Source organism: Vigna umbellata, chromosome 7 (genome assembly GCF_029865625.1).
Source record: "Vigna umbellata cultivar VRB3 chromosome 7, Vumbellata_1.0, whole genome shotgun sequence".
In the NCBI taxonomy this organism is placed as follows: Eukaryota; Viridiplantae; Streptophyta; class Magnoliopsida; order Fabales; family Fabaceae; genus Vigna; species Vigna umbellata.
Window position 1 is genome coordinate 23044610 of NC_142171.1, and position 72089 is coordinate 23116698.

Here is a 72089-nt window from a genome sequence, read left to right on the forward strand (position 1 = left end):
GACGATGAACATTTTTTGTCTGTTCGTTTTTTCTCTCTCTCACGTTTCAAGTTTTCTCGCTCTCACGTTTCAGGATTTTTTTATCCATTGAAAATCCTTTTGTTTTTCTTCATTTGGTTAGTTATATGAAGAAGAAACCTTGTTTCTGCGTTTCAGTTTTTGGGTCAATTCGTGACCTGTAACTTTTCTTGACGCGTGTCTCCATGTTAATAGCTGGGCTTAGGAAAATTCTCAGCTTTTCCCTTCTACAGAATTGCAGGCGCAATTAATTATTGAACAGTGACTTGCGCCTATTAAGGCAAGGGGTCTTTAACACGTGTATTTATTTGAACTGTTAGATTTGACATGCACACATAATCATATTGATTAAAAAGGGGTTTTTGCAGTCTCTAAACCTATTCTTTTTCTTGGTTTTGTGCGTTGAAAAATTATAAAAAAAGTGAGGGTTAATTTTCTCTACCACGCACAACCATTCTCAAATTATTTTTTTATTATTTTATAGGTCATTTTAATGACCTGACACAACATTATTTCTTAATGCATTGCAGCTTTATTCCTTTTTAGGCAAACTTTAACGAGGGTAATGATATTTTAACAATTGACAACATTTTTTTACACGAGACATTTGTCAAAATATGAGTGGTCTACGTGGAAAATTTTTTTTAAAATGAGAATGACATGGAAAAAGAATTCGGGGAAGGGTTTGAAAGTGAAGAGATTCATTTTCTCTCTTAAGAATTTGAATATGAGGCAAGGTGAGAGAGAACTCAAGCTTAGAGAGAGAAAGCGAACCCTAGAGTGAGTCCCTACCTCCTACCCAGCCAACTTGCCTCTTCCCATAAACGTGTCGGTGCAAGCGTGGTCCACCGGAGTTCCGTGTGATGAAGTGGTGTCCGTTCCGGTGACCAGCAGCGTTGGAAGCTTTGATTGGAACCGCCACCGACAAATACACGTTTTGAGCTACCGCCGTTTACGTCTACTCACCTATACCCAGTCATTGTGGTTCGTCTTCCTTAAAGCGTCGCGATCCTTTGTTTGTCAGAGTGTCGCCGTCGACGTTTACCCACCCACCCATCTTGCTTCGTGCCACCCACCTAGAGGCGTTGGTGTTCATTAAAGTGTTTGTCGGACTATCTTTGTTCATTAAATGTTGGTTTAGTTTGTTTAAATTTGTTAGGGAATTTATGTGTTGTTTTGTTTTTTGGGAATTTTTCAAGGTATGGTTTAGTGTGGGTTGAAGTTGTGTAGAAAATTTAGTGGTTGATGGCGTTTTTGGGTGGAAAGTATGAAGTTTTTTTCTAATTTTTTTGACCATTTACTGGTTTAGTTCTTTCGACACAATTATTATGCCATTTATATACAACTCCATGTCCAAGGGACCATTTTTTGTAAAACTCATGGTTCAGAAACCACAGTGGTAGCAAAGGCAAAATAAGTGGGGACTTTAGGCAAATGTTTTGCACATGAAAGTACAAATACCTTGGTCATTTTTTATCTGAGTACCTTTGAAATAGATTCTTTCCTTGAATCTTCTAGTTAACACAAGAAGCTTTGTTTGTTTTGCTTTTTTATTTTGTGTTCTTATAAGTGCAAGTTTATCTAAATAGAGTCTATACCTTAATTGAAAGGTGACCTTATTTTGAAATAAGATTGATTTATGTTGTGTGGCAGGGACTATGGTAGAAACTTTTGAAGATAACAGGTACAAGTCTGGGTCTAAGAAATCGACACTTAGATTGGTGGATATTATTGGGCTTGGATCTAGGCCTAAATTGGAGAAGAAACTTAAGTTTGCTTTTTATTCACCATAAGCTTTCTAAGTATAGTATTTTATTCTTTGACCATACCTCTCGGTACACACCAAAGTTATTGCAGAGATACAATCACTTCTGTTTTGTTGGGAAGTAAAATGGGTATGTACGATGATAGTCAAGATAATCACGCAATGAGCCTTAGTGCAAATGAATACTCCCAGTTGTGCATACTTATTTTTTTAATTCCAAGTTATCATAAGTCATGTGCATCCTAATGCAATTTTAAATCTCTTCTTGTTTTAGTTATTCTGTTCTGCTGTGTTTCTTTCGTTTGATTGATCTTTGAGTGTTTGAAAAGCTTTGAATCAACCAAATAAGGCAATGAGAACATGTTCTAGCCTTGGTGATACAAGCTGAAGCACTAGAAATCAATTATAGTTTAAATTCTATTTTAAATTGTGAATCTGTTTTTCAGTTGAATTTCTTTGATTCTAGAGCTTTGTACAACTTTGTTTGATGTTGTTGAAGGTTGCAAAAGGTGTAGCAAACCATAACAAGCAATGAAAAGCAATATGCATAGCTTGGTTGCTTAAAACCGTTAGCATTGTGCTGTTTCAGTTTCATTCCAAGCTTTTGACCGTGCTTAAATGTTTGAATTGTGTAATCTGAGTTTGAATCATGCTAAGCTTCATTGTTCTAGCTTAGTTCAGTATAATTAAACTTCCTTGAGTCAATTTCAGTGCTGTTATAGTCTTTGAATCTGTTAAACTTGATTTTCGTGGTGTGTTTGATGAAAAATCTGCATAGTTGAGTCATTACAGGTCATTTTTCGTGCTCCAGTGATTTTGTGATGTTAGAGAGTTTAAACAAGTCCAATTTGATGTCTTAAAACTGTTAGAACAATTCAATTAAAGTCATATTGACCTGTGTGCAATTTAGTGTGTTGAAACCTTCATTTTGAGTGATTTAGGGAACTTGCACAGTGAATTTCAATTGCAGTTTTGTTTTGAGCCAAAATTGAGTTTAAACAAGTGTATTTTGATGATTTGAAACTGTTCAAATGGTTAGTAAACTTGTGCACAAAATCACTTCTAAAACCATTCATTTTGGGTCAATTTTGGGAAGTAAAACGGTGATTTTGAGCAGCAGTCTGGTTTTGTGTCAATTCAAAGTTGAAACATGTTTAAAATCATTAAATAAAGTTGCTTAAGTGGTCAGATTTAATGCAGAACCATTGTTGCATCATTTGAGTCACAAACTACCAAACTTAGAGTCATTTTCTTGGTGTAGAGTTCAAAATTAGGTGTTGTTTTGATGAATTTGCTTTTAAATTCGATTTGGATTGCAGCAAGACATGGTTCAGTGATTTAAAATGGAACTAAATGATTAAAAGAAGTAAAGCAAAGTGCTAAAAAGGATGAAGAACCATGCAACCTAGTCAAATTTTGGTCTTGAAATTGCTGCAAATTGCTAATCTGTTTGGTGACTGTTTTGAATGATTTTAATGGTACTGTGAAGTCCAATTGGACCATTCAAGTTGCAAAACCCTTCCCCTACCAAGGTAGCATCTTAGGAAGTGGAGAGGGAGCAAAATTATGAGTTTAAAGGGGTTGTCCAACAAGCTGAATTTGCACTTTCCACCAGCATAAAACATTGAAATTTGACAACTCCTATAGCCAAATTTGGAAACACAAGCCAAATAGCCAAGTGATGGTGAGATTGAGTATTTATCACCCAAAAGAAAGTTGCTACTGGAGATAAAACGCCTAAAACAAATTAGAAAGAGTGTTTGTGAGGTTACACCTAAAGCAAAATTGTCTTGACTGAGAGAATTTTGTTTGAGTTTCCAAGTTCTGAAAAATCCATTTTGTCAAATCTGAATTGTGCCTTTTTTAGTGAGACTTTTACAGTTTCTAATTTGAAAAGAATTTGAAGTGATAAAAAGGGTTTTGAATTAAATTGTTTGATCAGGTTTACAACTTAAGGTGCAGATTTTAACTTCCTGAAGTTGATCAAAACAGTTTCACCAAGTCTTGATTAGATAATTTTGCTTTTTTTGTACTAGCTAATTTAGTTCTGTTTAGTCTGGAATATTTGGTGGCTATAACAGTGCAGGTCTGTGAAGTCTTAAAGGAAGACTTTGAGTTGATCCTTGATATAGGGAATGTGGAGATCATCAAATATCTTTTTGATTGCATCTCAATTGTTATATCTAAGTTGTTCCAGAGTAGAAAACATGTCTTGCATTAACTAGTTTTGGTCTACAAAAATGTGAAACAACAATGTATAAGGGGTGAAGGATCCAAACAAGCATGGAAGCAACTCAACAAGTTTCAAAGCAGTGCATACATGGAGCAACAATGTAGTGTAGCTTTGGAATTCTAAATTTGTAATTTGTGTTAGATTTAATTTTCTTTTATTTTTCTTGTAAAAGGTCATTTCAAACCAAGTGTTTGGAAGAGTCCTTGATGTAGTTGTAAGCATAAAAAACCATATATTCTTGAACATATCATCCTTGATGTACCAAACTAATATCATCCTTCATATTCAACATAAGCATTTTTTTTAGTTGTACAAAACCAGCTTCAGAAATAACCACATCAGAATGAGTACATAACAAATTACTGCACCAATAAATGTGATAAAATTTATCTTCAAGAACCACTAGATTTGTTCTACATAACGATTTTAGTTGTACAAAACCAGCTTCATAAATAACCACATATGAATGAGTACATAACCAGTTACTGCACCAATAAATGCGATGAAATTTATCATCAAGAACCACTATATTTGCTCTACATAACGAGTTTCATATTAGACCATAAACCCTTAATTTGGATAACCACTTACTTGACTAACTAATATGATCCTTCATATTCAACTTAAGCATTTTTGTAGATGTACAACGTAAGAAATAATCACATAGGAATGAGTAAATAACTAGTTACTGCACCAATAAATATGGTGAAATATATCGTCAAGAACAACTACATTTGTTGTATATAACGACTTCCATACTACACATACTCTTGATTGGATAACCACTTACTGCACCAAAAATAATATGATCCTTTATTCTGCACCAAAACTTGTGAAATCAGCTTTTGACCTACACTTGTGTAATTTGTGTTTCCTTTGTGCAAGATGCACATAATTAATTGCTTTAGTTATTCTACTTTGCTATGATATGATTTAAGTCTTATTCAAGTGCAAGATTGGATGACCACTTATTTTTTATTAATGATTTCGTCAGTTGTACAGAACTAGTTTAATTCATAACCACATATTGCTCAAGGTATAACTAGTTACTGCACCATATTGTCAAGTTTTTTTTTATATGAAAACAACATGATATAAAACTTAGAACATAACATATATTACATAACCACTTAATATAGTAACTGATCCATGAAGCTGACTTTAGTATTTTATAAATTTTACTACAAAACACATGCATGTAAAGACGGACAATATTCCACTGACAATAAAGATAAATCTAAAATACAAAACAGGAAATTATGAAAGTCCTAAAATTTTTCAACATTTAATGTTCTTGTTTGATCCACTGTCTTCAAGTTTTTCGTTGTTGTCAACCGTGGAATGAATTTGTTAAGGATGTCATCAATGGAACGTGTCGAAGGCTTGTTGGTAACAACTTGTAGTGATACAAGTACTAGCTCATCAATTGGAAGCACCTGCAAATACTGACAGTATCAGTGAAAGTTGTCAAAACAAGTTAACAACAGGAATCAAAACATGGCAATATTATTAAATTTAGATGGCCATACAAGTTATCAACAGGAATCAAAACACATTAACCAGAATCAATTGAAACAACACAACATATATACTTCCAATTTCCAATCCACAAATATAGCTCAATTATTATCTCTGCAGAACTTAAAAGCATCAAACATAAATTTAAGCAGCCCATCCTCTTGCTTCCTTTTACTCATTTCATAACTCAAAACACCTAGTAGTTATACAATGGTTATTAGTCAATTCTTACCACATCTACAAGTCTAATAAAAGTTATAATTAACCATGTTTTAACTTTTATAATTTATGCACTATCAACACCACCTAAACACCACCACTCTTATCTTAGTACATCCTGAACTTGTTTCTATAAAAAGATTCACATACTAGATATTGAAGTAATAATTAAGAAAAAGAAGTTTAAAAATAGCACTAATGAAGTCAGGAATGTTCAAGCCATTAGAGAAACGACCGGTGGCTCTTCCTGTTAGGTAGTCAATGCCATAAGGAGGAGCATCAGCTCCAGCTATAGTTGACAAATAATTGTTGTTGACATTATCTACACTAGACTATGATCAATATCTAAACATTGACATTAGACTATGATCAATTCCACCTTCAAACCAAAATATTTAGTACAAATTTCAATAACATTGTGTGTGACAGTGTGGATGCTTTTTCATCCTTTTGAAAGCTTTAACTATTTTTAAGTATGAAATGCTTCTTATTCTGTTGAAAGCTTTAACTATTTTTCAGCCTTGGCACTGCCCATAAAACATCATCTTGAAGCTATATAAAGTAAATTCTTATTCATCATTACTCGTTATTGTTAAATTTATATTTCCCAGTTCATACATGTAATCTAATTTATAACACCACAAAACATGAAACCATTCTTCCAGGTCATAATAATCTCAAATACTAATACCCAACTACAATTCTTGTAATATTCATTATCTCCATTATCAAAAATCTTTTTTTTTTAAAACAAACTATCATTCCAATCCCAAGTACAACCAAGAACATAGAAGAAATGATCATAGTGCTATCATCCAAGCAATTAAACATTCAAATCAAAGTATCTCTTCGTACCTTTTTCGATGTCTCCCCTTACTCAAAAATCCTACTTTCCCTTTTCATCTTTGTCTCCCAATTCTAACATCTCCTCTCTGATACACCACCACTCCCTCTCTCGGTGTTTCTCACTACCTCAACTACCAATAGCAGGTATTGCCAACTAAACCTAGAGTGAACTTTAAAAAAACGTACAAAGAAAATAAAATCACCAAAATTGGCATGCTCCAAAACCAGGTAGCCAAGATTTTCACGTCCATGCTGATAGAAATCTCCAATTTTACCATCATTCAAAATGTTAGCCTACTAATAACACCAATTTATCTTAAAATGTTTTTTTTGGCCAAGGTCTCTTTAAAATTCAAGAAACCACAAGATGCACATGTCCTTTAAAAATCAAATGGTCTAGCAAAATTAGGCAGATATAGTGTTTGCAATTGGGAGACATATGGCACAATCATCAAGCATTATTAATTTGTGTCAAGTTCATGGAACAAAGCTGCATTCTTGGTATCTTTATGAAGGTCTTCCATCAACCGGTCCAGCATGTACCCTGCCCTTGGTAAAAACCTTCTATCAACAGGTCCGACATGTAAGCTGCCTTTTTATTTGTCCTCTAGTAAAGTGAATTTCGATTTTGAAAGCCTTCATCCAAATCTCCTCTTATGGATAATTTGAAACCATTCAATTTCCACCAAATTATTTGTCCATATGGACAATGAAAGAGGGGAGGGACAGGTCCGACATGTAAGCTGCCTTTTTATTTGTCCTCTAGTAAAGTGAATTTCGATTTTGAAAGCCTTCATCCAAATCTCCTCTTATGGATAATTTGAAACCATTCAATTTCCACCAAATTATTTGTCCATATGGACAATGAAAGAGGGGAGGGACAGCCACATTTCAAACCTTGAATCACTATTTCTTGAACCATCTATTAGATGAAGACCGAGGAATGGTGCTTATCTATCAAAAGAAAAATCATGTCAACCAGCTTAACCTCCAATCCCCCAAAAATCAGACAAACTTTTATTTTAGGAAATCATCTTTCAAATTAAAATAAACATAGTCATGGTCACCTTCATCTTCCTTACCTCTCTTAGTGCATAGCACAGTAAAACAAATCATTCGAATGTTAAGGGAACACAATTTATCAAACCTTCTAATCTTGAACTATCTTGTCTGGATCTTAAACTGATCATGGCCAATGCAGCATCATAGATAACATTCATATTACGTGCCAGTCAAATAAAGTAAATTCTAGCAAAAGTAGGCAGATATAGAATGTTTGCAATTGGGACACATATCCCACACTGTTCAAGGATTATTAATCTGTATCAAGATCACAGAACAAAGCTGCCTTCTTGTTATCTCTATGAGGGTTAGAAGGTTTGCTAATTGGTGTTACCAAAACTGTGATGGTAAAAACCTTCTATCAACAGGTCCAGCATGTAAGCTGCCTTTTTTTGTGCTCTAGTAAAGTGAATTTCGATTTTGAAAGCCTTCATTCAAATCTTCTCTCATGGATAACTTGAAACCATTCAATTTCCACCAAATTATTTGTCCATATAGACAATGAGAGGGGGGAGGGACAACCACGTTTCAAACAATGAATCACTATTTGTTCAACCATCTATTAGATGAACACCCAGTAATGATGCTTATCTATCAAAAAATATTATGTCAACCAGCTTAACATCCAATCCCCCAAAAATAAGACAAGCTTTAATTTTAGGAAATCATCTTTCAAATTAAAATAAACATAGTCATGGTCACCTTCAACTTCCTTACCTCTCTTAGTGCAAAGGTCAGTAAAATAAATAAATCGAATGTTAAGGGAACACCAATTATCAAACATTCTAATCCTCAACTCTCTTGTCTGGCTTTTAAACTGATCATGGCCAATGCAGAATCACAGATAACATCTATATTACATGCCAGTCAGATAAATTAAATTCTAGCAAAAGTAGGCAGATATAGAATGTTTGCAATAGGAACACATATGTCACACTGTTCAAGGATTATTAATCTGTGTCAAGTTCATGGAACAAAGCTGCCTTCTTGTTATCTCTAATACGGTTAGAAGGTTTGCTAATTGGTGTTACCCAAACTATGAAGGTAAAAACCTTTTATCAACAGGTCCAGCATGTAAGCTGCCTTTTTTTTGTGCACTAGTAAAGGGAATTTCGATTTTGAAAGCCTTCATCCAAATCTTCCCACATGGATAATTTGAAACCATTCAATTTCCACCAAATTATTTGTCCATACGGACAATGAGAGAGGGGAGGGACAGCCACATTTCAAACCTTGAAGCACTATTTGTTCAACCATCTATTAGATGAACACCCAAGAATGATGCTTATCTATCAAAATATTATGTCAACCAGCTTAACATCCAATCCCAAAAAATAAGACAAGCTTTTATATTAGGAAATCATCTTTCAAATTAAAATAAACATAGTCATTGTCACCTTCAGCTTCCTTAGCTCTCTTAGTGCAGACGACAGTAAAACAAATCAATCGAATGTTAAGGGAACACTAATTATCAAACCTTCTAATCCTCAACTCTCTTGTCTAGATCTTAAACTGATCATGACCAATGCAGCATCACAAATAACATCCATATTACGAGCCAGACAGATAAATTAAATTCTAGCAAAACTAGGCAGATATATAGAATGGGTGCAATTGGGACACATATGCCACACTGCTCAAGGATTATTAATCTGTGTCAAGTTCATGGAACAAGGCTGTCTTCTTGTTATCTCTATGAGGGCTAAAAGGTTTGCTAATTGGTGTTACCCAAACTTTGAAGGTAAAAACCTTCTATCAACAGGTCCAGCATGTAAGCTGCTTTTTTTGTGCTCTAGAAAAGTGAATTTCGATTTTGAAAGCCTTTATCCAAATCTTACCTCATTGATAAGTTGAAACCATTTAATTTCCACCAAATTAATTATCCATATGGACAATGAGAGGGGGGAGGGACAGCCACATTTCAAACCTTGAATCACTATTTGTTCAACCATCTATTAGATGAACACCCAGGAATGATGCTTATGTATCAAAAAATATTATGTCAACCAGCTTAAAATCCAATCCACAAAAATAAGACAAGCTTATATTTTAGGAAATCACCTTTCAAATTAAAATAAACATTGTCATGGTCACCTTCAGCTTCCTTACCACTCCTAGTGCAGAGCACAGTAAAACAAATCAATAGAATGTTAAGGGAAAAACAATTATCAAACCTTCTAATCCTCAACTTTCTTGTCTGGATCAAAAACTGATCATGGCCAATGCAGCATCACAGATAACGTCCATATTACGTGCCAGTCGGATAAATTAAATTCTAGCAACAGTATGCAGATATAGAATGTTTGCAATTGGGACACATATGCCACACTGTTCAAGGATTATTAATATGTGTCAAGATCACGGAACAAATCTGCCTTCTTGTTATCTCTATGAGGGTTAGAAGGTTTGCTAATTGGTGTTACCCAAACTGTGATGGTAAAAACCTTCTATCAACAGGTCCAGCATGTAAGCTGCCTTTTTTTGTGCTCTAGTAAAGTGAATTTCGATTTTGAAAGCCTTCATTCAAATCTTCTCTCATTGATAATTTGAAACCATTCAATTTCCACCCAATTATTTGTTCATATGGACAATACGAGGGGGGAGGGACAGCCACATTTCAAACCTTGAATCACTATTTGATCACCATTTATAAGATGAACACCCAAGAATGATGCTTATCTATCAAAAAATATTATGTCAACCAGCCTAACATCCAATCCCCCAAAAATAAGACAAGCTTTTATTTTTGGAAATCATGTTTCAAATTAAAATAAACATTGTCATCGTCACCTTCAGCTTCCTTACCTCTCTTAGTGCAGAGGACAATAAAACCAATCAATAGAGTGTTAAGGGAAAACCAATTATCAAACCTTCTAATCCTCAATTTTCTTGTCTGGATCTTAAACTGATCATGGCCAATGCAGCATCACAGATAACATGCACATTACGTGCCAGTCAGATAAATTAAATTCTAGCAAAAGTAGGGCGATATAAAATGTTTCCAATTGGGACAAATGCCACACTGTTCAACGATTATTAATCTGTGTCGAGTTGATGGAACAAAGTTGCCTTCTTGTTATCTCTATGAGGGTTAGAAGGTTTGGTAATTGGTGTTACCCAAACTGTGAAGGTAAAAACCTTCTATCAACAGGTCTAGCCATGCTGCTTTTTTTTGTGCTCTAGTAAAGTGAATTTCGATTTTGAAAGCCTTCATCTAAATCTCCCATCATTGATAATTTGAAACCATTCAATTTCCACCAAATTATTTGTTCATATGGACAATGAGAGGGGGGAGGGACAACCACCTTTCAAACCTTGAATCACTATTTGTTTAACCATCTATTAGATGAACACCCAGGAATGATGCTTATCTATCAAAAAATATTATGTGCACCAGCTTACCATCCAATCCCCCAAAAATAAGACAAGCTTTTATTTTAGAAAATAATCTTTCAAATTAAAATAAACATAGTCATGGTCACCTTGAGATTCCTTACCTTTCTTAGTGCAGAGGATAGTAAAAAAAATCAATCGAATGTGAACGGAACACCAATTATCAAATCTTCTAATCCTCCGCTCTCTTGTCTGGATCTTAAACGGATCATGGCCAATGCAGCATCACATATAACACCCATATTACGTGTCAGTCAGATAAATTAAAATCTAGCAAAAGTATGCAGATATAGAATGTTTGCAATTGGGACACATATGTCACACTGTTCAAGGATTATTAATCTGTGTCAAGATCACGGAACTAAGCTGCCTTCTTGTTATCTCTGAGGGTTAGAAGGTTTGCTAAATGTTGTTACCCAAACTGTGATGGTAACACCATTTATAAGATGAACACCCAAGAATGATGCTTATCTATGAAAAAATATTATGTCAACCAGCTTAACATCCAATCCCCCAAAAATAAGACAAGCTTTTATTTTTGGAAATCATGTTTCAAATTAAAATAAACATTGTCATGGTCACCTTCAGCTTCCTTACCTCTCTTAGTGCAGAGGACAGCAAAACCAATCAATCGAATGTTAAGGTAAAACCACTTATCAAACCTTCTAAGCCTCAATTTTCTTGTCTGGATCTTAAACTGATCATGGATAATGCAGCATCACAGATAACATACAGATTACGTGCCAGTCAGATAAATTCAATTCTAGCAAAAGTAGGCAGATATAAAATATTTGCAATTGGGACACATGCCACACTTTTCAAGGATTATTAATCTGTGTCAAGTTGATGGAACAAAGTTGCCTTCTTGTTATCTCTATGAGGGTTAGAAGGTTTGGTAATTGGTGTTACCCAAACTGTGAAGGTAAAAACCTTTTATCAACAGGTCCAGCCATGCTGCCTTATTTTTGTGCACTAGTAAAGTGAATTTCAATTTTGAAAGCCTTCATCTAAATCTTCCCTCATTGATAATTTGAAACCATTCAATTTCCACGAAATTATTTGTTCATATGGACAATAAGAGGGGGCAGGGAAACCCACATTTCAAACCTTGAATCACTATTTGTTTAACCATCTATTAGATGAACACCAGGAATGATGCTTATCTATCAACAAATATTACGTCCACCAGCTTACCATCCAATCCCCCAAAAATAAGACAAGCTTTTATTTTAGAAAATAATCTTTCAAATTAAAATGAACATAGTCATGGTCACCTTCAGCTTCCTTACCTTTCTGAGTGCAGAGGACAGTAAAACAAATCAATCGAATGTGAACACAACACCAATGATCAAACCTTCTAATCCTCAACTCCTATGTCTGGATCTTAAACTGATCATGGCCAATGCAGCATCATATATTACATCCATATTACGAGTCAGTCACATAAATTTAATTATAGCATAAGTAGGCAGATATAAAATGTTTGCAATTGGGACACATATGCCACACTGTTTAAGGATTATTAACCTGTCATGTTCATGGAACAAACCTTCCTTCTTGTTATCTCTGAGGGTTAGAAGGTTTCCTAATTGGTTTTACCCAAACTGTGAAGGTAAAAACCATTTATCAATAGGTCCAACATGTAAACTGCCTTTTTTTTGTGCTCTAGGAAAGTGAATTTCGATTTTGAAAGCTTTCATCCAAATCTGCTCACATGGATAATTTGAAACCATTTTATTTCCACCAAATTATTTGTCCATACGGACATTGAGAGGGGGGAGGGACAACCACATTTTAAACCTTGAATCACTATTTGTTCAACAATCTATTAGATGAACACAAAGGAATGATGCTTATCTATCCAAAAATATTATGTCAACCAGCTTAACATCCAATCCCCAAAAATAAGACAAGCTTTTATGTTAGGAAATCATATTTCAAATTGAAATAAACATAGTCATGGTCACCTTGAGATTCCTTACCTTTCTTAGTGCAAAGGACAGTAAAACAAATCAATCGAATGTGAAGGGACCACCAATGATCAAACCTTATAATCCTCAACTCCTATGTCTGGATCTTAAAATGATCATGGCCAATGTAGCATCACAGATAACATCCATATTACGTGCCAGTCAGTTAAATTAAATTCTAGCAAAAGTAGGCAGATATAGAATGTTTGCAATTGGGACACATATGCCACGCTGTTCAAGGATTATTAATCTGTGTCATGTTCATGGAACAAAGCTGCCTTCTTGTTATCTCTATGAGGGTTAGAAGGTTTGCTAATTGGTGTTACCCAAACTGTGAAGGTAAAAACCTTTTATCAACAGGTCCAGCATGTAAGCTGCCGTTTTTTTGTGCTCTAGGAAAGTGAATTTCGATTTTGAAAGCCTTCATCCAAATCTTCTCACATGGATAATTTGAAACCATTCAATTTCCACCAAATTGTTTGTCCATACGGACAATGAGAGGGGGGAGGGACAACCACATTTCAAACCTCGAATCACTATTTGTTCAAGGATCTATTAGATGAACACCAAGGAATGATGCTTATCTATCAAAAAATATTATGTCAACCAGCTTAACATCCAATCCGCAAAAATAAGACAAGCTTTTATGTTAGGAAATCATATTTGAAATTAAAATAAACATAGTCATGGTCACCTTCACCTTCCTTACCTCTCTTAGTGCACAGGACAGTAAAACAAATCGATCGAATGTTAAGGGAACACCAATTATCAAACCTTCTAATCCTCCACTCTCTTGTCTGGATCTTAAACTGATCATGGCCAATGCAGCATCACAGATAAAATACATATTACGTGTCAGTCAGATAAATAAAAATCTAGCAACAGTATGCAGATATAGAATGTTTGTAATTGGGACACATATGCCACACTGTTCAAGGATTATTAATCTGTGTCAAGATCATGGAACAAAGTTGTCTTCTTGTTATCTCTATGAGGGTTAGAAGCTTTGCTAATTGGTGTTACCAAAACTGTGATGGTAAAAACCTTCTATCAACAGGTCCAGCATGTAAGCTGCCTTTTTTTTGTGCTCTAGTAAAGTGAATTTCGATTTTGAAAGCCTTCATCCAAATCTTCTCTCATTGAAACCATTCAATTTCCACCAAATTATTTGTCCATATGGACAATGAAAGGGGGGAGGGAAAGCCACATTTCAAACCTTGAATCACTATTTGTTCAACCGTCTGTTAGATGAACACCCAGGAATGATGCTTATATATCAAAAAATATTATGTCAACCAGCTTAACATCCAATCCCCCAAAAACCAAACAAGCTTTTATTTTAGGAAAACATCTTTCAAATTAAAATAAACATAGTCATGGTCACCTTAAGCTTCCTTACCTCTCTTACTATCACTACTGCAGCTAGCTACTCACTTGTGCAAGAAAACAGAAAACGAAGCACCTTAGGGGATATAAGCTCAGCGGTAGCAATCTTAGCAAGATTCGCCATGAAAGCAGAATCAAGTCTCTTGGGTCAAGAGACTGAACGCCGAATGCCATCACTTGGAAAACTCCAGCCATGTTCCCAAACTGCTGAAAGACCAGAAAAGAGAATTAAAATAAATTAAAGAAAGGAATAATCGAGTAAAACCTAAGCAACGAATGTAAAACAAGATAGAGAGAGAAAGATAGAGTAAAAATGCATCTCACGTCCACCACGCGACAGGACGGCACAGCATTCAAAAACACAAAGAGGATTCCTGAGAAAGACACAAAGAATTGTGAGGATGAAATAGGAAGCGAAATTGAAGAAACGCAACGAAAAAAAGAAGTGATTACAGTGGGGCAATGTTCTTGAGAGAGGACATGGAGGCCTCTCTGACGGAGGAAGAGCCATCGGCGAGCATGGAGAGAAGAACATGCACAGCCTCTGCAAGAAAGAGATTAATTGATAATAATTTGTAATTAAATAATAATGAATTTGAATATTCAACACTTATTTACTCAAAAATTCTCTTTATAACTAACTTTCTTTAAAGTAAACCAAGAAACTCAGGATACATGTTTTTTTTCCCCAACCATGTAAGTCAATAAATTTATTATTTGTGAAAATTTATAATTACATGTCAAAAAGCAATAATATATTATTTATTTTTAACTTTTTGTTTTTGAAAGTGCTTATTTATATGATATTTTTAAATAAAATAGAGAGAGGAGTGTTATTCATAAGATTTTTCAATCATTCAAAATACCCTAAATCTCAATGAAAAACATTCAAAAAAAATTAATAAAATTTCTTTCGGTTCAAAAGCTTTTACAGTGTTATATCATAAACTCGAGTAAAACCCTAAATTTTTCCCTTGTAAACAATGAAACCCTAAATTTATTTTCTTTCCCCATACTACTACAAAATAAAAAAGGAAAGGTAAAAATTAAATATGAAACAAATTATATACAAATTAATGATATGAAAAAAATTAAATACAAATTTCTAACATACCATGAAACGTTTTAAACAAGAACATTATAGTATTCATACCTCAAAATCAAGCATAGGAGGACCACTTTCGGACAACAAAGAGGCATTTAGCAGATTGTGGAGACTGCATGTACCCAAAAAAGCTATATCTTGATCTTTTTTATACCTGACATAAATAGATATGAATGTGAATCCATCTGATAATACTAGTTGATATTTTAAGTGTCTTCATATTTTAATCTAGTGAGAAATCACACATTAAATAGAAAAGAAAACGAATTAAATATGAACAATACATAACTAAAATATAAAATGCTTTAAAGACCATACTTACAAGTCCAATATTGTAGGGATAAGCCCTGGTAGGGCAGTCTTTAACTGTGCCCGTGTTATGACACCTACCATCTGCCCCAGTGCTTCTACAGATGCCACACGAACCTAAAACGAAACAAGTTTAAATAAGAAAAAGATCAAAAACAATCAAGTAAAAAAGTCATAAATTATACACTAAAATACTCATCTATGTTCATCAACCACAAACAGAACATGTTCAGAAACTTAACTTTTATAGATGTATCAGCAAAAAAGGATCCAGAAAATTATAAAGACTCCTATAAGGAGCAGAATGCAAGAACAAAAGTAAAGAAAAATAGTAGTGACCTTAAGGTCTCTTGAAGCTGCCCAAACTCTCAACAAAAGCTCAAAAGCTGAAATTAGAAATGACCTGCACTACATAAAGAATTAGAGATATTTCTCACCTGCAGATAAGAAATAAAGGGAACAAGATGTGTTGAATCAGAAAATAAACAAGAAGACTGTATATTGATCTCACATGACATCAGCATCTTGAGGAAAATGTGAAGGAAAGTCTATACTATACTGCCAAGACGCTTGACACCAACACTTGAATGCTGAAAAAAATTATAAATTATGAGTTAACTGGATCAGATTACCAGTAACAATAACATCTTTGAGCAATGTTAGCCAAAAATCATCCTCCCCCGTTCGCCTACCTTAAAAAAATGAAAGCTCAACACAAAAGGATCATAAATTTTAAAAATTTATATTTTAAAACAATTTAAAAATATTTCAATGATGTATCAGCCATAATATAACACACTACCCACTAAACCTAGAGTGAACTTTAGAAAAACGTACAAAGAAAATAAAATCACCAATATTGGCATGCTCCAAAACCAGGTAGCCAAGATTTTCACGTCCATGCTGATAGAAATCTCCAATTTTAACATCCATTCAAAATGTTAGCCTACTAAAAACACCAATTTATCTTAAAATGTTTTCCTTTGGCCAATGTCTCTTTAAAATTCCAGAAACCAAAAGATCCACATGTCCTTTAAAAATCAAATGATCTAAAACTACAAAAGTTCCAACAAACCTTGCCAAATTAATCAAAATCCCAAACTCAAACCATCATACAACTTACAACTTCTCTTTAGCTCCTTCCTCGTTAACTTCTGAATTCTAGCAGTAATCATGATTTCTCACATGAGTCAAATAACCAGTTCGGACACCATAGGCCTAGCCATAAACATTTTCTTTGATAGAAATGTTCTTTAATACCTTCTGTACCAACCAACAATATAAGAATGATATAAACATAGACAAAGAATAAATTAGCTCTCCTTATTCCTTAATTTTGTTAGTTCCAACTATGTAGTAACACTTTTGAAGTTCATAGTGATCATATTGACCAAACTCCAGCTTATGCACTGACTTACTTTAATCATCTGACGACAGCTGGCATCAGTGTGTCTAAAATCATCAACAGGTCCAGCATGTGATGCCTTTTTTTTCGGGTCCTCTAGTAAAGTGAATTTCAATTTTGACAACCTTCATCCAAATCTTCTGTCCTGGCAAATTTGAAACCATTCAATTTCCAGCAAATTATTTGTCCATGTGGAAAATAAATTGGGGGAGGGATAGCTTCATTTCGAACCTTGAATCACTTTTTGTTCAACCATCTATTAAATGAAGACCCAGGAATTATGCTTATCTCTCAAAAAAAATTATGTCAACAAGCTTAACATCCAATCCCACAAAAATCAGACAAGCTATTTTTTTTAGGAAATCATCTTTCAAATTAAAATCAAAATAGTCACGGTCACCTTAAGCTTCCTTATCATCTATTAAATCATCTAACAAATTAAAATCACACAATAAAACAAATCAATCAAATGTGAACATAACACCGATTATCAACCCTTCTAATCCTCAACATTCTTGTCTGGATCTTATATGGACCATGGTCAATGCAGCATCAAAGATAACATCCATATTACGTGCCAATCAGCTAAATTAATTTCTAGCAAAATTAGGCAGACATAGTGTTTGCAATTGGGAGACATATGCCACAATCATCAAGCATTATTAATTTGTGTCAAGTTCATGGAACAAAGCTGCGTTCTTGGTATCTTTATGAGGGTTAGAAGGATTGGTAACTGGTCTTACCCAAATTGTGAAGGTAAAAACCTTCCATCAACCGGTCCAGCATGTAACCTGCCCTTTTTTTCTTGTCCTCTAGTAATGTGAATTTCAATTTTGACAAGCTTCATCCATATCTTCCCTCATGACAAACATGAAACCATTCCATTACAAGCAAATTATTTGTCCAAGTGGAAAATGAAAGGGGGGAGGGACAACTACATTTCAAACCTTGAATCACTATTTTTTTCAACCATCTATTAGATGAAGACCCAGGAATGGTGCCTATAAATCAAAAAAATATTATGTCAACCAGCTTAACATCCAATCCTCCAAATATCAGAAAAGCTTTTATTTTAGGAAATCATCTTTCAAATTAAAATAAACATAGTCAAGGTCACCTTAGGCTTCCTTACCTCTCTTACTGCAAAGGACAGTAAAACATATCAATCAAATGTTAAGGCAACACCAATTATCAAACCTACTAATCCTCGACTGTCTTGTCTGGATAAAAAATTGACCATGGCCAATGCAGCAACACAGATAACATCCATATTAAGTGCCAGTCAGATAAATTAAATTCTAGCAAAAGTAGGCAGATATAGAATGTTTGCAATTGGGACACATGCCACACTGTTCGAGGATTATTAATTTGTGTCAAGTTCATGAAACAAAACTGCCTTCTTGTTATCTTTATGAGGGTTAGAAGGTTTGCTAATTGGTGTTACCCAAACATTGAAGGTAAAAACCATCTATCAACATGTCCAACATGTAAGCTGCCTTTTTTTTTTCCTCTAGTAAAGTGAATTTCGATTTTGAAAGCCTTCATCGAAATCTTCTCTCATGGATAATTTGAAACAATTCAATTTCCACCAAATTATTTGTCCATATGGACAATGAAAGGGGGAGGGACAGCCACATTTCAAACCTTGGATGACTATTTGTTGAACCATCTATTAGATGAAGATCGAGGAATGGTGCTTATCTATCAAAAGAAAAACTATATCAACCAGCTTAACATCCAATCCCCAAAAATAAGACAAGCTTTTAATTTAGGAAATCATCTTTCAAATTAAAATAAACATAGTCATGGTCACCTTAAGCTTCCTTACCTCTCTTAGTGCAGAGGACAGTAAAACAAATCAATCGAATGTTAAGGGAACACCAATTATCAAACCTACTAATCCTCTACACTCTTGTCTGGATAAAAAATTGACCATGGCAAATGCAGGAACACAGATAACATCCATATTAAGTCAGTCAGATAAATTAAATTCTAGCAAAACTAGGCAGATAGAGAAGGTTTGCAATTGGGAGACATATGCCACACTGATCGAGGATTATTTATGTGTCAAGTTCATGGAACAAAGTTGCCTTCTTGTTATCTCTATGAGGGTTAGAAGGTTTGCTAATTGGTGTTACCCAAACTGTGAAGGTAAAAACCTTCTATCAACCGGTCCAACATGTAAGCTGCCTTTTATTTTGTTCTCTAAGATTTTGAAAGCCTTCAGCCAAATCTTCTCTCAGGGATAATATGAAACCATTCAATTTCCATCAAATTATTTGTCCATATGGACAATAATGGGAGGGGGGAGGGACAGCCACATTTCAAACCTTGAATCACTATTTGTTCAACCATCTATTAGATGAACACCCAAGAATGATGCTTATCTATCAAAAAATATTATGACAACCAGCTGAACATCCAATCCCCCAAAAATAAGACAAGCTATTAATTCAGGAAATCATCTTTCAAATTAAAATAAACATAGTCATGGTCACCTACAGCTTCCTTGCTTCTCGTTGTGCAGAGGACAGTAAAACAATTTTAATCAAATGTTAAGGGAACACTAATTATCAAACCTTCTAATCCTCAACTCTCTTGTCTGGATCTTAAACTGATCATGACCAATGCAGCATCACAAATAACATCCATATTACGAGCCAGTCAGATAAATTAAATTCTAGCAAAACTAGGCAGATATATAGAATGGGTGCAATTGGCACACATATGCCACACTGCTCAAGGATTATTAATCTGTGTCAAGTTCATGGAACAAGGCTGTCTTCTTGTTATCTCTATGAGGGCTAAAAGGTTTGCTAATTGGTGTTACCCAAACTCTGAAGGTAAAAACCTTCTATCAACAGGTCCATCATGTAAGCTGCCTTTTTTTTTGCTCTAATAAAGTGAATTTCGATTTTGAAAGCCTTCATTCGAATCTTCTCTCATTGATAATTTGAAACCATTCAATTTCCACCAAATTATTTGTCCAGATGGAAAATAAGAGGGGGGAGGGACAACCACATTTCAAACCTTGAATCACTATTTGATCAACCATTTATAAGATGAACACCCAAGAATGATGCTTATCTATGAAAAAATATTATGTCAACCAGCTTAACATCCAATCCCCCAAAAATAAGACAAGCTTTTATTTTTGGAAATCATGTTTCAAATTAAAATAAACATTGTCATGGTCACCTTCAGCTTCCTTACCTCTCTTAGTGCAGAGGACAGCAAAACCAATCAATCGAATGTTAAGGTAAAACCACTTATCAAACCTTCTAATCCTCAATTTTCTTGCCTGGATCTTAAACTGATCATTGCCAATGCAGCATCATATATTACATCCATATTACGTGTCAGTCAGATAAATTAAATTATAGCAAAAGTAGGCAGATATAAAATGTTTGCAATTGGGACACATATGCCACACTGTTCAAGGATTATTAACCTGTCATATTCATGGAACAAACCTGTCTTCTTGTAATCTCTGAGGGTTAGAAGGTTTGCTAATTGGTTTTACCCAAACTGTGAAGCTTACCAGCTTACCATCCAATCCCCCAAAAATAAGACAAGCTTTTATTTTAGAAAATAATCTTTCAAATTAAAATAAACATAGTCATGGTCACCTTCAGCTTCCTTACCTTTCTGAGTGCAGAGGACAGTAAAACAAATCAATCGAATGTGAACACAACACCAATGATCAAACCTTCTAATCCTCAACTCCTATGTCTGGATCTTAAACTGATCATGGCCAATGCAGCATCATATATTACATCCATATTACGTGTCAGTCAGATAAATTAAATTATAGCAAAAGTAGGCAGATATAAAATGTTTGCAATTGGGACACATATGCCACACTGTTCAAGGATTATTAACCTGTCATATTCATGGAACAAACCTGTCTTCTAGTTATCTCTGAGGGTTAGAAGGTTTGCTAATTGGTTTTACCCAAACTGTGAAGCTAAAAACCATTTATCAATAGGTCCAACATGTAAACTGCCTTTTTTTTGTGCTCTAGGAAAGTGAATTTCGATTTTGAAAGCTTTCATCCAAATCTTCTCACATGGATAATTTGAAACCATTCAATTTCCACCAAATTATTTGTCCATACGGACAATGAGAGGGGGGAGGGACAGCCACATTTTAAACCTTGAATCACTATTTGTTCAACCATCTATTAGATGAACACCAAGGAATGATGCTTATCTATCCAAAAATATTATGTCAACCAGCTTAACATCCAATCCCCAAAAATAAGACAAGCTTTTATGTTAGGAAATCATATTTCAAATTGAAATAAACATAGTCATGGTCACCTTGAGATTCCTTACCTTTCTTAGTGCAAAGGACAGTAAAACAAATCAATCGAATGTGAAGGGAACACCGACGATCAAACCTTATAATCCTCAACTCCTATGTCTGGATCTTAAAATGATCATGGCCAATGTAGCATCACAGATAACATCCATATTACGTGCCAGTCAGTTAAATTAAATTCTAGCAAAAGTAGGCAGATATAGAATGTTTGCAATTGGGACACATATGCCACGCTGTTCAAGGATTATTAATCTGTGTCATGTTCATGGAACAAAGCTGCCTTCTTGTTATCTCTATGAGTGTTAGAAGGTTTGTTAATTGGTGTTACCCAAACTGTGAAGGTAAAAACCTTTTATCAACAGGTCCAGCATGTAAGCTGCCTTTTTTTTGTGCTCTAGGAAAGTGAATTTCGATTTTGAAAGCCTTCATCCAAATCTTCTCACATGGATAATTTGAAACCATTCAATTTCCACCAAATTGTTTGTCCATACGGACAATGAGAGGGGGGAGGGACAGCCACATTTCAAACCTCGAATCACTATTTGTTCAAGGATCTATTAGATGAACACCAAGGAATGATGCTTATCTATCAAAAAATATTATGTCAACCAGCTTAACATCGAATCCCCAAAAATAAGACAAGCTTTTATGTTAGGAAATCATATTTGAAATTAAAATAAACATAGTCATGGTCACCTTCACCTTCCTTACCTCTCTTAGTGCACAGGACAGTAAAACATATCGATCAAATGTTAAGGGAACACCAATTATCAAACCTTCTAATCCTCCACTCTCTTGTCTGGATCTTAAACTGATCATGGCCAATGCAGCATCACAGATAAAATACATATTACGTGTCAGTCAGATAAATAAAAATCTAGCAACAGTATGCAGATATAGAATGTTTGCAATTGGGACACATATGCCACACTGTTCAAGGATTATTAATCTGTGTCAAGATCATGGAACAAAGTTGTCTTCTTGTTATCTATATGAGGGTTAGAAGGTTTGCTAAATGGTGTTACCAAAACTGTGATGGTAAAAACCTTCTATCAACAGGTCCAGCATGTAAGCTGCCTTTTTTTTGTGCTCTAGGAAAGTGAATTTCGATTTTGAAAGCCTTCATCCAAATCTTCTCACATGGATAATTTGAAACCATTCAATTTCCACCAAATTATTTGTCCATACGGACAATGAGAGGGTGGAGGGACAATGAGAGGGGGAGGGACCGCCACATTTTAAACCTTGAATCACTATTTGTTCAACCATCTATTAGATGAACATCAAGGAATGATGCTTATCTATCAAAAAATATTATGTCAACCAGCTTAACATCCAATCCCCAAAAATAAGACAAGCTTTTATGTTAGGAAATCATATTTGAAATTAAAATAAACATAGTCATGGTCACCTTCAGCTTCCTTACCTCTCTTAGTGCACAACACAGTAAAACAAATCAATCGAATGTTAAGGGAACACCAATTATCAAACCTTCTAATCCTCCACTCTTTTGTCTGGATCATAGACTGATCATGGCCAACGCAGCATCACAGATAACATCCATATTACGTGTCAGTCAGATAAATTAAAATCTAGCAACAGTATGCAAATATAGAATGTTTGCAATTGGGACACATATGCCACACTGTTCAAGGATTATTAATCTGTGTCAAGATCATGGATTAAAGCTGCCTTCTTGTTATCTCTATGAGGGTTAGAAGGTTTGCTAATTGGTGTTACCAAAACTGTGATGGTAAAAACCTTCTATCAACAGGTCCAGCATGTAAGCTGCCTTTTTTTTGTGCTCTAGTAAAGTGAATTTCGATTTTGAAAGCCTTCATTCAAATCTTCTCTCATTGATAATTTGAAACCATTCAATTTCCACCAAATTATTTGTCCATATGGACAATGAGAGCGGGGAGGGACAACCACATTTCAAACCTTTAATCACTATTTGATCAACCATCTATTAGATGAACACCCAAGAATGATGCTTATCTATCAAAAAATATTATGTCAACCAGCTTAACATCCAATCCCCCAAAAATAAGACAAGCTTTTATTTTAGGAAATCATATTTGAAATTAAAATAAACATAGTCATGGTCACCTTCAGCTTCCTTACCTCTCTTAGTGCACAGGACAATAAAACAAATCAATCGAATGTTAAGGGAACACCAATTATCAAACCTTCTAATCCTCCACTCTCTTGTCTGGATCTTAAACTGATCATGGCCAATGTAGCATCACAGATAACATCCATATTACGGGTCAGTCAGATAAATTAAAATTTAGCAACAATATGCAGATATAGAATGTTTGCAATTGGGACACATATGCCACACTGTTCAAGGATTATTAATCTGTGTCAAGTTCATGGAACAAAGCTGCCTTCTTGTTATCTCTATGAGGGTTAGAAAGTTTGCTAATTGGTGTTACCCAAACTGTGAAGGTAAAAACCTTTTACCAACCGGTCCAGCATGTAAGCTGCCTTTTTTTTGTGCTCTAGTAAAGTGAATTTCGATTTTGAAAGCCTTCATCCAAATCTTCTCTCATTGAAACCATTCAATTTCCACCAAATTATTTGTCCATATGGACAATGAAAGGGGGGAGGGAAAGCCACATTTCAAACCTTGAATCACTATTTGTTCAACCGTCTGTTAGATGAACACCCAGGAATGATGCTTATCTATCAAAAAATATTATGTCAACCAGCTTAACATCCAATCCCCCAAAAACCAAACAAGCTTTTATTTTAGGAAAACATCTTTCAAATTAAAATAAACATAGTCATGGTCACCTTAAGCTTCCTTACCTCTCTTACTATCACTACTGCAGCTAGCTACTCACTTGTGCAAGAAAACAGAAAACGAAGCACCTTAGGGGATATAAGCTCAGCGGTAGCAATCTTAGCAAGATTCGCCATGAAAGCAGAATCAAGTCTCTTGTGTCAAGAGACCGAACGCCGAATGCCATCACTTGGAAAACTCCAGCCATGTTCCCAAACTGCTGAAAGACCAGAAAAGAGAATTAAAATAAATTAAAGAAAGGAATAATCGAGTAAAACCTAAGCAACGAATGTAAAACAAGATAGAGAGAGAAAGATAGAGTAAAAATGCACCTCACGTCCACCACGCGACAGGACGGCACAGCATTCAAAAACACAAAGAGGATTCCTGAGAAAGACACAAAGAATTGTGAGGATGAAATAGGAAGCGAAATTGAAGAAACGCAACGAAAAAAAGAAGTGATTACAGTGGGGCAATGTTCTTGAGAGAGGACATGGAGGCCTCTCTGACGGAGGAAGAGCCATCGGCGAGCATGGAGAGAAGAACATGCACAGCCTCTGCAAGAAAGAGATTAATTGATGATTGATTGAGATTAAAAGAAGAGTGAACGAATGTTCGGAGAAGGAGAAGGAGAACGTACTGGATGCGGGAGTCGAAGTTGAGGAAGCCATGGAATTGGAAGGTGCGACAATCGCGAATGCGAGAACAACATATATAGAGAGAGGAGTGGTATGGTGTGGAGACGTACCTCTAGACGGCAGGACACAGACAATGTTGCGCTGGTTATTTCATGCCTTCCGGAAATTAAATATAGTACTCCTCTCTTCCTTTTCCCATTTAATATTATGGGTTCCGTCCCATCAACTATCAACACAAGAACATTTCTTTACTTCTTTTGTTAGAATTTAAGATGCACTCCTCCTCTTCCCGCGAAAAACAAAATTTTCTAACAGCTAAAATGATTGGAAACTGTCTTTTAACGGCACAACAACCTATGTTACAATTAATTACAATTAATAATAATGTTTATAACATCTTTATTTTAATCAATTTTAAATAATTATGACAAAAATATTTATACTCAAAACCAATCAAAAGTTATTGTTAATATCAATTTAAAACAACTTTCATAAATCTAAAACCTATTATAGATAATAATTTGTAATTAAATAATAATGAATTTGAATATTCAACACTTATTTACTCAAAAATTCTCTTTATAACTAACTTTCTTTAAAGTAAACCAAGAAACTCAGGATACATGTTTTTTTTCCCCAACCATGTAAGTCAATAAATTTATTATTTGTGAAAATTTATAATTACATGTCAAAAAGCAATAATATATTATTTATTTTTAACTTTTTGTTTTTGAAAGTGCTTATTTATATGATATTTTTAAATAAAATAGAGAGAGGAGTGTTATTCATAAGATTTTTCAATCATTCAAAATACCCTAAATCTCAATGAAAAACATTCAAAAAAAATTAATAAAATTTCTTTCGGTTCAAAAGCTTTTACAGTGTTATATCATAAACTCGAGTAAAACCCTAAATTTTTCCCTTGTAAACAATGAAACCCTAAATTTATTTTCTTTCCCCATACTACTACAAAATAAAAACGGAAAGGTAAAAATTAAATATGAAACAAATTATATACAAATTAATGATATGAAAAAAATTAAATACAAATTTCTAACATACCATGAAACGTTTTTAAACAAGAACATTATAGTATTCATACCTCAAAATCAAGCATAGGAGGACCACTTTCGGACAACAAAGAGGCATTTAGCAGATTGTGGAGACTGCATGTACCCAAAAAAGCTATATCTTGATCTTTTTTATACCTGACATAAATAGATATGAATGTGAATCCATCTGATAATACTAGTTGATATTTTAAGTGTCTTCATATTTTAATCTAGTGAGAAATCACACATTAAATAGAAAAGAAAACGAATTAAATATGAACAATACATAACTAAAATATAAAATGCTTTAAAGACCATACTTACAAGTCCAATATTGTAGGGATAAGCCCTGGTAGGGCAGTCTTTAACTGTGCCTGTGTTATGACACCTACCATCTGCCCCAGTGCTTCTACAGATGCCACACGAACCTAAAACGAAAGAAGTTTAAATAAGAAAAAGATCAAAAACAATCAAGTAAAAAAGTCATAAATTATACACTAAAATACTCATCTATGTTCATCAACCACAAACAGAACATGTTCAGAAACTTAACTTTTATAGATGTATCAGCAAAAAAGGATCCAGAAAATTATAAAGACTCCTATAAGGAGCAGAATGCAAGAACAAAAGTAAAGAAAAATAGTAGTGACCTTAAGGTCTCTTGAAGCTGCCCAAACTCTCAACAAAAGCTCAAAAGCTGAAATTAGAAATGACCTGCACTACATAAAGAATTAGAGATATTTCTCACCTGCAGATAAGAAATAAAGGGAACAAGATGTGTTGAATCAGAAAATAAACAAGAAGACTGTATATTGATCTCACATGACATCAGCATCTTGAGGAAAATGTGAAGGAAAGTCTATACTATATTGCCAAGACGCTTGACACCAACACTTGAATGCTGAAAAAAATTATAAATTATGAGTTAACTGGATCAGATTACCAGTAACAATAACATCTTTGAGCAATGTTAGCCAAAAATCATCCTCCCCCGTTCGCCTACCATAAAAAAATGAAAGCTCAACACAAAAGGATCATAAATTTTAAAAATTTATATTTTAAAACAATTTAAAAATATTTCAATGATGTACCAGCCATAATATAACACACTACCCACTAAACCTAGAGTGAACTTTAGAAAAACGTACAAAGAAAATAAAATCACCAAAATTGGCATGCTCCAAAACCAGGTAGCCAAGATTTTCACGTCCATGCTGATAGAAATCTCCAATTTTAACATCCATTCAAAATGTTAGCCTACTAATAACACCAATTTATCTTAAAATGTTTTCCTTTGGCCAATGTCTCTTTAAAATTCCAGAAACCACAAGTTGCAGATGTCCTTTAAAAATCTAAAATTGTTCATCACAACTATATTTAAAACATTATGGTTTTCCAATTTTACATTTATCGGTATTACTCTATGCCTTAACATGTCATGGAATTTATAAAAAGGTGAATTTGTAACGTCCCGGCAACTCACAGGGACCCCACAGACCACCACCACTCGCACACTTTCTGGGAAAACTTCCCAGAAGGTCACCCATCCCAGAATTACTCCAGGCTAAGCACGCTTAACCATGGAGTTCTTATGAGTCAGGCTACCGAAAAGTAAATGCATTTTGGTGATATGAGTAGCCAAATCAATTCCTTTAAGCTATCTTTCAACTGTATAGTCTCATACCTATACAGTCTCCAGATCCCTCTCATTCCGGTGTATGTTCGATTCATTCACGTACCCCTTCCACCGGAAGCCTTGCCAGGAGCCGCTCATTGTCTGTGCCCCCTGCACCATGCTCCCCGCACCGGCGTCACTCCCCGCCCTCGTCAGTGCCCGGGTGTCACATGCCCACCAACTTCCGCTTGGTTCGTCCTCGAACCACACCGTACTGGGAGAGGCTAGGCTCTGATACCATCTATGTAACATCCCGATTATATAATAACAATTATTACATAATAAAGACGTCAACATTCCAATAAAGAGAACAGTCGGATCATGACGTGTAATTAAATGTAAAATTACAGTCATCCAAAATAAAAGAAACGGAAATTTAAACTTAAACAGTTTACAGATTCGAGCACCACACGTGTTCAGATAGGAAAATTCCTAAGAAGACTATTCCACAATCTCGGTATTCCCCAGCTCTTGCTCCAAATGACTCTTCCCGACAGCATCTGCTCCCATCCAAGTGGATGATCATCGCCAAAGACATATATCCAAATTGGCACACAACACAAACAATGCAAGGGTGAGCTAGATATAAAAAGCATGTTATATCAATATCACAGTTAACTCATGGTATCATACATAGATTCATACAAAAGAACAGTTAAGGAATACTCATTAACCCACCGTTCACACCCTCATCTTTACACTCGCATAGTCTGCTGGCACTCCCCAACACTATGCAAGGTAAACACGCACGACTCATATTTACACTCGCATAGTCTGCTGGCACTCCCCAACACTATGCAAGATAAATACACACGATTCCTCTTTACACTCGCATAGTCTGCTGGCACTCCCCAACACTATGCAAAGTAACCACGCACGATTCCTCTTTACACTCGCATAGTCTGCTGGCACTCCCCAACACTATGCAAAGTAAACACACACGATTCCTCTTTACACTCGCATAGTCTGCTGGCACTCCCCAACACTATGCAAAGTAACCACGCACGATTCCTCTTTACACTCGCATAGTCTGCTGGCACTCCCCAACACTATGCAAAGTAAACACACACGATTCCTCTTTACACTCGCATAGTCTGCTGGCACTCCCCAACACTATGCAAAGTAACCACGCACGATTTATCTTTACATTTACAATCATATCATCTCAGTAATCATATTTCATACATTCTCATGCATTCACATACTTTCCCATAAATCACATTACAATATACATTGCTGACATTTATACACATAATTCAATTATGGAGAAAATCAACTTTGAACTCAATACTCTTCATCCGTACACTATTCATCTGAATACTATTCATCCAAAGACTATTCACCCGAACACTATTCATCCGAACACTATTCATCCGAACACTATTCATCCGAACACTTGTGGAACAAACGTTACTGAACGAGCGTCCTTTCAAAATGGACGAACGCCATCTAACAGTTTGGACGAACGCTCAACAGGCCGCTTCTTTGGACGAACGCTCAAGCCGAACACTTCTCTGGACGAACGCTACGGGACGAACGCTCAACAACAGGCCGAACACTTCTATGGACGAACGCTACGGACGAACGCTCAACAACAGGCCACTTCTTGGACGAACGCTCACTGCTGAGCAGTGTGGACGAACGCTCGTAGTCTGGACGAACGCTGACGAACGCGGACGAGCGCACACTTGGACGAACGCGGACGAACGCGCAGTTGGACGAACGCGGACAAACGCTCACAATCACTACAGCAGGCCGAACGCTCACTTGAAGAAAAGACCGAACGCTTGATCGAGCCATGTGGACGAACGTTCAATGTGGCTTAAAACGGACGAACGTCCAATTTGGATCAAATTGGACGAACGCTCACTCTCAGGCGCGACATGCTGGACGCGGCTTTTCCAGAGGCCGCTCGTGCCGGGCGTGAATTCTGCAGAATGCAGAATTCTGCAGATTGAGGCCAGAACCACGTTTTATCATTTTCAACCCTTTTTATTAACTTCTAACACCCTTAATTCTTGTTTTATACTTGATTGAACATACCTAATTGATTATAACAGTTCCTTATTCAATTCTTAAGGGATTCATACTCCAATTTAACCATAAAACACCAATTTTCATAACTTTGATACTCAAAATCCAATTCCACTACTTTGCACCTATTTTGATCAATTTGATGGCTCTAACAAGTCATAATACAGTGGATGAAACTGTTCCAAATGCTCAATAACACTCTAGACCCCAAATGCTCAAAATCACTACCTCACTTCCTCTCCAAATGATTAAAAAGCTACAAAATCCTAATTTCCTTCAATTCCAAAACATACGAGATTACATACATAAATCAACATATCACTTTCAGTCCAACCATACACACAATCACAAATTTCCAGCATCTACATCATGCAACAACTACCAACATACAGAAAATCCAACTCCCCTTACCTCTTGAAGACTTCCTAGCCAAACTTGAATGCAGAATTCTTCTGGACGTTCCCTGCCTCACCACTGGATGCAGCAGCTTCTTCTTCTCCTTCTCCCGTACGTGCAGCAAGCTTTCCCCTTCCTCCAGATGCAGAATCCAAAACTCCCTTCAATCCCTGGTTCTCTCTTTAAGAAGAAAGGAATTGGTGTACCCCACTGCTGGTGTCAGCTCAGCCGTCCCCTTCTCCATCCTCAGTGCTCAATCCCACTATGAAGGTAAGTGATGATGGTGCTTGGAGCACTTCCTGATGGTTGGAACACTCTAAGGTGGGAAGACCCACCACTCACCTTTGCTTCCCACTGAAAACCACTAGCCGCCCACTACCAAGTTGCAGCCGTTCCCATTTTGAGCTTCTTCTCCCACTAAAAAAATGCAGCTGTCCACTTGAAGTCCCTTTCCCACTTCCAGAAAATGCAGCCACCCCTTCTTTTTTCTCCACTCACCACGTGCTCCCCTTTCCCCACCACTCTTCTGTTAAAATAATGCACGGTCCTTACAGAATTCATATGCAATTCACTTAGGCTGGACCTGTGAGATATAAACTGCCCTTGTCAGCAATCTCAACCAATTCAAGAAAGTCACCTACGATGCATACTAAGCACGTACATGATATGTATTCAATATGGTGATACGATTGTTCTAATAATAAATAAGATACGTTTAAGTTTAGTATGTATATCTAGATATTAATAATGAATCCTAAAACATAATAAACATATAATTTCAATTCCATCAAAATTAAGAACATACTTAATGGACATTGCTAAAATAAATAAATAAATTATAAATATTGTCATCATAAATCACTTCCAATTATTTACAAAAAGGAATAGTACTACTAATCTCATTTGGTTCTTGAAATCAACCATAAAGAGGACAGTCACCATTTTTTGTACACAAACGGACAGTGCTTCCATGGTTCCATATTGTATGTTTATAACAACCAGCGTAGTTGTATTAGATTTTCGCACAAAATTTATAAGCCTTGATACTTGAAAAATAGGTATCAATGAAGTATCCAAGAGTATCAAAATTGGTTACATATACGTGAAGCCAATCAAAGTACTATCCAGTGCTTCATAAAAGTCATCAAAGAAAGAAGAAACATATCCATCAACAAAGTAACAGAAAAATCACCATACCATTTGAAAAAATCGGGCAATGCATTTCTCGTACATTTCCAAGAATTGGCAAAATTTGGGAAAGTACACCTTTCCAACGTGGAATGAACTGCATGGCTGTATCAGATTTATATGGAAGAAAAACTCGTCAGCGTTTACAATTGAATAACGATCATTGGAAGCAAATTCTGCAAGGATTTGAACCATAGCCTGTACTGCTGAATTGGTCCCAGATAAATGAAGAAAAATTTCTTCCATCATCTGCAACACCAATCCAGGGGAAAGGTAGATCAAAGACATGAGATCAAAAATCCAGGGAAAACTAGGGGATGTGCAAAAAAGAGTTTATATAAAATATATATGGAAGGCAGTGGTACATCCCATGAAAGTAAAATGGATGGGGAGATATTATTTTAGCTTGATAGAAAAATACTTCAATATTCCAAGTACAAGGATAAAGCAAAACTATGGAGTATGGACAACAGTTCTTAACTTATGATTCAACTGGTAAAAAAGAAACTGTACTAGAGTAGGGTTGCATGCAACTGATCTTTCTTTCTCTTGGTCATACTTGTTTCAATGGCTCTGTAAACCTATCTTTCCATTCTTTATCAAACTAAATTTTTTAATACAAACAAAAACCAATTTCAATAGTTAAAAAGAAAAAGAAGATATCTTACGAGATCAGGTAAATGTGAGCCTATTGCAACAAGTAGGCTTGTTGCTGCTCGTTGCCAGTCAGAATTTAGTTCCTGTAGAAAACAACCACTGTGAATTAAATAAAGCATTAGTTGAAACTTAGCAAATCTGGTAAAGCCATAAGCTCGAATATTCTAAGATGACCATGATATCAAGAAAATAACACACAAGGGAGGATCCAATAAGAGTATAATAGACTTAGGATATGTTTAGATAAACTTCTCCATAAACATTTTTCTGTCCTATAAGCGTCTACAGCGAAGCTTATACAAACAAGCCCGTACCATCATTTCAAATAAAGGAAAGACCAGAAATATGAGGAGTACTCATCTAATAAAGGTCTCAAATACTACGAGAAAAAGAAAATCTATGTCGCATAATCATGTGGTACTAATGGTGACTTTGGTTGTGAAGAAATGAAGAGGGTGAAATTAATGTAAGCTGTTTAGCAGGAGAGAAAGATGGAGAAATAATTTTAAAACAGCGAAATCCACTTTTTATTTCTCACTTATCTCTACACATCTCTCTCGCCACGTCTCTTTTATATTTTCTTCAACCAAACACATGTAACTTTATTTCTCAGGTATTTTCAATCATCTTTTTCATTTCCATCTTTTCCATTTCCATCTGACTCGTTTCTCTCTGCCCCTCAAAAACAAGGCATAAAAGCTGACACTAGTAGTTTATTTATAAACCCAACACAACAAAACACCGCAATAAGACAATATTGTTTTATATTGGAATAAGTCCAATATAAGATAAAAACTCTAACAAATAATACCAAATCTAAAACCCTGATTTCAAAAATACAACCTATTTACTGCAACCCATTTTACATTACACGGTCATAAAGTTTGTAGTTCTAAGAAAATGTTTGCCTATGATCAATCAAACTGTATTTCATTGCCTAGAGTATTTCTTGGAAAAAAAATTATTTCCATCACGGGCACTCTCTCCCTTTATGAAAAATGAAACAGAATTGCACCATGTCAAACCTCAAACGGTTAGGAACAGAAAATCAGGCTGCACAATCCAGCATATTACTTTGCATACCCATATAAACCAAATGGTCTAAAAGTACAAAAATTCCAACAAACCTTGCCAAATTAATCAAAATCCCACACTCAAACCATCATACAACTTACAACTTCTCTTTAGCTCCTTCCTCGTTAACTTCTGAATTCTAGCCGTAATCATCTGATTTCTCACATGAGTCAAATAACAAGTTCGGACACCATAGGCTTAGCCATAAACATTTTCTTTGATATGTGTCAAGTTCATGGAACAAAGCTGCGTTCTTGGTATCTTTATGAGGGTTAGAAGGAGTGAAAACGCACCCGACGTCCACCACGCGACACGACGGCACAGCAATCAAGAACAAGAAGAGGATTCCTGAGAAAGACACAAAGAATTGTGAGGATGAAATAGGAAGCGAAATTGAAGAAACGCAACGAAAAAAAGAAGTGACTACAGTGCGGCAATGTTCTTGAGAGGACATGGAGGCCTCTCTGACGGAGGAAGAGCCATCGGCGAGCATGGAGAGAAGAACCTGCACAGCCTCTGCAAGAAAGAGATTAATTGATGATTGATTGAGATTAAAAGAAGAGTGAATTTAACGAATGTATGAACCTATGTTTGTCTTAGGGTTGTGAATGTACTGTTCTTCGCCATTCTTTTGATAAAATGTACCGCCATGATGTTATTATAATATTAGTGTTGTAACTTTCTTAAAGAAAATTTGCATTTGGTTTGTATTGTAATCTGAAATGCCTGAAGGGTGCGGTTGTGCTATTTCATTAACCTGGAATGAAACATACATAAGCATATGCATGGTTATGATCAACATATTTGGGTAATGCTAGGACCATAGGTATTGTGTGTGTGCTGGACTGAATGGATTTAATCTCTCTGGGAGCATGTGTTTGGTATTGAAATGTGTAATATTATGTCTGCTTTAAAACCATTATTTGTTATACTGATCGTACCACTTTAGTCATTATCTTCTAGAGTTGAATTGCTTGGATTAGATACCTTAAGTGTTTGATATGGGAGGTGGTATGATAGTTTTATCAAACAGGTGCATGACCATGACTTTGGGTGTAGAATTTGTTAAAGAAATATATTGGAATTGTTTAATATTTTAATCAAGCTGTAGGAACCTTTCTCTGTGGGGTTAGTAAAGTAATGATGATTGGTTTGGACCGTTTAAATAATAGTTCTAGTATATGTTAATAGTTGAATTTAGAACTTTGGGTGTGGAATTTGTTAAAGAAATATATTGGAATTGTTTAATATTTTAATCAAGCTGCAGGAACCTTTCTCTTTGGGGTTAGTAAAGTAATGATGATTGGTTAGGACCGTTTAAATAATAATTCTGGTATATGTTAATAGTTGAATTTAAAACTAATTAGTGGCATGGTGTCGTGAAAGTAGTGGGTGTTAGTGTTACTAGTATATCTATCTATCCTAGTATTACTTCATACTTATACACTTGTGGCAAAGAATTTTCTTTATAATGGGTGGTACAACATCAACATTTCCAACATTTCACGATGGCTATCCAACACTTTTAGTTTCCAAAACAGATTGTATGGATATATGCCACCTCTCCCCAAGGCCTTTTCTATTATTTTACCTGATATTGTGCAACTTTTTATATATCTTCTGTGATTTCCATGTGAACATAAACCTTTATTCCTATTCATTATTCATATTATATATTTGCAACTATGGCCAACATTCAATTTCTTGATTGACAGCTACTATTGTCCTGTTTTGCTTGCTAAGAAAGTAAGTGGCAACTTTGTTTCATAATGATTTAGTTGCATATGAAAGTACAAATACCTTGGTCATTTTTTATCTGAGTACCTTTGAAACAGATTCTTTCCTTGAATCTTCTAGTTAACACAAGAAGCTTTGTTTGTTTTGCTTTTTTATGTTGTGTTCTTATAAGTGCAAGTTTATCTAAATAGAGTCTATACCTTAATTGAAAGGTTACCTTATTTTGAAATAAGATTGATTTATGTTGTGTGGTAGGGACTATGGTAGAAACTTTTGAAGATAACAGGTACAAGTTTGGGTCTAAGATATCGGCACTTAGATTAGTGGATATTATTGGGCTTGGATCTAGGCCTAAATTGGAGAAGAAACTTAAGTTTGCAGCAGATGTTTCTTCTGGAATCATTTTTGGAAGGAAGCTTGTGAATTCTCCTGCCAATGTGCTAACGCCAGGTTCAAATTAAACTAATGTTTATATGTTGCAGATAGGTCAATTTGACTAAATTACTTACCAAGCTCTATAAAGAATGTAAAATAAAGCAAAGTTTTGAAAAAATTTAAAATTAATTCATATATCTCAACTTTAATCTTGTATTTTTTTTCATGGGTTTGGTTTGACCCCAATGTTTTTTATTTTTTTTTTCTCATTTTCTTTTAATAATATTTGTCATTTATATATCTCATTTTTTGTTTTAATACAGTGATGCCATTTATAATAAAAAAACTCAAGACTTGACTGTGGAACTTTGGCAATTAAAAGGTTCTTGCATATTGAAAGGTAATACAAGGTGGACCATGCATACACATGCACACAGGGTTGTTAAATTCTACTGTTAACTACTTACAATTTTATGTTTCAACTCTATAACAGAGTAAATGAAATAACAATATAAGTCAATACTAGATGCAATGGCCGTGATAATATATGTGCATGTTTTTGTAGTTTAATAGACATGACAAAGATATTAATGAAAGCTCTAAGGAAGACGAACCACAATGACTGGGTAGGTGAGTAGACGTAAATGACGGTAGCTCAAAACGTGTCTTTGTCGGTGGCGGTTCCAATCAAAGCTTCCAACGCTGCCAGTCACCGAAACGGACACCACTTCGTCACGTGGAACTCTAGCAGACCACGCTTGTACCGACACGTTTCTGGGAAGAGGCGAGTTAGCTGGGTAGGAGGGAGGGACTCACTCTAGGGTTCGCTTTCTTTCTCTAAGCTTGGGTTCTCTCTCTCACCTTGCCTCAGATTCAAATTCTGAAGAGAGAAAATGAATCTCTTTACTTTCAAACCTTTCCCTCAATTCTCTTTCCACGTCATTCCCATTTAAAAAAAAAATCCACGTGGACCACTCACATTTTGACACGTGTTCCGTGTCAAAATGTTGTCAAAACTTATTAAAATATCATTATCCATACGAGAATGGTGTTATATGTTTAATTGATATTTAATTAATTTTTTTGTTTTGTTTTATATTTATTTAACATATAAATTGAATACGTAACATATATAATATATGTTTAAATGTTTTGGATTAATTAAATATTAATTAAACATATTAAGAATTTTATGTAAATATTTATATATTATTAATGTTTTAGTAGTAATATAATTTTAATAAATTAAAGAGTAGCCACAACATCTTTAATCAATTAAAATTGTATATAAAGTTTTGCTACATGAGAAACATTTTGTAACTAATTATATTTAATATGATAAAATCTACCCACATGAATTTTTTCATATTTATATAATTAATTAGGATAAAATATTAAATTATATTTCTTAATTTACCCACAGGAATTAAGAAAAAAAACTTAATTTGATAGTTTTATCATTAAGATAATGAGTCTAATTGAGTAAGACTTTAGCCCGCAGACAAGTTTTATGTTAATAAACTCATTGGTAAAGACATGTTTGCATTGGTAAAACATAACATTTATTTTAGTCTCAAATTATATAATAAGCATGTAATGTTGAATTTGCAGTTTCTCAATCTGTGAACTTTTCTAATATCAAGTGTGATATTCTTGAGTTGAAAGGAGATAATTATAAGGTTTGGAAGGAAAGAGTTCTTCTTCATTTAGGCTGGATGGACATTGATTATGCTATTAGAAAACCAGAACCACCGGGTATTATTGAGACTAGCACTTCAGATGCCATTGATCTTTATGAAAAATGGGAGAGGTCAAATCGTCTCTCCGTAACGTTCATAAAAACCAACATTTCCGCTGGGATTCGGGGTTCAGTTGACCAGTATGAGAATGTCAAAGATTTACTAAGGGCTATTAATGAGCAGTTTACGACATCTGATAAATCTCCATTTGCTTTTGTCTGTTATGAATCTAATTTGACTAGTTTTAATCATAACACATGGTGGTTGATTCTGGTTCTACAATCCATGTTTCTAATACCTTACAGGGTATGCAAAACCTAAGGAGACCAGTGGAAAGTGAGCAATACATCTACTCAGGGAGTAAGATGAGTTCACATGTGGAGGCCATTGGAACGTGCAGCTTAGTTTTAAGTAGTGGTTTTGTTTTGTATTTGTAAAAGACATTTTATGTTCCTTGTTTTTCGAAGAATTTGATTTATGTTTCAAGACTTATACCTTTGGGCTTTTCTTTTAATTTTTCAGATTCTGGTTTTAGCTTAATGAATAAATCTAAAGTTGTTGGTTTTGGTGAATTGTGTGATGGTCTTTATTCCATTGTTTTACAAAACAATATCGCTTATGATTATATGCACGTTACTATTGGGTTAAAAATGTGTTATGAATGAGGATTCTTCTATTTTATGACACTGTAGATTGGGACATATTTTCATTGAGAGAATTAAGCGATTAGTAAATGAAGGAGTACTTAGTACTTTGGATTTTACTGATTTTGAGACTTGCGTGGATTGCATAAAGGGTAAGCAAACTAACAAGTCTAAAAGAGGTGCTAAGAGGAGTTCAAGTTTACTAGAAATTATTCATACAGATGTTTGTTGTCCAGATATGGACGCAAGTAGTCTAAATACTTCATCACCTTTATAGATGACTACTCACGTTATATGTATCTCTACTTACTTCGTTCTAAGGATGAAGCTTTGGATGCCTTAAAATTTTTAAGGTGAAGTTGAGCTACAATGCGGAAAGCAAATCAAGATTGTGAGGTCAATAGAGGTGGAGAGTATTATGGTAGATACACGGAGAATGGACAAGCACCTGGTCCGTTTGCGAAGTTTCTTCAAGAACATGGAATTGTTGCCCAATACACTATGCCTGGTTCTCCATATCAGAATGGTGTGGCAGAAAGAAGGAACAGAACTTTAATGGACATGGTGAGAAGTATGAGGAGTAGTTCAAAACTTCCTCAATTCTTGTGGACTGAAGCCTGAAGACGGTTGTGTATATATTAAACCTAGTCCCAACCAAGGTCGTCTTAAAGACACCGTTTGAGTTATTCAAAGGTTGGAAACCAAGTTTGCGACATATACACGTTTGGGGATGTCGTCTGAAGTGAGAATTTATAATTCACAAGAGAAGAAACTAGACCCAGGACTATTAGTGGGTATTTCATTGGATATGCTGAAAAGTCTAAGGGATATAGATTCTATTGTCCATCGCATAACACTAGGATTGTGGAGTCAAGAAATGCAAAATTTCTTGAGAATGACTTAGTTAGTGGGAGTGATCGGTTTCCAAACATTGGGAATGAAAGGGATCACTATGAAGCTCAACCCTCTAGCTCAAGTGAGATTGGTTGTTATTCACACCCTCAAACACAAATGGGTGTTAGACAAACAATAATTGAAGCTTCACAACCTATTGAAAATGACCTTACAGATCAAGTTGCTAATGAGGAACAACAAGATATGTTGAACAACCTATGAACAGTTGCTTGAGCAACAATTTCCTCAAGAAAATGATGAGGCAACATTAAGAAGATCTACTAGAGTTAAAAGGCCAGCAATTCCTAGTGATTATGTAGTGTATTGGAGCTGCAAATGATCCTGAAACGTTTTCACAAGCCATGAGTTCTAAAGAATCAACCTATGGTATGACGCCATGAAAGATGAGATGGATTCTATGGCATCGAACAAAGTCTGGGATCTCGTTCAGTTGCCTAATGGTGTAAAATCCATTGGATGTAGATGGGTCTTTCAAACCAAGAAAGACTCAAAAGGAAACATTGAGAGACATAAGGCAAGACTTGTTGCAAAGGGTTCACTCAGAGAGAAGGAATTGACTACACAGAGACCTTTTCTCCTGTATCTAAGAAAGATTCCTTCCGAGTAATTATGGCATTAGTAGCTCATTTTGATTTTGAGTTACATCAAATGGATGTGAAAACAACATTCCTTAATGGTCATCTAGAAGAAGAGGTTTACATGAAACAACCTGAAGGATTCCTTCTAAAGACAATGAGCACTTAGTTTGCAAGCTTAATAAATCCATCTATGGATAAAACAAGCCTCCCGCCAATGGTATCTAAAATTTCATGATGTTATCACTTCATTTGGTTTTGAAGAAAACGTCATGGATCAATGTATATACCAAAAGGTCAGTGGGAGTAAGATTTGTTTCCTTCTATTATATGTGGATGATATTTTGCTTGCAACCAACGATAAGGGTTGCTATATGAAGTGAAACAATTTCTCTCAAAGAACTTTGACATGAAGGATATGGGAGAGGCATCTTATGTCATTGGCATTAAGATCCATAGAAAGATCTCGAGGCATTTTGGGTTTGTCTCAAGAGACTATATCAACAAAGTTTTAGAGAGGTTTAACATGAAGGATTGTTCACCAAGTGTAGCTCCCATCGTGAAGGGTGATAAACTCAATTTGAATCAATGTCCAAAAATGGTTTTGAGCGGGAACACATGAAGAATATTCCATATGCTTTAGCTATTGGAAGCTTATGTATGCTCAGGTTTGCACTAGACCTGACATTGCATATGTGTTGGAGTTTTGGAAGATATCAGAGTAATCCAAGTGTTGACCACTAGAAAGCTGCAAAGAAGGTAATGAGATATCTTCAAGGGACAAAAGATTACATGCTTATATATAGACGAACTAATGTTTGGAAGTGATTGGCTACTCCGATTCAGACTATGTGGCTGCGTTGATTCACAAAATCAACATCTGGTTATATTTTTATGTTAGCTGATGGAGCTGTATCTTGGAGAAGTGCCAAGCAGACATTAACTGCTACTTCTACTATGGAAGCTGAGTTCGTTTCTTTTTTGAGGCTACCTCGCATGGTGTATGGTTAAAGAGTTTCATTTCTGGGCTTAGAGTTGTGGACTCTATTTCTAGGCCATTAAAGTTGTACTGTGACAACTCTGTTGCAGTGTTTATGGCTAAGAACAATAAAAGTGGATGTCGAAGTAAGCACATTGACATCAAATACTTAGCCATCAGAGAACGTGTTAAGGAAAAAAAGTGGTCATTGAACACATAAGCACTAGTTGATGATTGCTGATCCTTTAACTAAAGGCATGCCAGCAAAGAATTTTAAGGATCATGTAGTGCAAATGGGACTTGGTTCTACGATGTAATTTCATTATCAGTACATTTATTATTTTCAATGAAACTCTTATTCAGTTTGATGTTTTTCTCATATGTTTTTGTGCACATTTATTTTGAGAAGATATCATTTAGTTTTGATCTAGCATAAACATATGGTTTATGCATTAAGTTGAGAGCTAATGTTGAGAAAATATATATTTGGTACATGGAAGATAACACTCACTATCAGAGGACCTATCGCCAGACTCGTATATATTCTGTCACTTGTTGTCGTTAATAATTGGATAAATTTAAATATAAAATAAATATTATAGCATTTTTAGTTCCTATTTTTAAGGAACATAAAGTAGTTCATTAAGCCATTATTTTTATCCTTTTAACTGCATAGAGGTTATGGAGCAGTTATTAGTTTTGTTTAAATGTAAAGCCCATTTATTTTAAACCTGTGATGGATAAGGGAATGAGTTACTCTCAGTTTTGATCACTAAGCCTATTCTTCTATTCAGAAAACACATCATCAAGTTTGAGTGAGTTAAGGTTTAAAAAACAAAGCTGTTTGTGTTTGGATTACAAAATTGCAATGGCAGAAGGTACACACATTATTCTTTCATTTTTGCTTCCTCTGTTTCTCATCTGAATGTGTTACTGTGATGTTAATATAACATGTTTAGATCAATTTTATACTCTGCTATTTTATCATAGAGATATTGTATTTTGTGTTTATTTTTTATATTTTTTTTAAAAGTCCCAATGGTAGGCATTGTTTCTGTTTTTGGAGATATGAATTTAAATAAAATGTCAAAATAATATTTACATCCCACAATGTCCTTTAATTGAAAACAATAAATCATATTTACTTTCTTTGGTTCGTTGAATTTGTTTTGATATTTTTTTGTGCGTAATATGATGTGTCTTGGTACTTTTGTTTATAGAACATTACATTGTCTCATAATTTAGTAAGCAAAAGAAGTTATTTGTTTCGTTCTATCTTTAATATTTGGTGAAGAAAGAGTTATTAAGTTCATGCATACTTTGATCATAAGATTCAAGGTGAATAATTGAATTAAAACTTTTGAAAGATATTAAGTAATTAGGAATTTTCATTTATCCACTTAAATTAAAGTAAGTGTACTTATAATGTACTAAAAAATATTGATTAAACAAATAATCTTTACTACTAATAAGGCTGAAAGTCAATAATTTGAAAACAAAAAGGTTATTTTTGTTATCATTATAGATAGAAATATCATGAAAAAATATTTACCTTCAATGTAAATTTGATTTCTTTTGATTTAGAGTTTTCTTAAAGTTTAAAAAAAGACAACTCCCTGTCTACTATTTATGTATGGTTTATATGACAATGAATAAATAATTCTCAAAGTCAATTATTGTTTAAGATTGAACTTCATTTTCAAGATTCAGTGCGGAATATTCCAATTAAATTTATAAAATTTATTTGTTTTCATGTACTAAAATAAAATATTTTATTAATTATTCTCAAAATATATAATATTATTAATCGTTATTTTATTTATATACGAATTATTTATTTTGATTAATTCAATTATTACATTTTGTTAAAAATTATATAAATAACGTAAACAGTGAAAAATAATAATTTTTTTAAAATTTTAAATTTATATATTTATTTTTTTCACGGTACAAACACTTTTAATATTATATTCAAGAGTTTCTGTAATTAATGTTGTGGTTCTTAAGTATTTTATTTCAATGGATTTTGGTTTTTGTCATACCTGATCATGCTATGCTAGGTCTCTAGAGATCGAAAATAAGGGAGAAAAATTGCACATTGAGTTTGAGAATGTCTAAAATATAAGATTAAAATCAATTTAAAATTCTTAAAAATGTTATATCTATTTGAAATTACATTAACTAATGGGAATAAAATGTATTAGTTCAAACTCTAACATAAAAAAAGCGATAAGGTATAGTCCAAAAGTAGTAATATGTGTTTGTATTATGTAATAAGCTCGCACATTGAGACATTTATGTATGTATTCTACTTTTACGTTTCACAAGTGAAGACAATATCTAACTGACTTAACTATATTAATGATCGACAAAGCAAAGCAGTTGAAAAGAGCAAATATTATGGAGGTCTCTCTAAATTGAAATGCAAAGAGAGAAAAAGTGGAAAAACCACAAAAAAGAAATAAAAATCAACATTATGAAAAACACATCCAGAAAATAATAAATAGAGAAAATAAGGGGCTTCCGACTATGTCGGCCTCTTCCTCTGATTCTTCTTAGGTTCTTCTGGTTCATCAATCACAATGTTTTTTATGTGTGATATTTTGGACCAAAACTCTCCAACATTGGGTTCATATTTTGTATATAAGTTAGCACAACCTTCAATCCTCAAACTTTCAAGTGCAGTGTGGTGATGAATGTTATCTGCCAGAGATAAAAGATTTGGACAATTTATTAAACCAAGTGCTTTGAGATCAGTCAGAGTCGTTAACCAATCTGGAAGTGTTTCGATATTGTCACAATTTAAAACATACAAGCACTGCAAGGATTTGGCAGCTTCCTGAAGCCATTTAGGCAGGGCCACCAGCTGTGATAAACTGTTAAATCCAATAAATTTTAACTTCAGCTTCGGGCTTTCTTTTTCATGATCGCCCTTCCACAGTTCCAAGTCCAAATTACCGCAGTCCGTAACAACCAATGTTTCTAATTCAGGAAAATTTTTACCATCCAGCGACATTGACTTTAAACTCTGACAGTTCAGAATGCGCAATGTTTTAAGAGAAGGAATTTCACACCTCCAAAGATGGACTTCACATTATGGCATGATTCAATGTACAAGTATCCAAGCGACCCCAATTGGGCGATCTCATTCACAGGCAAAATAGTTTGCTTTGTGCTAAACTCCAAATGACGGATATTGATTAATTGTCTTAATCCTTTGGGCAATACTTCCAGCTCCATGCATCCCTTAATTAACAACACTTGCAAACTTTGGAGCTTGCAAATAGAGTTCGGGAGTCTCTTAATGTTGATATTTTCGCTAATGTCCAAATATCTCAAATGTTTCATCTTAGCAATGGCACGGGGCAAAGTCTTGCATGTCGAACCACGTAAATCCAAAACTCGCAAGCATTTGAACTTTGACAGACACGTATTTAGTACAGCTTCATCGATGGCAGCTGCTGCACCATCTGAAAACAGTACGGATCTCACAACTGTTGATGTTTTGGTGACTAAATTTCCGAACAAACTGCTTTCGGCAAAAGACAGATGTCGAACATTATCTGGAATATTTTGAATTTTGAAATTCACATGTAGACACTCATCCGTCGCAACAAATAGGGCAAGATCATGCACCAAATCATGTATTCTAAACCTAAAAATAGTGCCAAAGGTTTCAAAATCTTGGAGAAAGGATCTTGACAAGAGTTCATGCAAATATTGATTTGCCACGTCTTCAAGTGTCCTACTCGTTTTTGGTAGTGCAATGAGTCCAAGTGACCCCCAAATCGCAGCTATTTCATAGCTAGGGAATAAATAATCCTTTGGGTAAAGGGAAAACAATGCAAAACATTGCTTCAAGTAGGATGGCAAGAGATCATAACTCAGTTTAAGGGCAGGTAAAATGTCATCCTTTTTCTGAGGCAAATTCCAGATTTCATTGTCACTCACATATTCCCATTCACTGTCCTCAAATTTGGAGAATAGTAAACTACCTAATGTTCTCACTGCCAATGGAACCCCTCTGCATTTTTTCACAATTTCTCTGCCAATATTTACTAAGTGAGGATGTTTTTCCTCCTCTCCTTCTTTAAATGCCCACTTCACAAACAGAGACAATGACTCCTCTTTGGAAAGACCTTCTAAAATGTGAGAGGGAACTGTACCCATCATGGAAGCAATCGAATGACTACGTGTGGTCACTACAACTTTACTTCCTGCTCCGCTTACTTGGATTAAATTCCTCAACTCAACCCATTTAACACGGTCTTCGTTCCATACGTCGTCCAATACGAGTAAGAACTTTTGTCCGGAAAGTTTTCTTTTCAATTGCTTTTGCAGTTGCTCCATATCCAACATGTTCAAATTCTGTTGGTGAGGAGGAACATTTTCATCATTGGCAGAATAGATGATTTTGATAATAAGTTGCTTAATGTCAAAGTCATCAGAAACACACACCCACATCTTCAATGGGAAGCACTCCTGGATCCTGTTGTCATTGAACACAAACTTTGCAAGTGTAGTCTTTCCCAAGCCTCCAATCCCCACAATGGGGATAACAGATAGACTTGTATCATCATCATTAGGATTCTGCTGCATCAAAAGTTCTATCATCTTTTCTTTATCGTTTTCCTTCCAATCACATCTGAATCACTGACACGAGAGTGTGTCATATCTCTCCGATAAACAACACGTGTGTCAACATCAATTATTTGAAGACTAAACTTATGCCTATGCGCTGCAACCTTGTCTAGTCTTTTGTTGATATATTTAATTTGTTGTGTCATCTTGTAGCGAAAAAGAAGTGGATTAGAAGTGGAGAAGAAGTGACTTACCTTGTCTTTGGTGTTACCATGAGCTTTGACCACTTTGTTTTGCAGTGTTTGACACTCAAGTTCATCCAAAACATCTTCGGCTTCGGAGAAGACAGTTTTAAGGTGAGTGAGCCATTCGCGGAGTTGATGGTTGTGATCTTGCTTTTGCTGAGCATCTAACAGAACAGCCTTGACTAAAGAGAGAGTCTTTCTAAGGTTTCGAAGATCGTGGTATAAACCCACCACTCGATAAGCTTCTTGAAAAGCATGAGAAGCAAGCTTTGCTATGAGTGACTCTGCTATGCTGAAGAGAAATAATTCGGCCATAGTTGTTTGAAATACAAACGGAAGAGATGAGATTCCAGAACTACTCGACAACTAATGCCATTTGTTACATTATTTTCAGCAGCGGTTAAAAAGAAATAAGAGGGCAAATGATAAATACCCGCCAATAGAAATGGTTAAACAAAAGACTTTTGATATTGGTTTATTTTTAATTAGAAAATTTTTTAAATAGAAATAAAATATGCGAATAAATGAATATTGAGTAAAAGGAGTTAGTTTCTTTGACTACTCTGAACGTATTTTCTAATCCAACTCAAAACGAAACAAAAAAATAAAATAGACAAATTGTAACTTCACTCCAACGACATTTAAAGGCTAGCTGAATACTCTTTGTTTTGACTGATTCTTAAGAGCTTCAAGTCTTACCGGTCCTTTTCTCAAGTGAGATAAAATCTAAGTTAGGTGAGAATAAATGTTAGAGTAACCCATTGAATTCACTATTAATACGTTGTGTTGGGCTTTTATCTTTTTTTATGAACTAATCATGCTCTATATATGTTATTGTATAGTATGATATCTAGGCCGAATGGTTAGCATCCAAGATCGATCGGTTTATCTACAGTAGTCGTGCTCGTCAACCAGGTCAAATCAGGTTAAATGATGTTGGGTCACAATGCTCATCAACCAGGTCAAACCATGTTAAAAGGTGTTCGGTCACAATCGGGACAACATTTAAGTTATTGGACTAATAATGCAGCAGAAGATAAAATAATGAAAGATATCTGATCAAATATATTCATAAAGCTGTTTATGAGCAACTAACCGAATTTTAAGGTAAATCTGTTTAAGGTAAGTATGGTTATATTTTATTAGGCTTGTGATAACCTATAAATACAGGGTCAAGGCTAAAAGTTAGATACGTTCTACTCACACTCAAAAATACTCTACAGTGATGACAAAATCACTTTCTTAAGGGTTAAGGCTCCATAACCTAAGCCTAACTTGAGTGCTTTCTGCAGGTACATCCCCTTGCATCAAAGGACAAGTGAGTAGGAAAGCGAGCGACATAAACGTCCAAAGGCGACAAAGACACGTCAACAAGGTTAGTCTCTCAGTCCTACAAATCCCTGTCCAACACCTTTTAACCTGGTTTGACTTAGTTGACGAGCGTTGTGACCCAACATCATTTAACCTGGTTTGACCTGGTTGACGAGTGCTGCTATATTAAATAAACCGATCGGTCTTGGATACTAACCGTTCGGCCTAGATATCATACTATACTGATATAATCCTCATTTCATGCTTAATTTGTGCGTTAAGTTGCTAATTATGCTTTACCTTCCGTTAATAATGTTAGATGTTGGTCTATCCATTCAACCAAATGGCTCATCATCAAGACCGATTGATCCACTTGTTAACCAAACAAGGAGTCCATACTATACACTTATATTCCAGATTCAAAAACACTTTCCAGCAAAGTCATTCTGAAATATAAAAAAAATTCTAAACAAGTTTTCCGAAAGATATTTTTCGGATCCAAAAATACTAAATACTATCCAGAAGACTCATTTTGGAAACTCTTTTATATTCCAGATCAAGAAATAACTATTGGAATAGTGATTTCAAAATATAAAAAAAAAATATTTTAGAATGGACGTTTCAGAAAATATTTTTGGATTTAAAAATACCTTTCGAAACATCCTAGAAGTATTTATTTTTTTAAATAACCCAAACAACCACTTTTCCATGGTTAATTTTCTGTTAAATTTCCTTTCTTCTACAATCATTCACCTCACATCACACGTCGAGTGGGGATTTCGCTTTCAATCTTGCACATTTATGTGTAAAAGAAGAAAATGAAGCGAAAGGGAGGAAGGTGCTAGACATTTCGCAACACAAAGAAGGAAAGGTAATTTGAAATTAGTAATTTAGAGTTTTTAATATTTTTAATAAAAGGTAAAATGAGGATATTATAATTTATAGGGATGCAGGAAGAAAAAAGTGAGAGTGTAGGATGTAGTAACCCAGAGGCCACATATGGATTGAATCTAATGGTCCAATTATGAGCACATAAACCAACTCAACTCAAACCTAAGGTCCTATTTTAACTTTTCCCCACAAACTGCAACACTAATTGATTCAGCCAAATAAACATGCTCTCTCTCTCTCAACCCTCTCCACTTCAATATTTTTTATATAAGTTAGCACAACCTTCAATCCTAAAACTTCCCAAGTGCAGTGAGGTGATGAATATTATCTGATATAGACAATCTATATAACGAAGCGCTTTCAGATTAGTCAGAGTTGGTAACCGATCTGGAAGTGTTTCAATATTGTGACAATTTGAAACAAGCAAGTATTGTAAGGATTTGGCAGTTTTCCAAAGCCATTTAGGCAGGGCCATCAGCTGTGATAAAATTGTAAATCCAATAAATTTTAACTTCAGCTTGGGGCTTTCTTCTTCATGATCGCCCCCAACAACCAATGTTTCGAATTTAGGAAAATTTTGACCAACAATGACTTTAGACTCTGACAGTCCTGAACGCACAATATTTTAAGAGAAGGGACTTTCACCCATCCAAAGATGTTCAAGTATTCAAGCGATCCCAATTTGACTATCTCATTCATATGCAAAACAGTTTGCTTTGTGATAAATTCAGAAAAACAGATACTGATTAGTGTTCTTAATTCTTTGGGCAATACTTTCAGCTTCATTCATAGGTTAATTGACCAACACTTGAAAACTTTGGAGCTTGCTAATAGAGTCAGGGAGATTTTTGCTAATGTCCAAATATCTCAAATGTTTCAACTTGACAATGCTACAGGGCAAAGTCCCCAATGTCAAACCACTTAAATCCAAAACTCGCAAGCATTTGAACTTTGACAGACACTTATTCAGTAAAGCTTTACAGTTGGGATATGCTGTACCAGTTGGAAACATTACGGTTCTCACAGCTGCTGATTTTTTTTATGACTAAATTGTCAAACAAATTGCTTTCAGCAAAAGACAGATATCAAATATTTTCTGGAATATTTTGAATGTTGGAACTTACATGTAGACACTCATCTTTTTCAACAAAAAGAGTTAGATCGATCATGCACCAAATCATGTATTCTAAAAGTATCAACAATGCCAACATTTTCAGAATCTTGGAGAAAAGATCTTGACTGGAGTTCATGCAAATATTGGTTGGCCATATCTGCAAGTGTCCTATTCGTTTTTGGTAGTGCAATGAGTCCAAGTGACCCCCAAATCGAAGCTATTTCATTACTAACGAATTCATAATCCTTTGGGTAAAGTGAAAACAATGCAAAACATTGCCTCAAATATGATGGAAAGAGATCATAACTCAGTTTAAGGGCAGGCAAATGTCATCTTTTTTCTGAGGCAAATTCAGGATTTTACTATCACTCACATATTCTCATTCACTGTCCTCAAATTTCGAGAATAGTAAACTACCTAATGTTCTCACTGCCAATGGAACCCCTCTACATTTTTTCACAATTTTCTCTGTTATTTTTTGATTTCGTGTTCGAAACAGTTGGTTCTCTTAAAAGGATGAAGTTTTAACTCGCGTAAGTACGTTAATATTATCAGAAGAAACAAAAACAATAAGTCAAAACATACCAAACTCACCAATAAAGTATAGGAAAACATTTTCGCAACAGTGACTAATAACTAACCTTTGATCTTGCTCGCACTCATCTTCAAAAACGCATATTCAAGCAAAAATGAAAATGAAAGTGCAAAGAAATAGTGGGAGTGAGTTAAGTTTTTGCAAATGTTTACAAGTCATATGAAGTCGGAAATAGCGTAATTTCGATGTCTTATAGATAATTGACTGTTGGAATCTAGGGCTTTAGAAGTAAATTGTTACAACTCTGCCAGCGAAAAATTTTAATGTTTTCAAGAGAATATGACGCTAGAATTCTCCACTTTCTGGCGTCTTCTTGCTCAGTAGGCAACCTAAAGGTCTTTGTTCAGATGTTGAAATTTTCACACAGGACATATGACGTTGAAATTACTACTTTCGACGTCTACTTGTTCAATGGGCTACCCAAAAGTCTTTGTTTTTAGGTTGAAATTTTCACACAGGACATATGATGACGTCAGAATTCTCCATTTTCCAATGTCAATTTTCTCATAGGACAAAGCAAAAGGCAATAAATTCTTATAATTGCATTTACATCGTTCGAAAGTCATATGATATGCAAATATATAACGTCTAGAAGACTATTTTCTGACGTCTAATGTGTTAGGCTCAAAAATATCACTTTCACATTCTTTACATTTCTTATCTCGTAAAGTTTTCCTATTTAACGTATTGAGAGTATTTTTTAAGTTTTCCTGTAAATATCTCTTCTAGTCAGTTTTTAGAAAACTTGTGTCATCCAAACCAAATTTGTTGTCTCTAGATGTCAAACTACACCTTCATCTTAACAAAACATATGCATTAATATACGAAATGAATAGTTTTTTATGAAGATGGGTGTTGTTTGAAATATGGAGACAAGAAAATCCTGTTTGGATGATAGAAATGTTATGAAAGTTTACTAGACATCTCTAGAAAAATTTTAAAAATTGCTTACAATATGGTCAATAAGGATACTTTAAAATACAAAAAGTTATCGAAATTTAACCTTTCGACATCGAAATGGTTCAAAGATTTCCTTCATGATTACAAAACTTTTATACATACGCGAAAAGTATACAAACAAGAAAAAATAGATTTTGTAAACATGAAAAAGATGTTTGAAATCTAGTGATAAATTGTTTGAAATCCATACCTAGTAATTTTCGGTCTTTGAATTTCAATCACTCCTTCAAGGTTCACAAGGTCTATGTGTAAATATCATGAATCTACGAGCAAGAAAAACATAGGTTTTATGAACATGAAAGAGTTGGTTGAAATCCAAAAACAAAACTCAATGATTTAGAAGTTACAAAGGTTTCAAAAGCTCTTTAGGAAATGATAACTTTAGTGAATCAGGTGGGTTGGTGGAAGATATTTATCTTGTTTTAGACATCATTTATTCCGACATTATATTGGTCTAGATACAATAAGAGTTGATTCAAGCAACAATACAACATCTGAAAAGGGGAAAGTCCAATGTTGATTGATGTTAGAATGACCCTTTTCCAACGTTAAACGTCATATGACCTCAAAATGTGGTATTTTATGACGTCTAAATTGGACAATTATTTACAACAATGTCACTTAACATTTTTAACGTTGACTTTTTCCTTATTGACGTTAAACTATATATGCTAAAATCCTTTTTTGTACTAATGTCGAGAAACTTAATAAGTCTTGTTGGACCTATGTCTATTGACGGTAGAAAAAAAATTGCATAATTTTTTTTAGTATTTTAATATTATATATTATCCTTCCATCTTATTACATCATGAAATTTTTTTCCGAAAATGTTTTCCATAATTTTGTGGACATCTTTTGTACTTATCTTGAAGAACAACTAAAGTAATCCAAAACATCTGGACCACTACAATAAAAGCGCGTATTACCCCACTACAATAAAAGCGCGTATTACCGAAGGTTAATTACCGACGGCCTTCGGTAATGTATTAGTGAAATTAAATACCGAAGGCTTTTGCTCTTCGGTAATGTCTCTGATGCTTTAACTTCAAAATTTGAGCATTTGTTCTTCAAATTTCCCAAAAGTAGAACAACCTCCCTACCTTTTGTCGAACTCACTCCTTGACTTAGGGTTGCGACTTTGGTGGCGGTCAGCCGGTTCGATGCTGTGGTTTGATGGCGCGAGTTTGGTGGTGTGGACGCTGACGGAGGTTCGTTGTTGGGGGTTGGCGTGTCGAGGGTGTTGCAGTGAAGTGGTGTTGGTTTGGCGAATTGGTTTGGCATTGGGCCGCAGATGTTGTTGTCGGAGATGTCAAGGCGGAGAAGGAGGCGGAGGTTTTTGTGGGGATCGAGGAAGCGGAGGTATGTAACGTCCCGGCAACTCACAGGGACCGTTGACTGCCCCCACAGACCACCACCAGGCTTTCCAGTGTGCTTTGTCCTCACTCGCACACTTTCCGGGAAAACTTCCCAGAAGGTCACCCATCCCAGAATTGCTCCAGGCTAAGCACGCTTAACCATGGAGTTCTTATGAGTCAGGCTACCGAAAAGCAAATGCATTTTGGTGATATGAGTAGTCAAATCAATTCCTTTAAGCTATCCTTCAACTGTATAGTCCCATACCTACACAGTCTCCAGATCCCTCTCATTCCGGTGTATGTTCGATTCATCCATGTGTCCCTTCCACCGGAAGCCTTGCCAGGAGCCGCTCCTTGTCTGTGCCCCCTGCACCATGCTCCCTGCACCGGCGTCACTCCCCGCCCTCTTATCAGTGCCCGGGTATCACAAGGTACACTAGTGGGAGAGAGAATCAATTGGATCACAAAGGTCGAGGGAAGGGAGGAGAGGCCCACCACTCTGCCGTTTGGGGAGCACTCGGCGCCGAGCCACGCGGAGGACAAGCGTCGACTTTGGTCCAGTTGGAGAGAAGGTTGCCGTGGGTGTCGGTTTGGAGGCGAAATTGGGTAAGAGCGAGTATATCATTTTGCCTTGCAGTCTCTACAACACAGAAGATGGTGAAGACCAATGCCAATGGCAACAATGTGTTTGTGACCAGAAGAAAGTGCTCATTATTTGGTTTGGTCACAGCTCCTACTTTTTCCATGTTGAGGAGAAAAGAAGGGTCCTCTACTTTAAGTCATAAACAAGCAAAGTTTTGCTGATTTAGTTACTCTGTTAGGTTTTGAAATTGTGCATTGTGTTTTATATGTTAAATAAAACATCATAGACTATTGGCCAGAGTTACACAGACTATGCAAGCAAAGTCAAGTTCAAGCTTATACCTTTTATTTATTAGTTGATCTCCCGAAGTTTAGTCAGTCATCAAAATCTGGTTGTAGTGGAAAGTTTAGGCAAAAGAGAGTGTCAATTCTCAAAATCTAAGTGTATATCTTTGTCTCCTCTTTTCTTTTTTATACAACATCTTTGAACTATAATGTGACCCTTACTATATACTTGTGATTTTATCCACTGTGTAGTGCATTATTGGCCTTTTCCATTTTCTGCAGTTCATAATTGATAACAGTCTACTATTTCAGTTGTAACTATGGGCATAAATAATTGTCATCACTTGCAACTTGTTTTACTTGATACGCACTTGATGCCTTTGTATAATATTGAAATTACAAGGGATGAAAAGGGAAAGCCATGTATGGTGTTGGGTAGCACTGGAGATGATAAAAAGAAAGGAAAACAGGTTTGCTTTACTTGGTGTCAATTTCTGTCCATTTGGAATTACACTATCACCTCTATGTTTCTGAAATATTTTGTTTATTGCTTTCATATTATGTGTATGTTAACCATTTCTTTCAATTAAAGTTTGTTTTAAGTATTTTATATGAACTTGTTGTTATTTTTATTTTCTAAATTGTTGTGGTAGAAATAAACCAAATACAAAAATGATGGCCACAGTGACTCAGTACTTGGTCTTGCATGGAACAAAGAGTACAACTTTATTACATTTCAAATTGTGTTTTACTGTTATTTCTTTTCTGTTGAGTGTTTTCTACATCATAAAGTTTTCATGTAGTAATTTCTTTTAACTCTCTTCATTGGCATTTATTCTTATTGCATAGGAATATAATTGCAAGTACCAGTGCTGACAAGAAAGTGAAGATTTGGAATGTCGTCAATGGGAAGTGTGAAATTACGATGGGCCATCACACAAATGAGGCAAGAATTAAACTTTTATTGATCTGTACTATTTTAAACTTTTGATTCAATCACTTTTATAAATCTCCCATCATGTTTAAATTATAGTGTTTTTAAATTATAGTGTCTTTAAAAAATTAAACATTTTTTTTTACAATTCTGTATTTATCGACTTAATAACTTTTTATATAATATCATATTATAGATATATTGCTAATATTTATGTTACCAATTTGTTTTATATGTTAAATAAAATATGTCTCTTTCTTCAGATTGAATCAATTAAGAATATATCAGAGTATGTGGTTCAACTGAGGAGGATTGGAAAGGGTCACAATATGTTTTGCTACCGTTACTTCTCATATTGGTTGAAAAAATATACCTTTGATGTACATTTCCAGCAGTATGGTAATTTTCTCCCAATACATATGACTTCTACTTACATTTATACTTTATGGTTTGCAGGTGTTTGGCACCTTGATCAAAGTCTGCTTCATCATGCCGCTTGAACTTGGATAGTCTTTATTATTAGTTCTCGTTTACATTTGCTCTTAGAATTTAAATGTTTTTCCTATGTACTGAGATGTAAAAACTTGTAGTGTTGTAGTGTTGTGGCAACAAGTATCTTATGTAAAAGACTACAAACATATTATGCAATATAATTTGATATCTCCTTTTCAATCATCCTTCTCCAATAGAAATATCAGTGGTTAGTTTGACTTGATGTCATGAAAAATTTCATAATCTAAACTAGTGGAATGAAATTAGGCCTATGCACTTCGGTAATTACCGAAGGCCTCTATCCTTCGGTAATTACCGAAGGACACAGGCCGTCGGTAATGGTTAGCGACAAACGATTTACCGACGATCAACTGACCGTCGTTAATCCGTCGGTAATAGACATTACCGATGACTTTAGGCATTACCGACGGCTTTAGGCTGCTTTTGACGGTTTCGGGCCGTTGGTAATGCCCTCTTTTTTGGTAGTAGACATTTTTAATGTTGCAAAATCCTAAACATATGTTTATCTTATTTTTCTATCACTTTGTATTTACCTTATTTGTTTTTATATTTTGATACTAATTTTTATGATACAGTTGTGTTTTGAGAATATTTTGCAAAAAGAGAACAATGTTGTCTGCGAAGATGATCACAAACAAGAGACTTGAAGATTAATTTTTTTACGAATGAGTAGAGATATTGTATTTTGTGTTTATTTTTTATTTTTTTTAGAAGTCCCAATGGTGTGCATTGTTTCTGTTTTTGAATATATGAATTTAAATAAAATGTCAAAATAATATTTATATCCCACAATGTCCTTTAATTGAAAACAATAAATCATATTTACTTTCTTTAATTTTTTTGTGTGCGTAATATGATGTGTCTTGGTACTTTAGTTTATAGAACAATACTTTGTCTCAATTTAATTAGCAAAAGAAGTGAATTGTTTGTTCTATCTTTAATATTTAGTGAAGAAAGAGTTATTTAAGTTCATGTACTTTGATCCTAGGATTTAAGGTGAATAATTGAATTAAAACTTTTGAAAGATATTAAGTTTTTAGGAATTTTCATTTATCCACTTAAATTAAAGTAAGTGTACTTATAATGTACTAAAACATATTGATTAAACAAATAACCTTTGCTACTAATAAGGTTGCAAGTCAATAATTTGAAAACAAAAAGGTTATTTTTGCTATCATTATAGGTAGAAATATCATGAAAAAATATTTATCTTCAATATAAATTTGATTTCTTTTGATTTAGAGTTTTCTTTAAAGTTAAAAAAAAAAAAAAAGATAACTCCCTGTCTACTATTTATGTATGGTTTATATGACAATGAATAAATAACTCTCAGACAATTATTGTTTAAGATTGAACTTCATTTTCAAGATTCAGTACGCGGAATATTCATTAAATTTATAAAATTTATTTTTTTTCATGTACTAAAATAAAATATTTTATTAATTATTCTCAGAATATATAATATTATTAATTTTTATTTTATTTATATACGAATTATTTATTTTGATTAATTCAATTATTACATTTTATTAAAAATTATATAAATAACTTAAACAGTTAAAAAATAATAATTTTTTAAAAATTTTAAATTTATATGTTAATTTTTTTACGGTACAAACACTTTTAATATTATATTCAAGAGTTTTTGTAGTTAATGTTGTTGTTCTTAAGTATTTTATTTGGTTTTTGTCATACCTGAAATGCTAGGTCACCAGAGATCGAAAATAAGGAAGAAAAATTGCATTGAGTTTGAGAATGTCTAAATATAAGATTAAAATCAATTTAAAATTCTTAAATATGTTATATCTATTTGAAATTACACTAACTAATGGAAATAAAATGTAAAATATAAAATATCTAGACAACAAAACTCTTAGAAAATTTATATTCAAAGTTGCCTTAAAGCAAAAGAAAAATATCTTTTTAACAACTTTTTTTTATAACTATTTTACAATAATCTATGTAGTGGCTTGTGATTGGTTCGTTTTAAATGTAAAGATTAATAAAATACTGACGCATAATTTATTGTCAAAAAGTTGTTAAAAAAGTTGTTAACATATCATGATCTGTAAACAAACTCTAACATAAAAAAAATAGCGATAAGGTATAGTGCAAAAGAAGTCTTATAACATTTGGACTTCTATATGTATTTTATTTTTACGTTTCACCCGTGAAAAGAATGTCTTATAAAAGGATCATCATATTTTAACAATTTTTTGATAATAGATTTTGTATCACTATTTTATTAGTTTGTATATTTGAAATTCACTAATCACAAACTAACATTTGTTGTAAAAAAGTTGTAAAAAAGAATTGTTAAAAAATATTTTCCTAAATAAAATACTGAAGTATGTCAATATTAATGATAGATAAAGCAAAGCAGTTAAAAAGAGCAAATATAACACTATTGCACAACTATATCATGGAGGTCTCTCTAAATTGAAATGCCTTAACTACTAGCTCCAACTAATAAAACTGGAAATCGACTACGTCTGGCTATTCTTCTAATTCTTCTTAAGTTCTTCTGGTTCATCAATCACAATGTTTTTGATGTGTGATATTTTGGGCCAAAACTCTCCAACATTGGGTTCATACTTTTTATATAAGTTAGCACAACCTTCTATCCTCAAACTTTCAAGTGCAGTGTGGTGATGAATGTTATCTGCCAGAGATACCAGATTTGGACAATTTATTAAACCAAGTGCTTTGAGATCAGTCAGAGTTGTTAACCAATCTGGAAGTGTTTCAATATTGTCACAATTTAAAACATACAAGCGCTGCAAGGATTTGCTAGCTTCCTGAAGCCATTTAGGCAGGGCCACCATCTGTGATAAACCGAAAAATAATACAAGTTTTAGCTTCAGCTTCGGGCTTTCTTCTTCATGGTGGCCCTTACACAGTTCCAAGTCCAAGTTACCGCAGTCCTTAACAAGCAATGTTTCTAATTCAGGAAAATTTTGACCATCCAGAGACAATGACTTTAGACTTTGACAATCCCCAACGCATAATGTTTTAAGAGAAGGGAATCTCACCCCTCCAAAGATGGACTCCACATTATGGCATGATTCAATGCTCAAGAATTCAAGCGACCCCAATTGGGCGATCTCATTCACAGGCAAAATAGTTTGCTTTGTACTAAACTCCAAAGAACGGATACTGATTAGTTTTCTTAATCCTTTGGGCAATATTTCCAGCTTCATACATCTCTTAATAGACAACACTTGCAAACTTTGGAGCTTGCAAATAGAGTCTGGGAGTCTCCTAATGTTGAGATTTTCGCTAATGTCCAAATATCTCAAATGTTTCATCTTAGCAATGGCACGGGGCAAAGTCTTGCATGTCGAACCACGTAAATCCAAAACTCGCAAGCATTTGAACTTTGTCAGACACGTATTTAGTAAAGCTTCATCGATGGCAGCTGCTGCACCATTTGAAAACAGTACGGATCTCACAAGTGTTGATTTTTTGGTGACAAAATTTCTGAACAAACTGCTTTCGGCAAAAGACAGATGTCGAACATTATCTGGAATATTTTGAATTTTGAAACTCACATGTAGACACTCATCCGACGCAACAAATAGGGCGAGATCATGCACCAAATCATGTATTCTAAACCTAAACTTATTGCCAAAGTTTTCAAAATCTTGGAGAAAGGATCTTGACAGGAGTTCATGCAAATATTGATTGGCCACATCTTCAAGTGTCCTATTTGTTTTTGGTAGTGCAATGAGTCCAAGTGATCCCCAAATCGCAGCTATTTCATAACTAGGGAATAAATAATCCTTTGGGTAAAGGGAAAACAATGCAAAACATTGCTTCAAGTAGGATGGCAAGAGATCATAACTCAGTTTAAGGGCAGGTAAAATGTCATCTTTTTTCTGAGGCAAATTCCAAATTTCACTGGCACTCACATATTCCCATTCACTGTCCTCAAATTTCGAAAATAGTAAACTACCTAATGTTCTCACTGCCAATGGAACCCCTCTGCATTTTTTCACAATTTCTCTGCCAATATTTACTAAGTGAGGATGTTTTTCCTCCTCTCCTTCTTTAAATGCCCACTTCACAAACAGAGACAATGACTCCTCTTTGGAAAGACCTTCTAAAATGTGAGAGGGAACTGTACCCATCATGGAAGCAATGGAATGACTACGTGTGGTCACTACAACTTTACTTCCTGCTCCGCTTACTTGGATTAAATTCCTCAACTCAACCCATTTAACACGGTCTTCGTTCCATACGTCGTCCAATACGAGTAAGAACTTTTGTCCGGAAAGTTTTCTTTTCAATTGGTTTTGCAGTTGCTCCATATCCAACATGTTCAAATTCTGTTGGTGAGGAGGAACATTTTCATCATTGGCAGAATTGATGATTTTGATAATAAGTTGCTTAATGTCAAAGTCATCAGAAACACACACCCACATCTTCAATGGGAAGCACTCCTGGATCCTGTTGTCATTGAACACAAACTTTGCAAGTGTAGTCTTTCCCAAGCCTCCAATCCCCACAATGGGGATAACAGACAGACTTGTATCATCATCATTAGGATTCTGCTGCATCAAAAGTTCTATCATCTTTTCTTTATCGTTTTTCCTTCCAATCACATCTGAATCACTCACACGAGAGTGTGTCATATCTCTCCGATAAACAACACGTGTGTCAACATCAATTATTTGAAGACTAAACTTATGCCTATGCGCTGCAACCTTGTCTAGTCTTTTGTTGATATATTTAATTTGTTGTGTCATCTTGTAGCGAAAAAGAAGTGGATTAGAAGTGGAGAAGAAGTTACTTACCTTGTCTTTGGTGTTACCATGAGCTTTGACCACTTTGTTTTGCAGTGTTTGACACTCAAATTCATCCAAAACATCTTCGGCTTCGGAGAAGACAGTTTTAAGGTGAGTGAGCCATTCGCGGAGTTGATGGTTGTGATCTTGCTTTTGCTGAGCATCTAACAGAACAGCCTTGACTAAAGAGAGAGTCTTTCTAAGGTTTCGAAGATCGTGGTATAAACCCACCACTCGATAAGCTTCTTGAAAAGCATGAGAAGCAAGCTTTGTTATGAGTGACTCTGCTATGCTGAAGAGAAATAATTCGGCCATAGTTGTTTCCAGAACTACACGACAACTATTCCATTTGTTGCATTATTTTCAGCAGCGGTTAAAAAGAAATAAGAGGGCAAATGAGAAATATCTTGATATTATCTGGGCTTTTTGCAGTTGTCCACAAACTTTTATAGTGGTGTAGAAAAGGTTCCTGTTTTTTTTTGACTTTTAAGGTCCTTTCCAATATCAAATAATGTTGGTGATATAATATTTTATTGGCACGTACATTTGTAACAGTAATACAAACTAAATATTACTGTTATAAAAAAGTTGTTAAGTCGTTAAAAATACATTTTTCTAGTTGGAAAACCATGTAAACTGACGTTTTACGTTCAACGCAATCCTCTTCACGCTCGATATCCAGAGGGTGATGTCTGTAAAATGGGAAGAGGATGGAGGAAGAGGATGTTTGACGTTCGAAAATAGGATCACCGACGTTAATTTTGTGAGCCCCACTTTCACGTTTAGCGAAATTCTTTTTCTAGAATGACGTTGCAAGGGATTTGACTTCGTAATGTTCCATTCAACGAAGTCATTTTGTATGTTCTTTCAGGCAATTTTATTTACCTACACATCATCATTTTTTGAATTTCTAATTTTACCCATGTTTATTTTCTTTAAAGTTTTCTCGTTATGTTTATGGACACAAAGGGGACGACGTGTATTTTTATATAGTTTAATATGCATGTTAAAAAATATGATTCAATAAGATTTTTTTTAATTTTTTTTATAATTTGATTATATCATTATTTATTATTTTATTATTATTTATTATATCATTATTATTCTCTAAATAACTATTATTTTAATAAAAATATTTATGTTGATCTTACTCTCACTTATATATTAAAGAATCTTTTGTTAATGGATATTTCTTGTCTCAACAAAAACAAGTTCTTTCTACATAAAAAAATAATTAAATCACAATTAGAATCTTACCACATATTGATAAGATCATGTTGAATATATTAAGGTACGAAGGGGTGAGAAATGATTTTTCTTATTGTTGTTTTCGGAGAAATAATGTATAAATTCATAAAATTAATTTTGTAATAAAATTGATGAGTGTTTTTTCAGAAATGATATTATGAAAATATGTTCCAAAATGTTTATTTGAGGAAAATATTTCGAAAAGTGTTTTCTAATAATATATTTTCTATTTCCAATTCCGGAATATGAATTTTATGCCTACACCTCCTCCATTAGAAAAGTCTTACCTACGTGTTGTCAACAGAATGCACTGCTGCAAGTCACGGTGAAGAAAACACAACTGTAAACTGTGCATAGAGGGTGGAATTGGTGCAGCTCCAAAGTGAAGAAAAATGGAGATAAAAAAAAATTAGGCTTAAATTAAATAACCATAAGATTAATTTTAATAACTCACATAATTGATGGGTGAAGGAAGACATTTGAGGGGGTGCAAGAAGCAACTGATCTTCTTCCATAATTCAAACAGGCCCAAAATCTCCATCAAGCCCAAATAAATACTCCATTAACTAAGACATTGTGCTGATGTAATGTACTTAAGCAACAAAACACCAATTAAATAATAGAGCATTAAATATAGGGACACAAATTCTTCCAACTTGCAAGAATGTGTACAAGAATTTTTAAAAAAAACCAAGAAAAAGGTACTAAGATTTTTATTTTTCCTTCTAAAAGCATCTTCATATGTACTGTACAAAGATTTTAAACATACAAGAATTCTTATTATTGAGAAAAGGTACACAAAATCTTCAAGTGGAAAATAATAGTTATAATAAGTTAAGAAAAATCATACAACAATGCTCTCAAATAATTAAAAAAAGTGACACACAAGAATATTACAACTAGAAAAACCTTTCTTTCTCTTCATATTTTCAACATTCAAAATTGAAAAAAACATCACCTTTATTATGAGTTATAATTTAAAAATCAATATGATCATTGACATTAACTTTATTTAAATTTATTATGTATCAAAATCTAAATTTATTATGTGTCAAAAACTTAATTACATTTTATTTAAAAAATATTTCATGTCAAAATAAAAATAATTTCAAAATAAAAAAAAATTGACATATTATATTACGATATTTTTAAATTGTAATAAAGTCAATTTAATAAAATAAATGATATTGAAGTTTTTACAAAATTAGAAAACAAATACGACAGCTGCATATGACCAAATTATTAATTATGCGTGTACATGATATGATATGGGCGAGAAAAACGTAACAAAGCAAGGTGGAGCATGTCTTGACTTTATTTGGTATCCACATGGTTTCACACCCTTAGTAGCCTCATGGACAGGCGCAGCCCATGCTGCTTTTATAGCTCTTATACTCATGCTATCCTGCCAATAAAACACAAATAATCAAATCGCAAATAAGAAAAATAAAATTTTAAAATAACTTTTCTGGCAAATAGATAGTTAAATAAATACTTTTGTTTCGGAGTTTTGTGATATATATATATATATATATATATATATATATATATATTAAAAGGCTGTGTTGTAAATTGGACGAGTTGAGCTACTTTCTATATTGTTTCCGTTTTGTTGTTTAGTTTTACGTCATTCAAAGTCTGTTTAGTTTTACGTCATTCAATGTTATTATGTATATTATATCCATGTTTTTGTTAAAGTTAAACTTAAAATTTTATATATACAACATGCATTTTTACTTTTTTTTTTGAACCCAAAGTCAAATCCAGTAATACCTTAATTTATATAAAGAGGTTGATTCATCATTATCATTATTAATTTGATCATGTTATAATGGATCGACCATGTAGTTTGGTCATGGTGGTCGGTAACTCATTATTACCATTATCAATGTGACCATAGTGTAATCGGTCAACCATATTGTTTGGTAAGGATGGTCAATCACTCATCATTATCATTATTAATCTAACCATGTTGTAATCAGTTGGTTAGGGTGGTTGACCACTCATCGTTACCATTGTTAACAACTATTTTATAATTGATCAATCAGAGTGGACAACTCGGACGAGTTGGCCAAAGGAGCTCTACGCGATAATGGTCAATCTTGAAGCTTGGTTTGGAGGAGCTTGGTCTAGAGAAACTTGATCTAAATGAGCTCAGCTTGGAGGAGCATACGGTACACAGGTTCCCAAGCGCGAGCATTAAATAATGTGCGAATGGGGGTTTGGATTAGACCGTTAGATACACGACATTCATGTATGATGAAGTTGTAACCTGATTGAGAGGGGTCCATAGTTAAAGTCGTGCCTAAGCATTGATTATGCATTTTCTTATACGTTGATTAGATGAACTTCAACCATTTTTAAGATGAGTGATTTGTCAAGGGTTGACCGAGACTGTGCGATAAAGATTAGACAACCAACCTAATGAAGTAGAAAGGTTGATGGATGTTGGATGAGACCGTGCGGTAGAGATTGAACGATCAATGTACTAAAGTCGTAAGGCTAATGGATGTTGGATGAGACCATGTAGCAGAGCTCAGATGGCCAATATACCGATGCCGAAAGGCTAATGGACGGTGGATGAGACAGTGTGCTAGAGACCAGGCAACCAACTTATTAAAGCCAGAAGGCTGGTGGACATTGACTAAGACCATGCGACAGATACTTGACAACCAACATATTGAAGTTGAAAGGTTGATGGATGTTGGTTGAAACCATGCAATAGAGCTCGGACGGAAAACATGTTGAAGCCAAAAGGTTGATGGACAATGGCTAAGACCTTGAAGTAGAGATTGGATGACTTTGAACGAACGCTTCCTTAGCTGAGTTGTTGAGGTTGAACACTTGAGACTACACGTGTTTCTTTTAGAACTCTTCCTTAACCAACTTGTTGCGATTGGATCGAGCGACATGGGTTATTTGCATAACTCTTCCTTGACCGTCTTGGTGCTCCATTGGTAGGGGTTTACTTGGGTGAATTTTCCTTGATCCACTTGTTTAATGGTGCGACAAGGGTTCACCTGGGCAAACTCTTCATTGACCAACCTGTTGTGATTGGATCGAGTGGCAGGGGTTCTTTGCAAAACTCTTCCTTGACCGTCCCAGTGCTTCATTGGTAGGGGTTCACTTGGGTGAACCCTTCCTTGGCCAATCTCCTGAAGGGTGTGATAGGGGTTCACTTGGTTGAACTTTTCCTTGACCGACCTGTTGATAAGCTTAATAGGTCGAGCTGTTGAAATCAAAAGAAGCTAAGATATTAACGCTGAATGAGGTTGTGTTGAGACTAGTCAACCAAGCGGATGAGACCGAACTACTGAGATGTAGATGAGGCTAAACGACCGAGCTCTCAAGATGAAAAGGTTGACAGGTTGAGGCTGAAACAGGCCAAGATGTAGATGAGGTCGGATAGACGTGTTGTCAAGACTTAAGAGTTGACAGGTTGAGACTTAAACAGGCCAATATGTAAATGAGGTCGGACGACCGGGTTGTCGAGACTTAAGAGTCAATAGGTTAAGGTTGAAGCAGGCCAAGATGTTGATGAGGTGAGATGGCAGGGCTGTCAAAACTGAAAAGTCAACAAGTTGAGGCAGAAATAGGCCATGACGTAGATGAGGTTGGATAACCAAGATGTCAGAACTTAAGAGTTGACATGTGGAGGTGAAAATAGGCCAAAATGTTGATGAGGCCAGACGGTTGAGCTGTCAAGACTAGAAAGTTGACATGTTGAGGCTAAGAGAGGCCAAGATGTTGATGAGGCCTAGTGACCGATCTATTAAGGCTGAAAACTCGACAAGTTAAGACTGAAACAAGCTAAGATGATGATGAGGTTGGACAGTAAGATTACAGAAGTCAAAATGAGGCTAAGATATTGACATTGAATAAGGTTAAGATAGATTGACAGAGACCGTACATGAGAGGTTGACGGTCAATCGTGTTGAAGCTGAAAGAGACTTAGAAGAAGCCAAAAGAGGTTATGATATTAAGGTTGACTAAGACCTTATAGGATATGCCGAATGGCCAACATGTTGAAGCCGAAAGAAGTTGAGTAGAAGAAGGTCCTTGATCGGGCTTATGGTTGTCGTAGACCAAACGATTTGTGTTGCAGACTGGACAGGTGGAGTCATTCCTTAGGTTGCTTTTGTTTTGCTGCTCAGTTTCCACATCATCTAAAGTCCACTTGGATGATACCTGGAGAAGGTACTCCGATGCTAAAATCAGTAGATAATCATTCGGTTAGCTATCAATATTGTGATGTATATTATGTGCATGTTATGTTAAAGTCATAACTTTTATATTTAGTAATTTTTGTGGACTTTTACCTTTTTGTCGGTCTAATCACGGTAAAATCATATCTGAACTTGCATTAATAGGTTGATTCGTCATTACTATTGTTAATCAGAACATGTTATAACTAGTCAATCATGTTGTTTAAGTAAGGTGATTAGCCACTTGTCATTACTATTGTTAATCTGATCATGCTGTAATCGATCGATCATATTGTTTGATCAAAATTGTCTGACACTTGTTGTTACGTTGTTAACGGCCATTTAGTCACTCCTTGTTACTATTGTTAACAACCATTCTATAGCTGGTTCACAGTGGATGGCCAGAACAAATTAGCCAAGAAACTATGTTCGAAAATTATTGGCGAAACTTGATTTCAAGAAACTCAGTTTGGAAAAGCTCAATTTAGTGAAACTCGAACCTAAAAAAATTCAATCTAAAAAAACTTAACCTATAGAAAAACTTTACCAAACAAACATTCGTACAACTTTATTTTTTACTCTTTAAAGAGTAAATAGTGTACAGAGGTACTGTTATACATGTGATAATTTAGCGTTTTATTTTATACAGTATAAAACCTATATTTTTTTCGTTAAAATCTTTGACAAAACCATTCATTCATAAAAAAATGGTTGGTCTGAATAGACTTAGTCTGTTCAAAGAAAGTTCTAAATTTAAATTTCACAAATAAAAAAAATATAATTAAGAAGAAATGTTCATTAAAAGTAATCAATAAAACTTTTCAGTCATTAATTATAAGCAAAATTAATAAATGTTTTTCACCAATATAATTATTAAATTATGATGTTTAATAACATAACTTAGCTATATATGGATAGTCACGAGGCTGTAAGGATAAAGTAGAAACTTATGCTAATTGCTTCTTATTTTTAAGACTTACTCCTTTGATTGTCTTGCTTGAAAAGTTTTTGTTTATTTTTATTTTAGAGTTTTAATTTTTGAAAAATTGACTTAATTAGTGTTTTATAAATGATATGTTAAAAATATATTATGCATTAGTTTGTGATTTTTTTTTAATTTTCTAACTTTTCAATTTTTTTTAAATTTTTTTTTACATATTAGATCTTGTGGTGTGGTGTGGTGTGATACATGACACAACGACAAGATAGTAGCATGCTATTGGTTTGTATTCCATTCAATTCCCACATATATGTTTTTGATTAAATTCAATCCAATTTTATTTTTTAAATTTAACAATGTTATTTCTTTCCAGTTTTTATTAAATTACTTTTGCTAATAACAATATTAACAATAATTAAAATTTAATTTGTAGATATTAATTATTTAAATTATGTATAATTTTTTTATTTTTTAATTATATTGTATTAATTATCTTTTTTAATTATTTTTATTATAAATTTTAACATTTTTAAGATAAATATTTTTATATATTTTATTTTATTTTAAGTCAAACATTATTATCATATAAATATTATGATATTTATTAAATAAATTAATGTTTTATTTAAAAAATATTAAGTATTTAAAACTATAATATTAGTAATTTGTATTTTTATAAAATTAAAAATAATTAATTTAAATAAAATACAATAGAAAAATGTTACTTTTTGATGTGTTTAAGTGGTTTTACATTTAAATGATACACCCCCGTAAGTTGGAATGAGTGGATCTCAATCATAAGGTGAGGTAAAAAGATAATAATAAGGGTAAGTTCTTTGAGAGCTGGAAGACTTGGAGTTCCTTATTTGGGAGAAGGCACTAGTGTAAAACGAAAAAGTTTATAATGTTATCATAACCACTTACAAGTAGTAAATTTGAAGTTAAAAAAGTATGTGAAATATTTATAAATATTTCGTCTAAATTTAAGACTAATACTAAAATCAAATTGACATTTATTTTGTTTTGGGTAAATCCAACTTTAATTTTTCTTTTAAAATTTCATAATCAGCGTTATAGTTTTTATTTTTCTTTTTAATATTTGCACGAAACCTTCCATCAAAGTGTGTATTTTTTATTAAAGTTTGTTTTTTCATTCATTAGTCATTATTGTGTGTTCTAAAGGTTGCAGTTTTACGGTTTAAATTAATCTTAAATTTTGTAAATTTCAAATTGTCATAACTTTTGGTATAAACTACAAATGAAGATAGTCCAAAAATAAAAGTTGTTGGAAATGAAGTGATGAACGCGCTAAGCATCATTTAAGATATTTTTTTTTAAAATGTTCTAAAATTTTTAAAATTTCATAGTTTAAGGTATATTTTTTTTATTTTATTAGTATTTTTTTCATTTTTTATATACTTTACGTCTTTATTTTAGATACCCATTCTATTTCTAAATTTCTAAAAGTTTTTGTAGTGTATTCTTATATTATATATTGAATTTTTATTGTTTCAGTGGAAAAAAATATGAATAAAAAAATTAACAACAAAATAAACACACAACTTGACGTCCGTTATTCATGCAACATTTATTTCAAATACAATAAAGATCTGACTTCTCTCCATGTTAGGTTTGACTTTTAACAAACATCAAAAACTTAAAATAACCTACTTTAAAAACTTTTTTTGTGTCAGTGAAGAGACATAGTTTTGTTTCAAAACAAATTAGGCGACGTGAAAATTGGGGGATTTTGGAAAGAAATTTGAAGAGAAACGCACTGCATTTGTGTCTGGTGTAGTAAAGTGAGTAGGGTTCTGTTTCGTGCACTGGGAAGAAGTGGAACTGCTGTGGATTTTCGATTTGGGATTGCAATGGCGAGGGTTGGTTTGTGCACTGTGTAGAAGGATAAGCGCACTACATGTGGTATTTGGGTCATCGATTGGCGAGGGTGTAACTGCAATCCCCTAAATTTTTCTGTTGTTATTTGGTTTTTAGATCTTTTTATTTTATCCTCAGTACTATTTGTCTTAAAATAGATATCCAGAAAGATTATTGAGTAGTTTGAAATGGGTGTGATTTTTGTTATCAGGTGATGCCTTAAGGTTGTCATTTTTGCCCCAAGCAAAGATGCACCCATGTTTGTTGTTGGTGTCAACGACAAAGAATACAAACCAGAGCTTCACATTCTTTTCAACGCTACAGAGTTTTATAGATGAACAGAGACAGAACAGGCCCACCCCGTCATCTCTCTTGGATATATGTTTCAGGAGTATCCTAAAAAATGGAAACTTTTTTCTCCCCCAGCCAAAAAAGTATTAATTTTATAGCTGCACATTTTAAAAAAGTATTAATGATGGTTTTGCTTTTGAATAATTTTATAAGTATTTCGTTTAATTAAAAATAATCTTTTATACAATCCAATACAAAAAGGTTTCTAATATATAAAAAAAAATATTTTTTGTGTATATTCTAGACTACTAGAAAGCAGGGGAAAGACAAGAGTTCTATTTACAGACCAACATGTAGTATTTACTTCGTGTATGAAAGACTTATATTTGCTCCCTTAAAATCTTAGAAAAAGCACGTTGGCGTGTGTTAAAACCTACTAACAAGTTGTCTCTCACTCTTATATGTGCAATTATGCTGCGCTGTTTTTATTCATAAATCCAGTTTATGTTGTAAAAAAATAATTTTGAATATTTTTCTTTTGGTATCTATCTGTTAATAGAATTTTAGTTTAGAACTTTTTTTAATAATTGTGCAAATCCAGTAATAATACTTGTTTTCTAGATTATATATCACTGTTATATACGTTTACATTTTTATTTACTTATATTAAGTTTGAGTATAAGCTAATAATTTCTAAAAATTTGAAATCAAATAAGGAACAATCGATTTTTTTTAGATATGAAAGACCTTGTTTGCAACATGTAAAAATGCTTGAATAGAATAAGTTAGTTTCGGGAAACTTGTCTGCTTTCCAAAAATCAATAAACTCCATATTTTTTTTGTTAATATTTGTTTTATGGGGATGTAATAAAAGCAAATACTTGTAATGAAATTGCATTGTTAGTTGTCTTCGGAATAGATTACTTGAAGAGATTCAAATTTGCTAAAGTTACTTGTTCGAGATGTTAAATTGCTTACCAAAGTCAACTTGAGCATTTGTGTAAGGCAAAGTATTTGGCATATGTGAATAGACTATTAATAGAGGGATAAAAGTCATGTATAAAATCAATTCCTTTTATATGGTTATTGTTTATTGCTGTGAAAGTTAAAATGAGTAAGACATTATTATGACAATTGTGTAGTAGGTGGTTAGAGAGGGGAGAAGGATTTCAAGTTACTTCTGTTTTTATTTTATTTACAAAGTTATATGTTTGCTTATGTTTGAGGGTTATGGTTGATGGAAAAATGTTTAAGTTGTTTAAAGAAGATGTCCATTGTCATATTAGGATATTATTTAAAACCGATATTAGTATAGAGAATGTTTATAAAGAACTTGAAAAACGTTTGAAGGATACTGAAGGGGTTGATATTTGCATATTATACATACAGTTATGATTGAGTGAGTTTTTGTTGCCAAATAGATTTAGAAAAGTTCATGTTGGATTATTTGAACTATTAGATGATTTATCATGTAATGAAAAGTATATATGGAGGAATGTTATTTATTAATATTTGGTTTCTAGTTTGTGTGATGTTGCATTGTGTGTAAGGAAGAAAGAAAATAGATCACATTGTCATGTTGTAAGTTGTGTATGTGTTTATACTCAAGGTAAATTTGTATGTTTCTTAGGAAATTGAATATGATATAATTTTGTTTGTGTTAGTTATTTTACACTTCTTATTGTCTATAAAATAGACTTGAGCAATGAAGCATGTTTTATTTGGTCACAAGTTGGCAAAAAGAAAAAATAGTTTTCCTACGATTCTTCATTGGATTGATGTTAAAATTGGTGAAGTAGGAGTTGAAAAATATTTTCTTATTAATGAGGTGAGATAATTGTTGCTTCTGATTAATTACTTTTTTATGGATTGTTTGTCGATTTGAATATGATGTATTTGTTTATTTTGTTTTGGAAAAATTATTATGGATATGTTTGTATCAAATGAAGAGATGTCTAGTGACATTGTTAAGGAAACATTCAATGACACTGTCAGTGCACCTCATAAATTTTCCCTCTTCATTTATGTTAGGTTTCTTTTTATCCATCATAATAACTCTTATTTTTATTATAAAAATGTCACCTATCAAAATTTATTATGACAAGTGGACTCACTCATTGTAATATATCTTCATTTATTTATCTTTTTTTTATCAGTAAAAAAAGCAAGATGGAGCATGTCTTGACTTTATTTGACATCCAAACAAATCAATATTTTTATATCATACTTATTATTATACTACTAAATAAAATATATAATATATAGTTTAATACAATTATTGATTATAATCCATTTATTAATTAAAAGAAAACTTATACCATTTAATAAAACAGTACTAACATAATGTGATACAGTCTCAAATTCAACAAAAGAAACATGAAATCTAATCAAAATGTGAAAATATTAGATTAATTCTAATAAAAATCACACTAATATTTATTTATAATTACTATATATATATATATATATATATATATTATTAATGAGAAATAAATAATTGTAAGAATTTAAATATAAATTTAAGTCATACATTAAAAAAAAGAAAAAAAAAACATATAATAAAAATATCCATAAACTTATTATTCATAAATTCATTATTTTAAACTTTCAAATGGAGGGATTTTATTTAATTTTTATTCAAATTTAAATAAAAAAAATTTACAACAAAATTAAATGACTATCTTATGTATTTTAAAATAAGTTTAGCTAGTAAAAGAAAATTAAATATATTTAGTCAATGATTTCAACATGATATATTATTATGTATTTTTTCTATATAAGCAAATAACTATATTTATTAAAGCCTATTATAAAATTTATGTTAATTTGATTAAAAATGTTCGTATATAGTTATTCGATAAATGGAAAACATTTATATTTGTGAGAGATTAGGAATTAACTTAATTTTTTTCTCATATTTAAAAATGAATATTTTTTTCCTAAAAATACTCATGAGTAAATTTTGAGTCACACTACCTTTATGTATATTTTGATGTTATGAACTTTTTCAATAAAAAGACTTTTAGGTTTTATGAGTTTTTTTAATTTTAACCCGTGTAATGAAAACAAAAACATATAATTAGACTACCTTGATAAGTGTAATTATATTTATACCTAATTAATATATAAAATTTTGATAAAAAATAAGTACAAGTGCATAGAATAGTCAAATGAATGGGTTAATTTCTGATCCGGCGGCCATCCCGTCCAGTTTGTAAAACAAATTGGATAAGAAAGTGCAGATAATATTTAATGGGAGATTGTTTGGCTGTTTCTTGAAAACGTGTTTGTGTTTTGGAAGCTTTTTGTCAATTAGCATCTAACGTTTGGGAGAGGTGAATGATGATAGCTACTCTGAAAGCGATTTTAGGTTTAGCCAAAACCAAAACTCATGTCATGTTTCATCATTAATTATCCACCCACTTTCATTGCCACTTTCTCACCAGAATAATCCTAACCTCTCTTTATGCGCTCTTCCAGTACACATTAGATACATGCTTCAAGACTTTGACTAAAGAATCTTTCCAGGAGGAGCCTTAGATTTCAATCATGCAACTTTATGTCCAAATCTTTCTTACACAAAACTATAAGGAATCTTTCAAATCAAATACTAAACAAAATCTCTAATATCTTATAACTTATTTCAGATTATTTCAATATTTTTTATACTATTTTAAAATTTTTAACTAGGGTTTCATTTTCTTTTAAAACCTACTTTTACTTATTTATCAAATATCGTTAAGAAGGTGATTATATTAGTATGTTGTTGATATATGTTAACATGTTATATAGCATTTTAGAGAGACATACATCAGTATCTTAAACTATAATAATTGTATACGAATATAAAGGAATGGTTATTTAAAATTATTCTACATGAAAAAGTTATATTTTTTATTTTATTTGGCTGATACTGTATTGACATTCTTCATAAAATGTTTTGGATCATCCAAAATGCTAAAGACATAATAAAGTTGCACAATTTGTAAAAGGTATGTTGAGTTATTACTATAATGAAAAAACAATAAAAAGTTGAGATATTTTGTCTTTGCTCCACCTCCACCAATCTTTGGTTATTTAAATTTAAGTGCCCTATTGACTATCGGCAAAATCCTAGAATCAAAAGCGTATATATCCACCTGAAATAGTGTTTTTACAACTTCTAAAAATTAATAAACTATTATTAAGCACTCAACATCATTGAAATGTTTTAGCAAAATTAAAGTGAATAAAGTAAAAAGCACTCCAAATGAAAAGTGGAAAGTTGATTAGAATAATACCACTGAAAGTAAATTTATGTGTATCTTTGGAGCATTTGGGTGGCTTTAAGACCAACTATTATGATTTATTATATAAACATGTAATGTTATAATTGTCGTTTTTCTACAATTGGAATTATTTATTAATTTTATCCTCTAAAATACGCTGCTCATTTTAGATGATTTGGATTCAGCCAGCATAATAGTGAATTTTTTATGATACTATTTTTTATAATTATGTTATTAATATTCAGTAGCTATCTTAACTAACTTTATTGAAGCGTATTATTCAAATCAACAATTTATTAATTTTATATATACTATTTAGTTAATAAGACATATAAAAATTAAAAATACAATGCTATCATTGATCACTAAGAAAAAAAACAATTAAAGTATTTTACACATCCATATATAATTTATACACAAATAATATCAGCAGATATTTCCATGTATTCCCTTTAAAGTGAATTACTTGTTTTAAAAGAATATAAAATACAAAAATAAACTAGCAATTTTTTTTCAAACCTACGTATTTGAAGGCAAAGAATACGTTGAGATATGCTAAAAAAAAATACATAGTTTAGAAATGGAGATAAAAAATAATTATAACTACTTTTTTTTATTAGTTCACACTACGACATTTTTTTAGATAAACCAGTGACAGAGTGAGTCACTTGATACCAAGGTGAACTATACTTGAGATGCTACAAGATAAGATAAAATAAACAGAGACATGTTAATTTCAGCTAATGTTTAATTTTACAGTGACTAAACTATATGAAATTGAACTTGGAATCTGCTACGATTTATAGAATAAAATACATGGTTAGTTTATGGTTTCGTATTTCTCAGTACTTATCTTTTCGGATAAACATTCCCATATTCCAAATAATATTCCTATATGCCAAACTCTAATTGCAAACTTAACAGAGTTTGGCTGCTGGCACAAAATCTAACCTGCGTATAATACAAGGCACTGTAAATCTGGACTATGGTGAAATGTTAACTATAACTATATAACATGCTGTCATGAGACAATAGTTATATAGTAGAAAAATGGTAGCACCATATCTCCCAAAACTCTCTTTTGAATA

At 33.6% G+C, this 72089-nt stretch overlaps 3 protein-coding genes, 1 long non-coding RNA gene and 2 pseudogenes across 10 annotated transcripts; 1 reads left to right on the forward strand and 5 right to left on the reverse strand.

The window, feature by feature from the left end:
- The first annotated feature begins 699 nt into the window (after window positions 1-699).
- LOC148195477 (uncharacterized) lies at window positions 700-4333 on the forward strand. 2 transcript variants are annotated; one of them, XR_015781078.1, is made up of 2 exons: window positions 700-1149; window positions 1672-4333. It is a non-coding gene; the product is annotated as an uncharacterized LOC148195477 (long non-coding RNA). The 2 variants fall into 2 exon arrangements; XR_015781077.1 differs by having other exon boundaries at window positions 700-1120.
- A 778-nt stretch (window positions 4334-5111) lies between these two features.
- Window positions 5112-27020, reverse strand: LOC148195478 (protein SHOOT GRAVITROPISM 6-like). 4 transcript variants are annotated; one of them, XM_088094463.1, is made up of 20 exons: window positions 26974-27020; window positions 26681-26744; window positions 26355-26458; window positions 26081-26186; window positions 24981-25204; window positions 24807-24897; window positions 24673-24727; window positions 24430-24557; window positions 17973-18230; window positions 17243-17374; window positions 16679-17087; window positions 16336-16414; window positions 16164-16227; window positions 15838-15941; window positions 15564-15669; window positions 14864-14954; window positions 14735-14784; window positions 14487-14614; window positions 11159-11246; window positions 5112-5452 (listed from the first exon to the last, which is right to left on the reverse strand). In XM_088094463.1, coding segments are annotated over exons 11-17 (525 nt in total). In that variant the 5' UTR covers window positions 16758-17087; window positions 17243-17374; window positions 17973-18230; window positions 24430-24557; window positions 24673-24727; window positions 24807-24897; window positions 24981-25204; window positions 26081-26186; window positions 26355-26458; window positions 26681-26744; window positions 26974-27020; the 3' UTR covers window positions 5112-5452; window positions 11159-11246; window positions 14487-14614; window positions 14735-14782. The 4 variants fall into 4 exon arrangements, with proteins under 4 accessions (XP_087950589.1, XP_087950590.1, XP_087950592.1 ...); XM_088094464.1 differs by lacking the exons at window positions 24430-24557; window positions 24673-24727; window positions 24807-24897; ... (3 more) ...; window positions 26681-26744; window positions 26974-27020 and having other exon boundaries at window positions 17973-24423; XM_088094466.1 differs by lacking the exons at window positions 16679-17087; window positions 17243-17374; window positions 24430-24557; ... (5 more) ...; window positions 26681-26744; window positions 26974-27020 and having other exon boundaries at window positions 17973-18082; window positions 18177-24423.
- Window positions 27021-28001: 981 nt separating this feature from the next.
- Window positions 28002-33917, reverse strand: LOC148195479 (protein SHOOT GRAVITROPISM 6-like). 3 transcript variants are annotated; one of them, XM_088094468.1, is made up of 7 exons: window positions 33640-33917; window positions 33482-33559; window positions 33348-33402; window positions 31992-32063; window positions 31333-31572; window positions 30151-30718; window positions 28002-28205 (listed from the first exon to the last, which is right to left on the reverse strand). In XM_088094468.1, exons 2-6 carry the CDS (start codon window positions 33535-33537, stop codon window positions 30704-30706), a joined length of 438 nt encoding a protein of 145 aa, XP_087950594.1. In that variant the 5' UTR covers window positions 33538-33559; window positions 33640-33917; the 3' UTR covers window positions 28002-28205; window positions 30151-30703. The 3 variants fall into 3 exon arrangements, with proteins under 3 accessions (XP_087950594.1, XP_087950595.1, XP_087950593.1); XM_088094469.1 differs by having other exon boundaries at window positions 31333-31428; window positions 33482-33570; XM_088094467.1 differs by lacking the exon at window positions 33640-33917 and having other exon boundaries at window positions 33482-33633.
- An 8556-nt stretch (window positions 33918-42473) lies between these two features.
- LOC124826486 (putative disease resistance protein RGA1) lies at window positions 42474-45250 on the reverse strand (annotated as a pseudogene).
- A 2086-nt stretch (window positions 45251-47336) lies between these two features.
- LOC124844394 (putative disease resistance protein RGA1) lies at window positions 47337-48823 on the reverse strand (annotated as a pseudogene).
- Window positions 48824-55735: 6912 nt separating this feature from the next.
- Window positions 55736-58549, reverse strand: LOC148195480 (putative disease resistance protein RGA1). The gene is given in 2 exon segments (XM_088094003.1): window positions 55736-56088; window positions 56153-58549. Coding segments are annotated over 2 exon segments (2412 nt in total). The 5' UTR covers window positions 58487-58549; the 3' UTR covers window positions 55736-56010.
- Between the last annotated feature and the right edge of the window lie 13540 nt (window positions 58550-72089).

Bases quoted from the DNA above. Each gene is read 5' to 3' on its own strand.
- LOC148195478 (XM_088094463.1), bottom strand. From the start codon at position 16,757: ATGGATGTTAAAATTGGAGATTTCTATCAGCATGGACGTGAAAATCTT. The intron at 16,228-16,335 runs GTGAGATCAATA...TATGTAGTGCAG, and splicing joins CCTCAAGATGCTGATGTCAT to GTCATTTCTAATTTCAGCTT. The intron at 14,955-15,563 runs GTATGAATACTA...TCTTTCTTGCAG, and splicing joins CTCCTATGCTTGATTTTGAG to AGGCTGTGCATGTTCTTCTC.
- LOC148195479 (XM_088094468.1), bottom strand. From the start codon at position 33,537: ATGGCTCTTCCTCCGTCAGAGAGGCCTCCATGTCCTCTCAAGAACATT. The intron at 33,403-33,481 runs GTAGTCACTTCT...TGTCTTTCTCAG, and splicing joins CTCAAGAACATTGCCGCACT to GAATCCTCTTCTTGTTCTTG. The intron at 31,573-31,991 runs GTAAGATATCTT...TTGGTGTTGCAG, and splicing joins GCTCACATTTACCTGATCTC to ATGATGGAAGAAATTTTTCT.